This window comes from Amia ocellicauda, chromosome 5 (assembly GCF_036373705.1).
Source record: "Amia ocellicauda isolate fAmiCal2 chromosome 5, fAmiCal2.hap1, whole genome shotgun sequence".
In the NCBI taxonomy this organism is placed as follows: Eukaryota; Metazoa; Chordata; class Actinopteri; order Amiiformes; family Amiidae; genus Amia; species Amia ocellicauda.
Genome location: NC_089854.1, coordinates 19145309 through 19217397, shown reverse-complemented (window position 1 = coordinate 19217397; position 72089 = coordinate 19145309). Strand labels below are relative to the sequence as shown.

Genomic DNA, 72089 nt, shown 5'->3' with positions numbered 1-72089 from the left:
GATTGTTAATTTAAGTCATTGTTGCCTCTACCCTAGAGGACAGATTGTCAGTATTTATTTATTTATTTATTTATTGGCAGAGAAATAGTAGTGACATATTTGCTACTTTCAGGAAGAGTACATTTCAATAGCCTCTGAAAGGACAGGCATACGTTTACATTTATACATTGCTTACAATTGCCCTCCAGAATGCCAGCTGAAATGTCTCAAATGGTTATGGAATCCTGACTTGCATAAAAATGACGAACTCGATACTTGTGATACAAGCATTTTGCACAAAATAATATAAATCGACTATATCGCAAAAACTCGGTATAATCGCCCAGCCCTACACCCAGCTAGGGATATTCTGAAAATATTACAGTGCTGGGTGTGGCATCTCTGTAAATGAAGATGGAAATATTATTATTACATATTTCTTGGCAGATGCCCTTATCCAGGGTGACTTACAACACATAAGTGCAATATATAATATAGAAGCTTAAACAGTACAGTTGAGTTAGCCCTAAGGGTTTGAATGCATCAGTCTTATTAACAGATTTTCAAGAACTGGGTACTTGTACAGTTATCTGACTGAATTAAGCAACAGGATTGTGAAAACTGCACACCGTGGAGCAATAATATCCGGTATAGATACAACTGGAAGCATTGAGAATACATTGACGTGGACACCAGCTCAGTGTGTTGTTTGTGTCCCTAATGGCTTGCATGTGTATGTGCAGAAGGGGGTGGTACATAACTGAATGAAGCTGATCAGTGTCCAAAATGGTGATATGATGTTGGGTAGCGTGTCCCCATGGTCCTGTTATTTTTGTGGACTTAATGGCATTACTCAACTTTAATTAATAAAAGTAGAGATGATAGGCCCAACTTCCATTGTTCAGATTTTTAAACCCTGGCTATAATGCACAAAGCAAGAGATTTGAGGGCTGCTGTGAGAGAATACCGACTCTGCTTGGATGCGGTGTGTCTCTGCGTCACGGGGGTCCTTGCCAACGTTGATGCCCAGTGCTGCCAGCTCTGCCTGCAGTGCCCTGATCTCCCTTTGCAGAGCTGCAGGGTCTGGCTTGCCCTGGTAGTGTAGAGGCAGAGGGTAGTGGATCCTGAGGGAAGAGGGGACAGGACAGTAGTCACCTTCCATGAAGGACACAGGCTGGCACTGCAATCGATGTATGCTTACGAAATGAAAATGGTTACGAAATGGTGTTCTATTCGATTTACACCACGGCTTGCATAGCCAATCAAATGTTTTCCGTAATGTTGACCTTTTTTTAAAAAATATAATCACCCATGAGTGTCTGTATTGGTGTTTTGTTCACAGTAACCGTAACACTATGCGGGGACTTATGTTGTTTTTCTTATTACATTTCCATAGCAGGATGTTCGTTCTTTCAATCTAAATCCTTCGCAGCATTTTGAGTGGGAAGTTTGACACATGGTGAGCTTCCATTTCCTTTAGCCTATGACCAGCAGTATGCATAAATGTAAATGCCTATACCACATTCTTAACACTTAGTGGTCACAATCGAATCACAGAAATGGTAAAAGCTTTGTCTTACAATCTAAATATGGCCTTGTTATACAGACTAACATTTAGATTGTATTATCCATTATGCCAATCCTCCCTCATTATTTTGTTTTTAAGATTTTACACTGAATTCATGGGCAACCGTTTTGGTCAGCAAAAACAGAAACATAACATTCTCATCCTTGCGAAATGGCCTTATCTCCAGAAATACAGAGCAGACTTTTGCTGGCATTTGCTTTTAGGCATTTATTTAATTCTCTATCAATTAAGAATGACTTGATGCAATAAGAAATTCATCCAACCCATCTAATCTTATCGAGACCCTCTATCTAATCCAGATCCAGAAAATACAGACAAACTCACAAGTAAAAAGTGAAAAAATAGGAAGTTAACAATGTACAATGCAATAGTGTGTGGGTAGCCTGTGGCAACCTAACCTGTCGAACTCCACAGAGTAAATGAGGATGAGGTAGCGTTTGGTGCTGAGGGTGGAAGACTGGGCAGGAGGGCGTAGACGGCCCAGCATCCCTGCCTTCCTGTTCCGTAGCAATTCAAGATCACTGTAGGTCAAAAGGTCAAGGGACACTGACTCACTGCTCTAGGAAAAATAATCCAACATAAGAAACAGGGTTAGAATCCACAGTCAATAATTTGAAAACAATATACACTTGCTTATCAAATCTCCAGCTCAGCCTCTACCACACCAGCCTAATTAATTACAATAACTAAAGATCATTAGTTTAAATTTGCTTATGCTGCATATGTAGAATGAGCTATTTTATTGACTCTGACCCACAGAGCACACAAACTCCAGGACTTCATTCACTAATTGCAAATTACAAACTTCTATACAGAGGAGAATATTTTTCTCTTTAAATATGGCCCAAAGGTTATTATGCTGAAATAATGCTGGTCATAACAGTGTCCCACTGGGTAACAATATTATCCACCACTCTAAGAGACTAATATCCCATTGTTCCCCCATGGAAATCCATCACAATATGACCACGCACTTGGGGGCATGGGCCAAAATCAGAAGGTGAATGAGCCAAAATAGGTTAGACAACATTGGTTTATTTATTAATGCACCTTAAATGTTATATCTTGTCAATCTCAACAAATGATGTACTCTTGTTTATTAATAAATTTCATAACTTAACATCTGCGTAAACTGTCAGGTTCCATGTGTATGTGTCACTGTGATTTCTGACCTTGCAGACTGCTGATTCCAGCATGCTACAGAAGATGGGAAACTGCTTGAAGTTACCAGTTTTGCGGGTGAGATCCTCAACATCTAAAACAGATGGAGAGACAGGTAGGAGTTTATTAGAAACAGAGAGAATGAGAAAGAAAGGCAGACTATACCAAAATAGAAACAGAATGCCAGGCATAAAGGGGATGGAGTGGTTCCATCTTACAACCATATTAACAGGAAGGTGAAATGGAGCATGTTTTTGTTTCCTGTCAATCTACAATAAAGCCAAGCATTTGTTATGCTGGTCTCCATTTTCAACATGCAAGTGACCAATTAGAGAGCATGTCAAGGTGTGCTGCACAGAGCCTAATCAATATCTTCAAAGCAATGAAGCAATAGCATGAAAGTTCATGTGCTACACTGCACTGCACTTATTTGACTGCAAACCATGTAGCAATGACCACCAGATAGTTTATTGATTGAGCTGGCAGTCAAACTAAAACAAGTTGTTTCAGATCAGTGCAGGCTGGCACTAAAATTAACACAAGATCCTGCACCTAGTTTAGATTAAGCCAATTTGGGACTACTGCATAGGATGGGGAAGCAGTGCTATGCTCTGTTGAATTAAGAATTGTAGTGAAATAAAACAAATTAGGCAGAAGGCTGGTGTCTCAGTCTGTGTACCTTCTCATTTCAGTTTAGAGACAAATGGAAACTAGCTATTCTAGATTGGATTTACAAAAGGAGTAAAATAATTTAAAATAATAGTTTATTTCTATATAAAAATATAATTGAATTCAATTGAATTGAGTCGAGTTGACTCACAAGCAGGGTCGAACTCTCCTCTCCATTGGTCAGCGGTCAGCAAATCGGACACCTCCACAATCATAAGTTCCTCCCCTGTATCCACTCGCACTGAAAACTCTGCGCCCCGGAACTCCAGCTCCGCCTGCACACTGGATCCGGCCTCCATGGCTTTGGAAACCTGAAATCGGGAGCATTTTATCAGAAAATCTAATATTTTTGTTAAGATGTATGCTTTACTTGAGCACAAACTAAACTGTAACCAGAGAAAACAGATTTTGACAAGTCCTCAAACTCATTACCAACTAGACATGGGCCTACCGTTTATGTCAACTGTGTTAGTTAATTTGTTTTTTGGGCAGGTTTTCTATATGCCATGCTGACATGTTATGCCTGACAAAATAGTACCTATATACACTTGGCCAAGAATTCTTAAGTAATGACTCACAGTGATGCACTGGAAAAAATATACAGCTTTAAGCTTTTTGCCATTAGCTGCTTCACATTGGTAAGCCTTTGATTCACAGTTTTTGTATTGTAAACATATAAAATTGGTTATTATAAGATGAATCTGCTGTACATAATGATATTAGTCTCAGTGTGAAACCATTTATAATATATCTTGGCTGAGAATTCTGTAATGGCATCTTTCGAACTAATAATGCCTCTTGCCATTGATCATAATAACAGTGCTTTTGATTCTGCATAAATTCTGAAGGATACGAACTCAACAGGACTTGGATTCAGAATCTGAAACATTACAATGAATACATTTCTGTATTGCTGTCAAGAACTGAGGGCTGGCTCACAAGACTACGGGGTTGACATTATTTAATTTGTATTCATATTCAATCTGGAGAACACAATTTTAGCCCACACTTGTCATACGTCTAAATATCCTTATAGTAAGATGGTTTAAATATCATGTTGTCAAATGGCAAGGCGTGGAGGTAAAGGGTTGAATAACACCAGCGAATTTCGTTGTACTTTTCATAATCAGGGACTAATTAAATAAGCAGAACTGATGGCAAACTGATTGAAGAGCAAACAGGTTTAGGTTCAGGTGCTGGATGAGAGAGACCAGTCTTATTTCCGTTTTGGGAAACGTCACTTTCCTTTTCTATTGCAAAAAAATAAATAAACGACAATACAACTGATATGTACTTAAGTTCAATCAAGTCATTCGTCCAAAAGATAAAACCATACATACACATACAATTAAAGAATCACCCACATCAATAGCTAGCATTCAGCATAGGCTTAACGAAGGCAAGTCTCAAATCACTGCGGGCTGCTACTACAAAGTAACAGGTCTTGCCCCTACTTTACCATTTTTTAAATCCAATTTGGGAGAACTGCACAGGGTATCCTACAATATTTTCAATGAAGCCAGAAAAAAGTAAGAAAAACTAAGGACTTGCTAGATTGACAGTGGAATGGTTGAGCAGCTGCTTCCAATCATTGCTTTACAATAATGCTTTTACAAACACGAATGACTGTATATTGAACAACTACACAACACGGCTTACAACATGGACAAACCACGCATCAATATGAAAATCAAGGTAACATCTAATCTGCAAACATAATACAAGACATTCGCACACATACCGTACTGCCAAATCTGCCCCAATCTTGATAGGACTCAAATGTAAAATTCACGTCTAGCGAAAAATATCAACTGTCCTGTATGAATTAATAAAACAAACACACGCAACAATACGTGTCTTAAACTTCAGTAGTACTACAGAGACAAAGGATCTATACGTGGTTTTCCCGCCATAAAATAAAGACAAGTATAAACATTTAAAAAATGTATAGACTTAAAAATACAATATTAATTTAAAGGCTCGGAGGCACTCTAATCGCTCTAATAAATGTCCTGCTCTGTCAGTTACAGCTGTTGAGCGGAGCGGCGGAACAACCGGGAGACGGCGCTGAAGCCCGCCCTCACCCACTGATCTCCAAGCCTATTGGTCTGTCTTAATGATCACCTTCATTTCCGTCCAAAGCGTCGTACGCTATCGATGGAGCTGAATCTCGGTTTTATGATTGGCTGTCAGGGACGTCAGTATTGCCAATTTCCGAAAATGATTGGATACACTAAACGGAAACTTACCCTCTTTCAGAAACGCCCACCAGCTCCCTGGCGTGACGTTGGCTGTGTTCTAATCCAAATCCCGTTGCCTGCGAGAGGATCAAGTGCGCTGTGTGTAGTTTGTTAACTTGGTGTTATCTATTATTATTATTATTATTATTATTATTATTATTATTATTAAAAACAAGTATCTGCACGTATTTATGTGTGGTTGTATTTGTTCTTTCACAGTTCTGCTACTGTATGGAACAGTATAGTGTTCTGATGTTTACCATTTAAATATATCACTCACTGTATTTTATGTCTGTAATATTATGTATAGCAATGTTTTTTTATGTAAGAGTAACACTATTTCACTGGTCCCTGGCGTGGTCCAGCCCATTGTGAACTGCCCTCTGTAGTGGTACCTGCAGGTGGTCCTATCGAAAAGGTGTGTCTCAGCACTCATCAGTGGAGTGGTCCTAAGAGTGGTTTTTAGCTGGTAATTCAATCGGTGAAATACTATGTTAAACATACACCCCCATTTTTCCAGTTTGTATTGACATTTAAGCAGTTCAAGTCTAGTGAATAACCTGAAATGGTAATAAGGTAAGCAGAGGTAAAAAGTTTAGGTTTCCAAAAACTGAGAAATAAACATTTGTATATGTGGTCCCCCAATTTTAGGGGCTCAAAAGTAATTGGACAAACTAACATAATCATGAATTAAATTGTGAGTTTCAATAATTGGTTGCAAATCCTTTGCAGTCAATGACTGCCTGAAGTCTGGAACCCATAGACATCACCAGATGCTGGGTTTCGTCCGTTTTGCCTTCAGTTTTGCCTTCAGCAAGTGAAATGCTGCTAAATTGGATTCAGGTCAGGTGAATGACTTGGCCATTGCAGAACATTCCACTTCTTCGTCTTAAAGAAGTCTTGGGTTGCTTTCACAGTATGCTTCGGGTCATTGTCCATCTGCAATGTGAAGCGCCATCCAATGAGTTTTGAAGCTTTGGGGCTTTATTATCTGCTCAGATTCAGCCAAAACACTTGAGAATTCATCCTGCTGTTTTTGTCAGCAATAAATACAAGGGAACCAGTTCCCTTGGAAGCCATACATCCCCATGCCATAACACCAGATTAGAGTTTGCCAAAAAACATCTAAAGAACCCTGTACAGTTCTGGAACAATGTCCCATGGACAGATGAGACAAATATCAACTTGTACCAGAATGATGGGAAGAGAAGAGTATGCAGAAGGGAAGGAACTGCTCATGATCCAAAAAATACCACCTCATCTGTGAAGCATGTTATGTCATGGGCATGTATGGCTGCCAAGGGAACTGGTTCCCTTGTATTTATTGATGATACAGTGCAATGTGCACCACTATATGCTGTGAGGTCATAGTTACAGTGCTGTGTACTGTGAAGTCAGAGTTACAATGCAGTGTGCTGTGCAGTCATGGTTACAGTGTTGTATGTTGTGGGGTCATCGTTACAGTGCTGTGTGCTGTGGGGTCTCAGTTACAGTGTTGTGTGCTGTGGGGTCACAGTTACAGTGCTTTGTGCAGTGAGATCTCAGTTATAGTGCTGTCTGCTGTGGGGTTTCAGTTAAAGTGCAGTGTGTTACAGTGTGGTGAGGTCAAAGTTACAGTGCTGTGTGCTGTGAGGTCACAGTTACACTGCTGTGTGCTGTGAGGTCACGGTTGCAGTGCTATGTGCTGTGAGGTCACGGTTACAGTGCTATGTGCTGTGAGGTCACGGTTACAGTGCTATGTGCTGTGAGGTCACGGTGCTATGTGCTGTGAGATCACAGTTACAGTGTTGTTTGCTGTGAGGTCACAGTTACATGTTGTGTGCTGTGAGGTCACAATTAGAGTACCGTGTGATGTGAGACAGCTTCAGCACAGGCCTGGCAGAGCATCACCAGGGAAGAAACCCAGCATCTGGTGATGTCTATGGGTTCCAGACTTCAGGCAGTCATTGATTGCAAATGATTTGCAATGTTGTTGTTTTTTAATTGCAAAATGCGTTTACTATATACAGTACTGTTCAAAAGTTTGGGGTCACATAGAAATTTCATTGTTGTCCATGAAAACATACTTGAAATGAGTTTGAATAGGACATATAGCAAAATGAATAGAAAATATAGTCACTGACAAGGTTATAAATAATGATTTTTAATTGAAATAATAATTGTGTCCTTCAAACTTTGCCTTCGTCAAAGAATCCTCCATTTGCAGCAATTACAGCCTTGCAGACCTTTGGCATTCTAGTTGTCAATTTGTTGAGGTAATCTGATTTCATCCCATGCTTCCTGAAGCACCTCCCACAAGTTGGATTGGCTTGATGGGCACTTCTTACATACGATACAGTCAAGCTGCTCCCACAACAGCTCAATATGGTTGAGATCCGGTGACTGTGCTGGCCACTCCATTATAGACAGAAATTGGCTCCAATCAAGCGCCGTCCAAAAGGTATGGCATGTGATAGCCTTCCTTCTTCAAGATCCCTTTTACCCTGTACGAATCTCCCACTTTACCACCACAGACCATCACTTTGCCTCCACCATGCTTGACAGATGGTGTCAAGCACTCCTCCAGCATCTTTTTATTTGGTCTGCGTCTCACGAATGTTCTTCTTTGTGATCCAGACACCTCAAACTTAGATTCGTCTGTCCATAACACTTTTTTCTAATCTTCCTCTGTCCAGTGTCTGTGTTCTTTTGCCCATCTTAATCTTTTCTTTTTATTGGCCAGTCCTAGATTTTTTTTTTGTAACTCTGCCTAGAAGGCCAATATCCCCTATGAGAACTTCAGTTTCTTGGCAGTTTTTCGCATGGAATAGCCTTAATTTCTCAGAACAAGAATAGACTGACCAGTTTCAGAAAAAAGTTCTTGGAGCCTGTAATCAAACCTACAATTGCTGATACTCCAGATACTCAACTAGTCTACAGAAGGCCAGTTTTATTGCTGCTTTAATCAGCACGACAGTTTTCAGCTGTGCTAACATAATTGCAAAAGGGTTTTCTAATGATCAATTAGCCTTTTAAAATGATAAACTTGGATTAGCAAACACGACGTGCCATTGGAACACAGGACTGATGGTTGCTGATAATGGGCCTCTGTACGCCTATGTAGATATTCCATTACAAATCAGGCGTTTCCAGCTACAATAGTCATTTACAACATTAACAATGTCTCTACTGTATTGCTGATCAATCTGATGTTATCTTAATGGACAAAAAAATGGCTTTTCTTTCGAAAACAAGGACATTTCTAAGTGACCCCAAACCTTTGAATGGTAGTGTACAATAAACATTTTTCTCTGTAAGTACATGCCCTGCACGCTGTGTTCTCCATTTTTTGATGAAGTGTCTAATGAATGCTCTGTAGTGTTTATATTGTAATGAGCACTGCTTTCTCGGCTCTCGGCTTTTCTCAGTCCTATAGATTACTTTGCACCCCATGACTGGCTCCCCCAATCATGGCACCCTCTGTGTTCCCACGTGGGGCCAACCCCTGACCCCCAGAAGTAACATAAGCATAACAGGAATGTAATGCTTGAACACATAAACACATACCCCACATGACCCACCAGTCCCAGATCACTACAATATATTGAATAGTTGTGTGTATGATCTGAAAGCATTGTTTAATTTTGAGCACAGATTAAATTGTTTTGAGGCGATTGTTTGATTTTGCCAGAAGAGTCAGGGGTTTTGTGAATGTAGTTTGAAGATTCAGTTTTGTGTTTAAAGTTTTGAGAAAATGGGTGAAGGTTTCAAGAAATGTGTCTTAGCAATTGTGAAACACTGTAATTAGCTGTTATTATCTGCATACCTAAAGTCAACAATATAGATACCTAAAATATTGAGGGCTAAATAAAATCCAAATATGGATTGGGTGCAAATGCATTTTCAATGTCAGCCCACGGAGCATATGACTTTATAAAGGCTACTACACAACTATGGAGAATAATTTGTGACAACATTTTAAAATAAATAAAGAAAATAATACGAAATACGTACATAAATAAATAAAATACGAACTAAATGAATACATATCCAAAATATCCAAAATTATTTTCCTTTTTATTTATCTATTTATGTGTGCTTATTTATTTATTTCATATTTTTTTATTTATTTGGAACAAATTATCCTCTATATACAGTGGGGGAAAAAAGTATTTGATCCCCTGCTGATTTTGTACATTTGCCCACTGACAAAGAAATGATCAATCTATAATTTTAATGGTAGGTGTATTTTAACAGTGAGAGACAGAATAACAAAAAAATCCATAAAAATACATTTCAAAAATAATTGCATAAATTGATTTGCATGTTAATGAGGGAAATAAGTATTTGACCCCTTTGACTTAGTACTTGGTGGCAAAACCCTTGTTGGCAATCACAGAGGTCAGACGTTTCTTGTAGTTGGCCACCAGGTTTGCACACATCTCAGGAGGGATTTTGTCCCACTCCTCTTTGCAGATCCTCTCCAAGTCATTAAGGTTTCGAGGCTGACGTTTGGCAACTCGAACCTTCAGCTCCCTCCACAGATTTTCTATGGGATTAAGGTCTGGAGACTGGCTAGGCCACTCCAGGACCTTAATGTGCTTCTTCTTGAGCCACTCCTTTGTTGCCTTGGCTGTGTGTCTTGGGTCATTGTCATGCTGGAATACCCATCCACGACCCATTTTCAATGCCCTGGCTGAGGGAAGGAGGTTCTCACCCAAGATTTGATGGTACATGGCCCCGTCCATCGTCCCTTTGATGCGGTGCAGTAGTCCTGTCCCCTTAGCAGAAAAACACCCCCAAAGCATAATGTTTCCACCTCCATGTTTGACGGTGGGGATGGTGTTCTTGGGGTCATTCCTCCTCCTCCAAACACGTGAGTTGATTTGATGCCAAAGAGCTTGATTTTGGTCTCCTCTGAGACCACTTTCACCCAGTTCTCCTCTGAATCATTCAGATGTTCATTGGCAAACTTCAGACGGGCCTGTACATGTGCTTTCTTGAGCAGGGGGGCCTTGCGGGTGCTGCAGGAATTCAGTCCTTCACGGCGTAGTGTGTTACCAATTGTTTTCTTGGTGACTATGGTCCCAGCTGCCTTGAGATCATTAACAAGATCCTCCCGTGTAGTTCTGGGCTGATTCCTCACTATTCTCATGATCATTGAAACTCCAGGTGAGATCTTGCATGGAGCCCCAGATTGAGGGAGACTGACAGTTATTTTGTGTTTCTTCCATTTGCCAATAATCGCACCAGCTGTTGTCACCTTCTCACCAAGCTGCTTGGCGATGGTCTTGTTGCCCATTCCAGCCTTGTGTAGGTCTACAATCTTGTCCCTGACATCCTTGGACAGCTCTTTGGTCTTGGTCATGGTGGAGAGTTTGGAATCTGATTGATTGATTGCTTCTGTGGACAGGTGTCTTTTATACAGGTAACGAGCTGAGATTAGGAGCACACCCTTTAAGAGAGTGCTCCTAATCTCAGCTCGTTACCTGTATAAAAGACACCTGGGAGCCAGAAATCTTGCTGATTGATAGAGGATCAAATACTTATTTCCCTCATTAACATGCAAATCAATTTATAACTTTTTTGAAATGCGTTTTTCTGGATTTTTTTGCTGTTATTCTGTCTCTCACTGTTAAAATACACCTACCATTAAAATTATAGACTGATCATTTCTTTGTCAGTGGGCAAACGTACAAAATCAGCAGGGGATCAAATACTTTTTACCCTCACTGTACAACAGCATGATCAGAATCAATGATGAGGTTAAAAATGATTCAGGCTGGATAGACCTGCAATATTTGACCTGTGTGAGGAGCTGAAGGGAGATCTGGAAATCCAGATTACTAGATATCATGCCACCAGTGCACATTTCAGTCCAAATGGCGTTGGGGATTTAGGCTACTTGATCGTCTCAGAGACCGGGAGGGGATCACCCTGTTAACACACCCTGGATAAGCACATCTAAGAAATAAATACTAGGACACTAGGGTGGCCCCTAGCAAAAAATAACAATAAATACATCAATGATGTTCTATAATAGATTTTCACGAATGATCACTGTTATCAGATTTCAAATCATTTACAGATTTTGTTTGAGTGAGTTGTGCCCAAGGGCATCATGGAAGTAACCATCATAATGTATGTGCTAGAAACCTGCCAGTGACGTGCAGTTGCATAGCGTCTGCATCCTAACATTGTGACTGTGGCAGAAAAGAAGAACAAGTATATTTTTGGATTGACGCAACTGAATTATGATGTCGGAAAAAAGACCAAGAACATACCAATATGGGACCAAAAAGCATAAAAATAAATAACTGAAGAAGAAAAACAAGCACAAGAGAAAAATGTTATTTTTAAAGAATATTATTTGGTTATGCTTCATTTTTATTTCTGTACAGTAGTTTGCTTACATACTGACTAAAGTAACTGTTTTAATGACAAGGACATTAAATACAGCTCTGGAAGCAATTAAGAGACCACTCCAAGTTCAGAAATCAATATTAAGTGGTCTCTTAATTTTTTCCAGAGCTGTATATACACCGATCAGCCATAACATTATGACCACTGACAGGTGAAGTGAATAACACTGATAATCTCGTTATCATGGCACCTGTCAGTGGGTGGGATATATTTGGCAGCAAGTGAACATTTTTTCCTCAAAGTTGATGTGTTAGAAGCAGGAAAATGGGCAAGCGTAAAGGATCTGAGCGACTTTGACAAGGGCCAAATTGTAATGGCTAGACGACTGGGTCAGAGCATCTCCAAAACTGCAGTTCTTGTGGGGTGTTCACGGTCTGCAGTGGTCAGTACCTATCAAAAGTGGTCCAAGGAAGGAAAAGCGATGAACCAGCGACAGGGTCATGGGCGGCCATGGCTCATTGATGCACGTGGGGAGTGAAGGCTGGCCTGTGTGGTCCGATCCAACAGAGACGTCAAGCTCACTGGGCACTTTGTTTCACGCGCTCATCTCCACATAGTTAAGTTAAATGATCCTTGTTTTCTAATTAGGTTCACCCCCTGCTCCTCATTGCACTAGCTCATCAATGTGACATATATATTCTGCTTTGTTTGCTGAGTGCTTGTATTCTCATTGAGTTACATTACCAAGCCCTGTATTTCCAGTCCTGTAATTCCATGTTTTGACCCTTGTTTCCGTTTCTTGACTTCTGATTCTTGGATCTTCTTTGTTGCATTGTTAGTTTATTGACCCCTTGCTTGTGTACCTGACCATGGATTCCATCTATACACCTGTTAGCCGACTCTGACTCCCCACCTGGTTTTGACTTTGCCTTTGCTCTTTCTCACCTGGGTCCTACACTCCTGTCCCTGAGTCTCCATTACACCTGTTTAGCTGACACAATGTCTAGCTATAAGAAAACTGTTTTCAAGGAAAGAAATGTCAACTCTACTGACTGAAGCAGCTCAGATGGAGCCTTGGAAAGTGCATCCAGCACTATGTCTAGATGTGAGGAAGGAAGTGTATGAAACACAGCGGGTCAAAGATGCCACACACCTTTCAGAAATTGTGAAACCTCATCAATTCTAGTGTGGCAAGCAGATATTGCTGCCACATCAATCTTAAGCATGGATGTGAAATTTCCCAGTGGGAAGTTGGACATAATCAGGGTGTCCAGAAAATGTGGCTTGTCTTTCTCCGACTGCGTAATCTTCATCGAGGGAGCATGCCACTGGAAGAGAGAACGTTCTGCCTCTCAGGCACCTTCAGGAGAAGAGCTGCCCACCCCATTCTAGATATGAAGTCATTGCTAGGTGGCAGGGGCCTCACCTCCAAAGGCGCATCAATGGTTACTCATGATGGGCCAGGGATGGGATATCCTAGCTAAATACAGGTGCCCAGGGTTTGCCGTGTGGTGTAGTAGAGTCTGCTGTATCTGTGTGTAACCCACAAAGATAAATACAAGTGGTGTTTTAATGTTAAAGAATAGCAACACGTAGCTAAAACTGATTTAGTTGGCCATTTGAAGGATTAATATATAATTTAAGCAGTTTAGAGTTTTGGCCAATCACAGTAAATTATTTAGTCAAGTTCCACCTTGTACATTGACTTTGAGTTGAAAATTCTTGAAGGTTTTTTTTGCTTTGTTGAATGTGTGCGACACTGCTGGAAACCATTGAGTTATCCACCATTTTGATATATGATGGCGAGTCAACCCAATGAAAGAACATGCTGACGGTCAGATCAGAAGACACCTCATCTTTCTTTTGTTTCCATTCCACAAATTGTAGCAGGACAAACAAGACCAAGGGCCTGTTATTTTATTTTATTAATTTGTTTGATTTGTGGACTGAGACATTTACTTCTTTATTCTGAACAAAAGGTGCACCTGGGGTGGGATATTTTTTTCATTTTATTATTTTCTATGATGAGAAAATGTGGTTTTCTACAACCAAATGGTGAGAATCTATGAAGAGTTAGTTCTACTATTTAAACCGGTGAGATATTTCTTCTTTACCTTACTTTGGTCTCCTGTGTTTGTTGACATATATCCTACCTCTTCCTCGAATCTAGTGAATTAGCGCAGTGTAGTGATTTTAGAATTAATCATATGCTCTGTAAGTACATGCCACTCGTTACATGTACAACGGTTTGATGCTATACTTTTATTTATAACCAAGAGAGCTTAAAAGCCTGTATCAGCCAGGTTGCTCCCTGTCCCAGCTCAGATCAGGACTCCAGGACACCACAACAGGCACAGGAGAGTTTAACAGGTTTATTTCTGTACAATACAGGACACAGGGCACGAAGAGTGAACCCAGGCACAATACTCACAGGGGGTGTTCAGACCAAAAATAATAAAACCTAGTTAACATCGCCTTAAAACCTGGGGCAATAAAATACTTTCAATCCCTATCCTAACTATTAAGATAGGGATAAACAATAAATAAATACTAACTAAAACTATAAAATGTATATATCTTCTTCCCCCTTACACATCCCAACCTGGTTTTAAAAAACTCTAAAACACAATGTTCTACATACTATATAACATTACAAGAGAAACAACATCACAATACAACAATCATCCACATATTATACTTAATTACATGATTGTAGAAGAGAAGATTAGAATGGCCTACAGGTGCAATGTGAACAGATGTGTCTAAAGGAGACATCAGAAAGGTAATAAGACCGCTCATTCTAGAAAGTGCTCTCTTTCACATGATATCTTAAACTGAGGTCCTCACTTTTTGTGCTCATTGAGAACTTACACATCACTATTAAATTCACAGGAGAGTAAGCTAACTCTGGTGTGTTGGCTAAATTCCAGTCCAGACTCTTTGTCTAACTACCTAAATATTCCCCTCTAGTTAATGAGTTCAGTAGTTTATCTCTCCTGCATTTTATGTGCGGTTTTCAGTTGAGGTGTTGAGGTGCATGATGAGATTACATGTCATTGGGGGTGAGGAGTCTCCAACCTGTAAAATGGTTTGGGATACTTTAGGATGAACAGTGCTGTGTAAATGCAAGATATTAATATAAGTAATATTCATATTAAAATTTATTAACTTCTATTATAAGTAATTTTAATAGAAGTGGTAGCAGTATACAGTTTTAATTCCAAATAACACACCTACTGTGATTTGGGATAAAAATACAGTTATCTCAGTTTAAAAAGCACAAGACAAGTCAGAGTGAATACAGAACAGTTCATCCCATATCACTCAATTGGGTTTCATTAGTTAACTGAGTCCAGAATCTCATTCAGTTCTTTCTTGGATACCTAGAGAGTTAGCCTCAAATACATCGTTGAGTAGTTTGTTCCAGACTTCCACAACTCTTTATGAAAATATGTGCTACCTATTTCCAGTTTCACAGGTACCTGATCTTAGTTTATCCTTGTGATCCCTGGTTCTTCTGTAATTGCTGAGCTGGGAAGTAATGCTTGGAGTTGACTTTATCCAACTCCTTCAGGATTTTAAATTCCCGAATCCAATCCCCTCTGTCTCTATTTACCTCTGTTCTACTCTAAAGAAATGTAGCACCTTAAACCTTGTCTGTGTAAAACAACCTTTTGAGACCAGGGGCTGGTTGCATGAAACTACAGCTCTGGAAAAAAATTAAGAGACCACATTACATTGATTTCTGAACTTGAAGTGGTCTCTTAATTTTTTCCAGAGCTGTATATTAAACTAGTCTAAACCATTATATTCCAATAACTACCACAGATTTTTACTTATTTTGAACTTAGTTTGTCGCTGTTTAAGAGAAGCCTTCGCCATGTTTGTTTTTTTGCACAGGACTAGACACTGTGTGCTCAGCAGGTGAACAGGTGGAGAGAAAATCTGAGTGTTCCATGTTAGCAGTACATTGACCACATTACAAAGTTGTGCTGACACTTGCCACTCATTGGGCACCAAAAAAGCTGCTGTATTTAATATTTTGGGTGGATGGTTTTAATTGTTGTCTTGTATTGAAGCAGTCTTCAGTTACAAACAAAACAAAATCATTGGCAGATAGATTGCTGTATAAAAGGAACCAGGGTGAATCTTTATTGGACAGTGAATTAACATCTCATGTCAAGGTCACCAGGGCCAACGGCATTCTGTGGTCATTGTCTATTTTACCATAATAAACAATGTTGTAATGTACCAGACAGGCCAGGATTACTGGTTAGTTGTTGCTCTGTTACTGGGGAAGACAGTCCATGCTCTCTCTCCTTCCCCACTTTTACTCTTGTTTATTTGAACTATAATTCAGATACCTGTGAGCTCTGCAGTTTTATCAATGAGGGCTGCATCAATACAGCCTAGCTGTTTGGACAATGTACTCAGTGTGAGAAGAAGCGACAGCTAGACACGTATGTCTCAGTACACCTCTCCAATTAGTATAAGGGTGGTAGCAGCTGATAAACAATTGCCAAAGTGGGAAGGTATTAAAATCACATAGTATGGCATATCCCTTATAACATCTTACGGTGGTGAATAGTGGTATAGTGTAGATTATAGTAAAGGTCTAGGAAAGCAATGGAGAGCAATCTTTGTTAAGCATACACTGCCCCCTGGGCAGAAGAGCAGTATTACTAGGCAGGTTGGGCCAGAGGGAGTCTCCTATGAAACTGTGCACTGTAGGTCAGCTGCTGTGTGCCATGACTACAGGATGGCACAAAAGAGCTTCTTGTCACGGAAAGGGTTCTCTGAGGAGGGCACGGGTGTCACCAGGGGGTCTTCCTTGGCATGGGCTTCACAGAATGCCAGGAGTTCTGCGGCCGCCTTGGACACCTAGAGAGTGGAGGGGGGTGGGGGTGGGAGAGAGGGGAAAATAACAGGGGTTTAATGGAGGTAGGAAGTGGGAAAGAGAGGAAGGGGATGGGGAGAGGGAGGAGAGGAAGTGAGGTGGAGGACGGAGTGAATAATTAAAGAAAACACATGGAGTGTGTACAGGTTGGAGCTCTGGCTGAGATTTGAACCATCCCATCACAGGTGCACCTCCTACCACCCCACACCTCATAGCTTCACCTCCAGTAGAGTGACAAACCACCTTCACCATGAGACCGGTCTCCTGCCACAGGAGTTTTAAACATTGAATTCAGATGGATTACACCACCGTTATGTTTTCATGTATACAATGAGCCCTGTTAAACATATACAACCAAACAAATAAACTGATTAGGCTGCCCTATTCTAATTTAGCACTATGATCACTTTAGAAGATGTTTAAAGCTGCTTTAGGTCTAAAAAGTAATTCATTTTGGGGGTAAGTTTTAATCCTGTTCTGTCCCAAAGTGTTCCAGAATATGGGAACAGATGGCAACTTTAGGAAATGGGGTGAAGGAGAAAATTCAAGATTCCCATCTGTTAAGTGAGTGTACTGTGTTTACACTGGTGATGTCCCTGCACAGACTGACCTTCATCCTGTCGATGTTGACTTCCAGTTTGAGCTGTTCCACTGTCTTGCGAGCTTCCGCAATTTTGGCCATGTTGTTCGACATTCTGTCTCTTTCTGGCCAGATGCACTGTGGGGGCACACAGTACTGTTAAACAGAGTGCATTCCCACATCCTCTGAACAACCAACCCAGCACTGCAGCTCCTGTATCTATAATTGCCTACAATGCTGAATGGCTGTGCTCTCCAACCCTGCTCCTGGAGAGCCCTCAATGCAAGGAAGATTTATAGCACACCCCTAATCAAGCACACAACATTGTTTGCATTTTCATGTAAGTTTCAGGTGTGCCAAATGTCGTGTTTTAAATAACAACCCTTATGCCTGTTCACCCTGGTTAATTGCAATCATTTTTTTATATTTTAACATGGTTTCACTATGGTTGTACCACAGCTTTAGAGTGTTTTCTTAATGGTTTTAACATGGCTCTCTAGGCTCTCCTCATGCCTTCCCAACAACAGGAAGAAGATTGCTTAACTGTTTTATAGAGGCAGGGAGCCAGTCATTGTGGGAACAGCGAGTCAGCTGTACCACCAGTATCTTCCCTCCCCTGGGGTCTGGAGAGGTGCAGGACAACCAAGGGTGTGTCCTTAGCACGCCAGCTAGCGTGGTGTCATACATTGTATTCCCTGTGTGCAGTGTTGTAAAGCAAGTGAAGGCATATTGAACCCATACAAAAAATAAAGTGAAACTATATATAAGTGCCAAAATCCTATGGTAAAATTACCAAGGTAAACGTGCATAGCAGAAGTCTAACTAGTTAAAGCTGAATTACCACAGTGGTAGTAATCTGGTTATTGCTTTTGTACTCAATAAGCCAGATGTATTGTGGAGTTAAAGTTCTGTCTTCAAATTATAAGATCTGCAATAGCTACTTGCAATCAAAATGAGCAAACCTGGCTCTGAGGTTTCCTTGTCTTTGTAACCTTTCCATTGCTCTAATGAGCCCTGTGTGGTTCTTCCCCTGCTGGTGTTAATAATTGCCTGTAAGTTGGCTACTGTAGCAGAAGCAGCCTCCCTGTGTGTACTGTGGTGCAGAAGCAGCTGGGACATCACTGATTGGCTTGTTTGTTTGTTGGGTGCCCTCTCTCTAGACTGGCACAGTTGGTAGCAGTAGGCATCTGTTCCCAGGGCAGGGGAATCCAGCAGGTGCACACAGAGACACCAGCTCCTTGTGGAATACATCCAAATCTATTACACATGCATAAACACACACACACACACACACCTTACACTATTGCAACACTGCTTACTGTAGGTCACAAAGCAACTTTTATTAGAAAAATGCAAAGCTAGATGTAAGTTAAAGTTCCTCCTAAGACACAGTACAGTAATTGAACGGACTGAAAAGACTTATCTAACATCCCATGATTGTTAAATGACATAAATGAATGGTAGTTTTAGGACAGACACCATGCTAATCAGAAAAGATAAACAGGAGATTATTTAAATATTTCACAGTTATATGAAATACTGACCTTAAATACAACATGAATACACTCAGCTTGCTGCATGTATTTTCTATGTATTTCAATCATCTGCATGCAACACTTAAAAATATGGTAATACATAAATAAATAAATACATATTTGAGCATATTATTATTATTATTATTATTATTATTATTATTATTATTATTATTATTATTATTATTATTATTATTATTATTATCCATAGTCAGACAAACAACTCAGTTAATAGGTGTCAAAGTCAGCACCCACTAAATAATTAACTATGAAATAAATTAGCAAGCCTGGTTTAAATTCCACAGGGATGGTCCCCCATTGGAATTAATTTAAAATGTGCATATTGAGCATCTTTGTACAGCAGTGACATTGAAATACCATTTCTGTCAACACTCCCTCTCTCAGCCCAGCCAACCCAATAACGTGGCAATGTATCAAGTGAACTTGGAATAATATAATGTGCCAACACAGATTTGTAGACTCCAGGGGATGTTGTCAAAAAATAAAATAATAATAATAATAAATAGATAAAACTACATTCCAAAGACACAATATTCAAAATAAATAAAACTGAGAGAATTCAATGTTTATATTTGTTAATTTAAATAGTCAACATATACTGTATTAGTTCACAACAATAGAATTGAGCTTAATATGTATTATGGGTCCAGATATGGACCTATGAAATGTGCAATGAGCAACAGTCAGACAACTGATACTGTGTGCTCAGGGTAGTACTAATGTTTCTACAACATTTTCCTTAAATCATATATGTCACAACAGAAATACAATCAAACTACGATGTCACACAAAGTTGCCAGAACTAAATGTGTTGAACTGTTATAGAAACTGCCATCAACAAGCCATTCCAACCTCTCATTTTTAAAAACAGATATCTTAAATCTTACAAGACAGAAATCAAATCTCTCTACAGCATTTCAAAACGTCTCTCTCCATACTACTAACTTACCCAATCAAGTCAGCCAATCAGGCCCACAATGGGGTCCAGTTAGGCCATGACTTAAGACCAGAGCATGGGTCTCTGTGGCTCTCCACAACACAGCACTGCAATATAGTCATTATAGTGCCTGTACACACAATGAAGGCTAAAACACTGTAAATTGATCTTGCGGGATTCACTTACCCTAGGCAATCAGCCTTCTTTTGGTCCACTTACACTGCCAGTAGAAGGGGCACCTGTCTCTAAAGAGAGTAGGCTACACTGTGATATAGGGCACGCAGAGAGAGAGGGTGAGATGGAGGGAGGGATCAGATCGGGATGAGTCTCTACCGCTCCACCTGATGCTGCCTTCATAATCTGGAGGGGGCGGGGGCCGGGGGCCGGGGAGGGGTACTATAACTACAGAGTAACTGTCTTGTCTATTTTTAGGTGGGTTATATTAATGACAGGGCAATTAGGAGACCCTGCAAATCCATATTTCTGCATGAGCAATGAGCATCCCTCACACTCCCATTTGCTGGTGTGGCCAGCCAGGGTAGGTAATACTTCCATAGACACTGCCACTAATAATACGGGATTTATTCAGGAGTTGCTCCTATCCAAACTATAACAATAGGGGATCAAATGAAGACAACTGACAACTTTTCTATTGCAGAGCTTCTAACAACCATAGTTTTGTGACTCTGAAAATCCAGAGCACATAGAGAATCAGTGAGTACAACAAATCACAGCATGGTACAGTACAGCACAGCACATTACAACACACACTATACTAGAGTACAAACAACATGGTACGGTACAGTACATAATGCCCATCACAGCAAAGTACAGCACAGCAACTCCTTCAGTGAGTTACTAGCCAAATCAGGGTTTGGGCAACCTCCCCATAACAAGGCATGTATCTATTGAACCTCCACCCATATTTCCAAGTGTTATTCGAGCACATACATTATGCAAAGAACAAAACAACAATGCTCTTAGTGACATTAAGATGTGTGTTGAGCAGAGCCTGTCTTAACAGCATAGATTATATATAGACTCTCCCCATCTTTGCCCCTGGAGAGCACTGGCAGTAAACTCAGCAGGTAAACAGGATAATTGGGAAGAATTTTTTTTCCAAGAACAGTGAAAACACTATTAAATTGAGCATCAATGATAAGTATATGATGATGATGATGATTATTATTATTATTAGTAGTAATAGTAGTAATAGACGCCTTTATCCAAAATTACTCATATGGTTTAACACACACTAACACATAATGTTCTACATACTACATAACATTACAAGGGCAACAATTATCACTATTAAAAAATAAAAATAAAAAACAACAACAGTGAATAACATGAAAGCAGAAGAGAAGATCAGAGGGGTTACAGGTGTAATGTAAATATATGTATCTTAAGGAAGGGCCAGAAAAGTAAGACACTGCACAGTTCTAATGATAATTCCACCACAGGGGAGAAAGAGTGAGCTGGGGAAGGCAGACACCAGTGGAAGTGTTTTTTTTTTTTTTAAATGATGCCTCCCTTCTTATCAATTACAGCACACCACTGGATAAAGTTCATTGTGCCTTTTGGGTAACTGTGTCATTTTGTTACTCATTTACCTGGAAGATAGTTCACATGTGGCAGTGAAGCAGCACCATGTGGATCCCACCCGAAGAGGGATAAATGTCAGGTGCCTAATTAGTGTGATTACTTCTCTGTATGGTGTCTCTGTGTCTCTGTGGGGAAGAGGAATATATTCCAATCCAAGTAGAACTGCTAACTGTAGAAAAGGCATGGGGTTTAAAGAGGTTTAATTCTTAGTTGTACTATGCCACTGAAGGCACCACTTTTAGATTAGGTTCCTTATTTGGCAATGGGATAGTAAACAAAGAAGGAACAACTGGTACATTAATCCTTGTTTATTTCAAATTCAGGAGGATACAAGGTAATAATGGAAGTAAAATTGATAAAATTTTAAATAAAAAACACTAAAACACAATGGGAGTATATCTTGTGGAGTCCTAGAGGCCCTGAAGCACCCTGTAATAGACCTAACAACTGTAAGAGTTGTGTAACCTCTGTCTAATACCACTTAACCTTGTTTTACAGGCACCTCAGATACACTATGCTTTTAGCCTATTGAGATTATTTAATTGTATTTCCAATAATGAGTACAGATGTTGGTTTGTAGTGTAGTACCACCATTACAGGGAGGGGTGTTAGAGAGCACTAGAATTAGGCAACACTACGGATTACAGAGTGGCACGGTACTGATTCTTGAGTCCTGTTCCATTCTATCCAATCAACAAATGTCTCAGGTCAGGTGATTGACTTGGCCATTGTAGAACATTCCACTTCTTCGCCTTAAATAAGTATTGGGTTGCTTTTGCAGTATGCTTCGGGTCATTGTCCATCTGCACTTTGAAGTGCCGTCCAATGAGTTTTGAAGCATTTGGCTGAATCTGAGCAGATAATAATATAGCCCTAAACACTTGAGAATTCATCCTGCTGCTATTGTCAGCAGTCACATCATCAATAAATACAAGGGAACAGGTTCCCTTGGCAGCCATACTGTACATTCCCATGCCATAACATGCTTCACAGATGAGGTGGTATGCTTCGGATCATGAGCAGTTCCTTCCCTTCTCCATACTCTTCTCTTCCCATTGTTCTGGTATAAGTTGATCTCTGTCTCATCTGTCCATAGGATGTTGTTCCAGAACTGTACAGGGTTCTTTAGATGTTTTTTGGCAAACTCTAATCTGGTGTTCCGGTTTCCTGTATACATCTTGTGGTAAACACCATCTGACTTTTGGAGGTGAACTCAATTGTATTATGGAACTGGACCGCTCTAATCCTAATCTATAGTCTCTCTCCAAGATGTCTAATGCTCTGTCTATGTTTATGAATCAAAATTGTGATGTAGACCCCTAGAGATTCTTGTTTCCTAATGCCAGGGAGTTTTCCTTCTTTTCCACTGTTCATCACTCTTTCTCTCGAATATATTATTTATTTTTACATAAACAACTCATGCCTTTAACTAAATCAGTGGAATACTTGATCTTTCCTTCCCATTACACCTTGCTGATCGTCCATTATGGAGGCTTAACTCTCTCAAGGCCAAATTATCTCTTATTCTTCTCATGCCAATAAACAGCGTAGAATTAAACTGGAGCTAGCTGACTCTGCCTATATTGTACAGCTCCCACCCCAGAGTTATATAAAAAGTGATTGAACCTGCAGTCTCAGTTTGACTGTCTACAGGTAGAGCTGAGCATCTGCTGCACCAATCTCAGGGCAGCTTCTATGAATATGGGGAGAAGGTGGGTAGGCTCCTTGCACATCAGCGTCACCGCAGAACAGCCTCACGGCTAATACCCCAGGTCCGTGATCCCACTGGTAGTTTGTCTGTCAACCCAGATAAACACGATCTGTCTGTCAACCCAGATAAACACTATCTATCTGTCAACCCAGATAAACACTACTTTTGCTTCTTTCTACTCCAAACACTGTACTTCTGAATCCCCTAAAGACAGCGCTATTATGGATGAGTTTTGTTACAATCTAGAAATCCCTACACTTTACCCTGTGATTAGCCATGAATTAGACTGATGCATGGAGCTGGATGCAATACTCCTCACCTTAACATCTATGCAAAGTGGGAAAACTCCAGGTCCAGATGGCTACCCAATGGAATTTTACAAAACGTTTGCTGGCCAGCTTGCCCCCTTTCTATGTAAGGGTACTGGCAAATGTATTGGCATGTCGGTTAGAATCTGTCCTCCCAACCATAATCTCCCAGGATCAGACTGGCTTTGTTAAAAGCCGTCAGTCATTTTCCAATATCTGTAGACTCCTTACATTCTCCTTCAGGTTCAAGTTTTCCAGAAGGGGTTATTTCCTTAAATGCTTAAAAAACATTTGATGAAGTACTTTCCATTATTCTGTGGTACCTATTGTTTGCTTCAGCATAAGAACCTCTTGCTATTGCACTTAAGACCTCAACAGCTCTGTGGGGGGTGCACAGTGGGGGTGGTGGAGCATAATGTCTCTGTATATGTTGATGACCTTTTAGTATATTTATCAGATCCTGTGGTCTGCATCCCTAAAGTTGATACAATTTTGGATTATTCTCTGGTTACAAATTAAATGTTAACAAAAGTGAGTGCTTCCCAATCCCAAGGATTCTGCAATGAAAATCGTGCTGCATTTCTGTTTAGCTCAATCAGACTTCACTTATTTTTGAGTAAAAATCACTCGCTCTCTTTCCTCTCTCTTCACGTCACATTTGACACCCCTGCTAGCTCAAATGAAACTTGACTTTCAAAGATGGTCCAGTTTACCCTTCTCTTTAACTGGTAGAGTGCAGTCAGTTAAAATGTTTTTTTTTTCTATACTTGTTTCAGCTCTTTTTATACCAAAGTCCTTCTTTCTATCTCTGGATTAGTTAATTACATATTTCAATTGGAGGAACCTCCCAGGATCTCTAGGTGCTTCTTCAGAGGAGCAGGTCAAGAGGTGTCCTGGCTCTCCCTAATTGTATGTTTTATCACTGGGCTGTCAATATCAATACAATTACTTACTGGCTTCATGTACCAGGTACAGACCATGCATCTACTCTCACTACTTTGGTTTGCTCTGCTCTCCCCCTGACCCCATCCCGGTATACTTCTAATCCCATTGTACTCTGAACACCCACAATTTTGAATTCTTTCAAACTTAAAGCCTTCTTTGTGTTGGATCCAATTTGTGATAATTATTTATTTCCTATGGCTCTACTTGATGCAGCCTTCTCCTTGTGCGGAGGAGGGGCCTGGAATGTTTTAAAAATTTGTATGACAACAATTTCTTTATTAGTTTTGACTGTCTGTCAACCAGATTTAATTTGCCACAATCCAATTTATTTTGCTATCTACATGCTCGACATTTTATACAGGCTCGGTTCCCCTTATACACATGTATTCCACACACCCCTGCATTGGACACCTTTTAGAACTTTTTAAATACACTCACCTAAAGGATTATTAGGAACACCATACTAATACTGTGTTTGACCCCCTTTCGCCTTCAGAACTGCCTTAATTCTACGTGGCATTGATTCAACAAGGTGCTGAAAGCATTCTTTAGAAATGTTGGCCCATATTGATAGGATAGCATCTTGCAGTTGATGGAGATTTGTGGGATGCACATCCAGGGCACGAAGCTCCCGTTCCACCACATCCCAAAGATGCTCTATTGGGTTGAGATCTGGTGACTGTGGGGGCCAGTTTAGTACAGTGAACTCATTGTCATGTTCAAGAAACCAATTTGGCACTAAGGGGCCTAAAGTGTGCCAAGAAAACATCCCCCACACCATTACACCACCACCACCAGCCTGCACAGTGGTAACAAGGCATGATGGATCCATGTTCTCATTCTGACTCTACCATCTGAATGTCTCAACAGAAATCGAGACTCATCAGACCAGGCAACATTTTTCCAGTCTTCAACTGTCCAATTTTGGTGAGCTTGTGCAAATTGTAGCCTCTTTTTCCTATTTGTAGTGGAGATGAGTGGTACCCGGTGGGGTCTTCTGCTGTTGTAGCCCATCCGCCTCAAGGTTGTACGTGTTGTGGCTTCACAAATGCTTTGCTGCATACCTCGGTTGTAACGAGTGGTTATTTCAGTCAAAGTTGCTCTTCTATCAGCTTGAAATCAGTCGGCCCATTCTCCTCTGACCTCTAGCATCAACAAGGCATTTTTGCCCACAGGACTGTCGCATACTGGATGTTTTTCCCTTTTCACACCATTCTTTGTAAACCCTAGAAATGGTTGTGCGTGAAAATCCCAGTAACTGAGCAGATTGTGAAATACTCAGACCGGCCCGTCTGGCACCAACAACCATGCCACGCTCAAAATTGCTTAAATCACCTTTCTTTCCCATTCAGACATTCAGTTTGGAGTTCAGGAGATTGTCTTGACCAGGACCACACCCCTAAATGCATTGAAGCAACTGCCATGTGATTGGTTGGTTACATAATTGCATTAATGAGAAATTGAACAGGTGTTCCTAATAATCCTTTAGGTGAGTATATAATGCACTTTGAATGCCAATACTATCTACCAACATGTTCATGGTTGTAGCTCTCCTTTGATACTAATGTTAAAAGCAGGAGTTGAACTCATATCTTTTTTACTGACAAAACAGTAGTATGAATTCAGTCAATTTTAAGACCTGGAAATGCATATTTTGGATGAACAGTAGGGGGGCTCCCAGATCTTAGAAACTAAAAACACCTGAAATCTTATATTATATGGTTAATCATAGTTCATAACTATCATACATACAAAATATCGGGCAATCTGGCTGACCCCCATCTTCCTGATTTTCCAGATTTTGCCTGGTTTTGTCATGCAATGACACTTTATTGTTGAACCCTTTCTAATATAAGATCTGGGTGGGAGAAGGAGTTGGGGGTAGAATTTACAGACGATTGATGGAGAAGGGCTCTTTGTCGTGTATATATATGAGAGAGAGAGAGAGAGAGAGAGAGAGAGAGAGAGATTGTTAAGATTTTCTTAAAGAGGGGAAGATGTAGTGAAGTGGTATTTTATTATAGTACAGATTATATTATAATGCTAATGGTCCTGGCTATGGAGATGAAAGAGGAGATCCTTATTATAGACTGGGGTTACTACCTGATAGTACCAGTTCCAGTACTTTGATATGTTGTTCACAAAAGAAGTTGGGCATCTCAATGGGCATATTTTACCACTTCCTATCTGGCAAGTTTTGTTTATTTTATATACAAAACAGTGAGAGCTATACCACCTGTGTGTCACTGTGGTCAAGGTTATGGCCAAGGCATTGAGAAGACCATACACTGCAACATCTGCTAATTTCCCATACTCCAATCTACTGATATAAATCTAACTCTTACGGGCCTATGTGTTAAACTTAGATCATAGCTTTGTATTTGAATTGTGCAATTCTGCTTAACTAAGCTTATGTTTTGTGATATCTTGTTCTACAGGCTACAATGTTGATAAGCTGTGTGTTTCAATGTATATCATGTTTTGAATTCTTGATTCATATTTGATTTTGCTACACCTCAAGAAAACAAAACATCATTAATTGGGTGCTGTTTACTAATAAAATAATTAATTTTACATAGACTTGTATTGGTTTGCTGATGTATATATTGGTTTGCTGTCATATGTATTGGTTTAGTGACACATATTGATTGGTTTGTGGACATATGTATTGGTTTATTCAAACATCTTTTGGTTTCTGGCATATACATTGGTTCATTTACACATCCTGACATATGTTAAAAAAAATTACAAAACACTCATCTAATTAAATTCTGAATCTAGAAAAGGTATGTTTGAGAGAATCAAATCTATGGACAATTTTGTAACCTTTACTTTAATGGTGAAACAATACTTATCTGCAGGGCCGGCCCTAGCCTTTTGGGGGCCATAGGCAAGATATGATTGTGGGGCCCCCCACCTCGCTGCAAAACATTTTAGTGGTGCCCATCTTTATGGTGGAGAGAAAATGTTTATGTAAAACTAAGAGAGACACAAACATTTAAATTGTGCACATCACCGAACATGTATTGCACTTTAACATACACTGAAATAGATGTAGTAATACATACACATTTAAATAGTACACTGTGCACATTGAAATAACAGCAATAACAGCTTAGGTAGAAAAAAACACATGCACCATTAATACTCTATTTACTGAAAATCTATCTACTGAAAATACTATATTACACAGTGCACATTAAAGCACAAAATATATTAAAAAAAATACAATACTATCAAAATTCATTAGCTGACAACTGGCAAACTACTGTAATAGTTAACTACCAATCATTATCATCATTTGGATGGCAACTGCAGTAGGCTAGCTATCAAAGTGATGTGACCCTACACCACAAAACCACTCACATCACCAATATTTACAAAAATTTGATTATTACTTTATCTGATTGAGCTGGATTATTGATTTATATATAATAGTTCATTGCTCTCAAAGTTATGACATTTTAAAGTCCCACCACCTGGAATATACAAAATGGTTGTTAAAATTCCGGTGACATTCTCTTCATAAACTCATAAACTTCATAAACTCCTTAGCAATATGCACTTAGAATTTTAACATACATATCCCTGACACGTGTGTTTTGACCTCACTCTAGACAGTATGCTCGAGTCACAGATTAAATGCCCCTCTCTCTCTCGGGTTTACATGGTCTTAGTTTATTGCACTAGAGACGAGCTGCTGTTTACGCCTTGTTTTTGACTAAATGTGACCATTTCAGGATATATTTTTTTAGGCAGTAGTGTTTGCACATAAACTGCTCGCTGTGGAAATGGGCATGTTTCTGACTTTTTTGTGGTGGAGCATCACATATTTTCTTTTAACTTGTGTAACATTATAATGCATCAATTATCACTTTGCAGCAGCATTTCGCACTAGTCAGCAGGTCATTCATTTTGTCATTACTCCTTAACATTTAGTTGGCTAGGTATCTGTTTAAATGATATGCTGTGTTGATTTCAAAGCTAAATACTGATCCCGATTGAAAATTAGTTTGATAATAGCTAGCTTGTTGCATGCTTTGAGGTCACACACAAGCATCACTCGACACAAGTGAGGTGAAATTATGAATAACATCTGATACATGCTTCTACCTTGTGCCTACTTGTCCTTGTCCTTTTTTCTGCACTCTCTTTTAAAAGATACCATCTCTCTCTCCACCTCAGCTCTCGCATAAGGACCACTATAACCCATGCCTCACCTGCCCCTCCCGCACTAGTTCACGTTTTAGGCGCGCTCACGCTACATCTCTGTCATTCTGCTCGTAGCCTACATATTGTGCTCAGCGCAAAAAATGGTTGGATTTTTTTTTTTTTTAATATTATTTATGTCATAATTTAGGGGCCCTTTCATATTCTGGGGCCCTAGGCGATCACCTAGTTTGCCTGTTTGTTGGGCTGGCCCTGCTTATCTGCAACTATACATATCCATTCTTGGCCTGGATGAGGGTGACTGGCCCTCCAGACCAAAAATAATTTAAGAAATGGGGAATAGAGTAATGGGGAACTCTGGAAGCCCTGACCCAAGCACTCCTGAAAGACAACACCACATTTCACCACATTTTCACATATGTAATCTAAATTGGAATATGTTTTGTTATTGTTGCCTTTGTTGTTGGAATGCTGATGATATTTTCAACATGTGAAGATACGGGGTGCCAAATATAGAACTTTTTTGCATGTATTTTTTAGTTTTATGATTTGTTTCACAGATTTAATAAATAATTAAACCTCCCCCGACACGTATTTTATATATATCAAGTCAAATCATGAAAGGCATTGACCACATCAAACCTCACATCAAACACGGACCCGGGGACACAAATGGAAATTGGGCTTCAAGGCATTCAAGACAGAAAACAGGAGACACCAAATGTGAAATGGCCTCCTGTTGTATGTAAACTTTCTTATCTTTCTTATTAAATTTTAAATAGGCTACTTAAATAAATGCAAAATCTTTTTTTTATAACTAAATCTTAATCTGTTTTCTTTAAACTAAATATTTACCTTAAATCTCTGACTCAGAAAATAAAGCTTAGCTTAGATCTAAATCTTGAATGTAAATGCAAAATCTTAATGATAAATCTAAATCTGAAGAGGTGAAAGCAGCCTGCTACACCGAGAGCCCAGCAGAATCAAAGTGACAGACAGAACGTGTAAGCAACACACAAATACATTGTCTTTTCTGTTATGACTGAATTGTGATTTTAAGAACAAAGGTAAAATTATAAATGCATAAATACAAATCATAATTAAAATCATCATAAAGACAGCAGTGAGATGTGTTCTGAATTGAAAGCATTTTTAATTTGGTTTGTTCTTTTTAACAAGAAATAAACTCTCTTTTACAGTCCAGGGTGTGGTCTTTGGTTCACAAACCACTACCCTCGCATTCTCTTTCAAATTCTTCTCTCTGTCTTCATTTACTTCATTACTTCACTCTCTCTTCACCACCCATCCTCCTTAACACTCGCAGAAGTACCCGGAGATGTCGTTGTTCCAATTGCTGAATAGGCCCTGCCCAACGTCCTTCAGGCGGTGGACGACTCCGGCAGAGAACTTGCGCCTCTTGCCTTCCTTCTTGGTCCGGGACCAGACAGTAAGGCTGCAGAACTTGGACACGACAAGCGAGGAGACCCTGTTGTTCCACCACACAGGCATGATTGGACAGTCGTCGCCTTTGTAGACGTCCAGGGACTTCCCCCCACAGCTCTGCTCGTTGTAGTAATGGCTGTCCTCGAACAGACGGGCACAAAGCTTAGTGCCATTGTTGTCTTTTAGGAGTGCTGGGTCAGGGCACTGAGCCTGCAGACCAGCAAAGTAAAAAGCGCACAAAACCAGGACTGCAATGAACTTCATGTTTGCCGTGTGGAGAGTGACAGTGACCACACTCAATTTATATAGCCACTCAGTCGCTGGCACACACAGTCGTATTCTGGCCAAAACGATGCAAATAATACTAGGGTTACGTCGACTACTACTGTAACAATAGGCCCTGACCCTGTGTGAATGTCAACTGCTGTTCAGTCGATAACGTTGGTACTTTCCAAGTTATCACGTTACAGGCTATCCTTTTTGTGAAAACTAAACAAACAAACAATAAAGATAATATTGTATGTGTTACTTCTCACAGAAAAAAGTTACTTAATTACAAATATTTAAAGTTTTATTTATGCAGTATGTTAATATATAATAATAATTATTATAATGATAAAATACAGAGGCGTTGCTAGAATTACAATACATTCGGGGCTTAGCCTAGAGTCCAATCCCAAAGTAGGGGGGTCCAGGGGCATTGTCCCCCGTAATAAATTTTTTTACTTTGAACAGCTAAATGTATTAATCTGGTGCACTTTTTAATGAGTATTAATAAAAAAGATTAACTAAGATTTTGGACAAAAAAGGAAAGAAAAATTGATCTGAAAAAAATCTCCAGCCAGCAGTAACGCTAGCTAGCTAGACTTATACATTGTCAATCAGACATCAACTCTTTAGCTGTACTTCTGATATTATTTTTGGAATATTAGCTATAAGCACTCACATTGTGTGGAAAAAAATACCCTAATGTCTACCTTATATCTCTTTGCTGGTTTAATCTTGATGCTTAGAAACAAATTGGCTAGCTAGCTGGCTACCTCACCACATTCAATGTCGTTAGCTGGCATAGTATTACTATCACCGGCAGTACTAAGGTAAACAGACGCACGAGTTTTCTAGCAGCAAGCAACCTTAGAGCAGTGCCTCCATTTGAGAGGACCCAGAACGTACTAGAGTAAAACGAATATAAGATGTGAGACACTGTGTTCTACCAAAAGGTTCCGGTCAGGTGCGTAGGCTGGCTTTCACAACATGAAATCAAAATAAACAAAATTAGTGTTTCAATTGCCAAATCAGTTGCAGAGATGCATATGAGTCATACATATGCTTCAGGGGAAACAAATTATGGCTTGAAGACTTATCAATTGGATTCTACAAAGGCAATGTAAGCTCATCCCACTTTCTTTCTATGCTTAGCCCATGTTCCACAATATCACAATATAACTCATCCTCCACCTCCTCTAGCCTCGCCTGCACCTCCTTGCCTTCATGATCCTTTTTCTTTTAGAAAAAGCTTCTAATATCCATAGCCACCCTTAAACTCAAGTCTTGCCTTAGTGAATTAGCTACCACCAGATGCCAGCAATGACAACCCCTGTAACCGGTGCACTCTCCCTCTCTCAGCTCACACAAAATGCGCGGTACCAAGTAATGTGCACTATATCTGCTGCTTGAATGACACACAGAGGACTCAGAACATACCTGTGTTTTTGATCAACGATATCGTATTATTTTCGAGGGCTTTAATGCATGATGACAGATTAATTGATTTTAATTATTATTTTGTAAAACACACACACACATATATGTATATATATATTTTAGATCCGGGGCTATTCATAAAACATTCGGGGCTGTAGCCCCGGCCGCCTAGGCCTAATGATGCTGCTGATAAAATAGCTGACCTCAGTTACTTCTAATTCAACATTGTGCCATTGTAACTACAACCCCAATTCTGAAAAAGTTGGGACAGTATGGAAAATGCAAACAAACAAACAAAAAGAATCATTTGAAAATTCTATTCACCCTGTACTATATTGAAAACACATTATTTGATGTTTTACTTTGTGAAGAAATTCAAATCTGATGACCGCTACACACTCCAAAAAAGTTGGTACAGTCGACTGTCCCACAGTTAAGTTTACCACTGTGTAATATCACATTTTCTTTTAATAACACTTATTAAGCGTTTGGGCACTGAAGACTTTTACCCCATTCATCCATTACGCATTTAATCAGCTGCGCAACTGTATGGGGCCTTCGTTGCCTTATTTTGCACTTCATAATGCACCACACATTCTCAATTGGAGACAGGTCAGGACTGCAGGCAGGCCATGCTAGCACCCTCACTCTCACCTTACACAACCATGTGATTGTAATCTGGGCAGAATGTGGTTTGGCGTTGTCCTGCTGGAAAATGCAGGGACATCCCTGGAAATGATGTCTGGATGGCAGCATATGTTGCTCCAAAATGTGTACATATCTTTCTGCATTAATGGTGCCCTCACATATGTGCAAGTTAACCATGCCATGGGCACTGACACACCCTCATACCATGAGGGACGCTGGCTTTTGGACCTGACACTGATAACAGCTCTTTGGCCCGGAGAACACGACGGCTGTTTTGGCGGAAAACTATTTGAAACGTTGACCACGAAACCCGATTCCACTGTGCTACTGTCCATCTCAGATGAAAGCGAGCCCAGAGAAGTTGGCGGCGCTTCTGGACAGTGTTGGTGTATGGCTTCTGCTTTGCATAGTAAAGCCTTAACTTGCATCTGTGGATGCAGCGGCAAATGGTGTTGACTGACAAAGGTTTACCAAAGTATTCCTGAGCCCATGTCAGGATATCCATTACAGACTCATGACGGTTTTTAAGACAGTGACGTCTGAGGGATCAGAGATCACGCTCAGTCAGAAGTAGTTTTCGGCCTTTTTATTATTATTTTTATTTCTTGGCAGACGCCCTTATCCAGGGTGACTTACAACATAAGTGCAAACAAAGTGCAAAAATACAGAGAAGTACAAGGCATCAATCATTACAAATTCAACTTCGCTAAAACATAGCAATTCAAGATACATTTTACAAATTCCAATTTACACAAGTACAGCAAGAGACTTCCTACATCCTGGACGGTGAAAGCTAAGTGCTGTCAAGATGTAAGGTTACAGACGAGGGCTACGGGACAGGGAGCAAGGAGGAAAACAATCAAGAAGGCGAGGAGCATAATAAGCTGAAGTGCTATCTAGCAGGGATAGAGGACTAATATTACAAGTGCTGTCAGAAGAGATGCGTCTTGAGTAAGCGCCGGAATGAGGTCAAGGACTCTGCCGTTTTGAGTTCGGTGGGCAGGTCATTCCACCACTTAGGGGCCAGGGATGAGGAGGAAGGAGAGTGGAGAGGAGGCAGAGTTAGCCTTCTGGCACTGGAGGAGCGCAGTGGTCTGGAGGGGGATGTATGGAGAGACGAGTGACTGAAGGTAGCTTGGTGCAGTGTGGTCAAGACAGCGGTCGGTGAGGGTCAGGAGGGAGTTGCAGTAGTCCAGGCGGGAGAGGACCAGTGACTGGATGAGTAGCGGAGTCGAGTAGTCAGTGAGGAAGGGACGGATCCGGCATATGTTGCTCAGGAAGAATCTGCAGGTGCACGTCAGCGTGGTGATGTGCTGGGAGTAGGAGATCGCAGGATCGAGGGTGACGCCTAGATTTTTAGCGGAAGAAGGAGGAGCAGCGAGTGTGCTGGATTCCAAGGGGAATCAAGATGGGGAGGTCAGCAGAAGGTGAGGAAGAGGGGGGGGAAGGGGAAAAAAAAAAGAGGAGATCTGATTTGGAGAGGTTGAGCTTGAGGTGGTGCGAGTGCATCCAGGCGGAAATGGCAGACAAGCAGGAAGAGATGTGTGAGGGGATGAGAGGGTCAGAAGAGGGAAAAGACAGGAAGATCTGGGCATCATCAGCGTAGAAGTGGTAGGAGAAACCATGGGAAGCGATGAGGGGGCCCAGGGAGCGAGTGGAGAGAGAACCAGGCGAGAGCAGTCCCAGAGATCCCAAGGTCAGCGAGGCAGAAGAGGAGGAGGATGGAGTGATCAACGGTGTCACATGCTGCAGAGGTCAAGGAGGATGAAGACTGAGGAGAGGGAGGCCACCCGAGCATGGCTGAGGGAGTCAGTGACAGCCAGGAGAGCCGTCTCAGTGGAGTGAGCTGTGCGGAAGCCGGATTGCAGAGGATCAAGGAGTGAGTGTTGGGACAAAGTCAGAGAGCTGACGGTGGACCGCCCGCTCGAGAGTCTTGGAGAGGAAGGGTAGTAGGGAGACAGGGTGGTAGTTCTGAGGAGAGGTGGCATCAAGGGTTGGTTTCTTGAGCAGTGGGATGACAGCAGCTTGTTTAAATGGTAAACAGCCAGAGAGGAGTGAGGAGTTGAGGATGGAGGAGATGAAGGGGAGAAGATCAGGAGCGGTTGCTTGGAAGAGACAAGAGGGGAGAAGGTCCAGGTATGATGTTGTGGGTTTGTGACGTAGGAGGAGAGCAGAAACTTCAGCATCTGAGAGAGGCGAGAATGAAGAAAAGGAAGCTTGGTCGGTGGGAGGTTTCCGTGTGATGGGAGATGAGGGTGGAGTATTGAAGAGCCTGCAGATGTCTGCAATCTTGGAGGAGAAGGAGGCGACATCATCAGCAGTGAGAGATGGGGGAGGAGAAGGTGGAGAAGAGTTTGCGAGGGTTGTGGATAGTGGATTCGAAGAGAGATTGGAAGCAAGACTTCTTGGCTGAGGTGAGAGAGGACGAGAATGTGGACAGTTGGGAGCGGTAGAGTTCGAGGGCGGCTGGGAGTTTGGTCCTTTTCCACTTTTGTTCGGTGGCACGCAGACTAGTTCGGGTTGCACGGAGAACAGCAGAGAGCCATGGCTGAGGAGGGGAGGGACGGGCAGGACAAGACGTGAGAGGACAGAGTCAAGGGAGGAGGTGAGGGAGGAGAACAAATAGGAGGTAGCACAGTTGACAGATTTGAAAAACAATTAATGGAAGGCAAGAGAGTGGGGGCAGTGGAAGCAAGGGTGGAGGGGGAGACAGCAGAGATTACAGTGGAAGGGGACAGAGGGAGTGGGTGGAGAGGGGAGGGAGAAGGAAATTAAGTGGTGGTCCGAGATGTCCATGAGTGTCACGGAGAGTGTCAAAGGGGAGCAGCCTCTTGAGAAGAGGAGGTCTAGCTGGCGGCCAGCCCTGTGAGTGGGGGGAGAGAGAAGTTAAAAGGAGTGAAGGAGAGGAAGAAATCTGGCACAGTGGGAAGGGTTGGAGAGGTGGATGTTGAAGTCTCCCAGGAGGATGGTAGATGAGGACAGCGAGGGGAGAGAGGAGAGAAGAAAGTCAAGTTCATCCAGGAAGGAGGTGAGTGGACCAGGTGGACGGTAGAGAACTAGAAGGAAGAGGTGAGGGAGAGGCGATTTCCACTGCATGGAATTCAAAGCTGTGGGTTGAGAGAGGAGAGAGAGGGGGGGGGGGACAGAAAAGAGGAGATAAGGGGAGAGCAGGAGCCCTGTTCCTCCTCCCCGCCCAGTAAGACGAGGGGAGTGGGACAGGACAAAGAGAGGATAAGGCAGTAGGGGTGGTAGAGTTGTCTGGGGAGATCCATGTCTCGGTGAGAGCGAGGAAATCCAGAGACTGGTGGGAGTCGAAGGCAGAGATGAAGTCGGCCTTGTTGGAAGCTGAGTGGCAGTTCCACAGGCCTCCAGAGAGTGGAGTAGAGGAGAGGGAGGAGGAGGGGGGGGGAGAGGCAGAGAGATGAGGTTAGAGGGATTAGGGAAACAATGGCGCACAGCTGCACACCGAGAGGAAAGAGAGCAGGACAGGAATTGCAGAGATCGTCATGGTTGCCCGTTGTTGCGTCTCCTCGCTGGAGTCCCCGCAGCTAGAGTACCTGCCCTTTGTAATTGGGGCCCTTCGGAAGGGGGGCACTGAGGCTGCTGGCGCAGAGGGGTGGGGGGCTGTTAAATACGTCACCTGTAACCAATGAGGACAGTGCACACCTGTGTTGCGTTGAATGACAAGGCTGGTCAGGATGGCCCTCCCTCCCACGCAGGACTGCCAATAGCACAATTACTGGCTGCTTAATATCTGAATACAGACAAAGACAATGCCAGATACACGCAGTTACACCGAATAGCTTGTAGTAATGTTAAACAAGTGCTAAATCACAGCCTACACAGTGTAAAGCTTTGGATTGCAGACAAGGCGTCGAGTGTGCTAGGTTACTGGCTAAATTCACTAACAAACTGTCGCTGCTTTTCCAACAATACAGGTGCAAGAAATACAATTCATAGCTAAACAAACCACGTAAACTAAACAAGGAAACGCGAGAGAAAGTGATACTTAGCTGCGACGACTCAAGCGATTTCTCCGAGAGTCCAGGGGCAACGACACAAACACACCGGCTAAATTTAAGCTGTATTAGACAAACTCACAAGGCTGGTCAGGATGGCCCTCCCTCCCATGCAGGACTGCTAATAGCACAATTACTGGCCTTGCCCTTTATGCACCAAGATTTGACCGGAATCCTTGAATCTTTTCATTAAATTGTGTACTGTAGAAGGTGAAATGCCCAAAATCCTACCGATTTGTCTTGGGGAATGTTGTTCACAAAGTGTTGGATTATTTGCTGACGTATCTGTTAGCAGATTGGCAAGCCACAACCCATCCTTCTTCTTGAAGGAGTAGGCCTATCGTGGAGGCCTTATATACTATGATTACACAATTGCCTCAGCTGTTTCTCATCACCTTCTTATTTCAACTTGTCACCTCGCTATTAGTCTTAAATTGCCCAGTCCCAACTTTTTTGGAACGTGTTGCATGCATCAATTTAAAAATAAACGTTTACCTTCAAAAAACTCTGCAGTTGATTAGGTAAAACATCAAATACCTTGTCTTTATACGTTTTTTGTTTAAATACAAGTCAATGAACATTTACATATCACTCCTCTTTGTTTTTATTAGCATTTTCTATACTGTCCCAACTTTTTAGGAATTGGGGTTGGTCAGTAGTACAGTGTAAACGAAGGAATTTCCCCCATAGTTCAGTGTAATTTATTTATTACATTTATTCAAGGCATATATATATATATATATATATATATATATATATATATATATATATATGTATATATATATATATATATATATAAAAATGCAACTTATTTTATTATGGAAATATTAAACAATGACGCTGAACTACAAACTAGGTGATTTAGGACCCAGGGGTAATTAGACTGATTCGTCGCCCGCCGCTGAGGCCTACCGACAGAGAGAAGCCGGGGAGTGGAGTTACTTACACACTGCACACAGTTACTCTTTCGTGGTTGTGGCCACTGTATTCTTAACGGTATAGGTTCCATTTGGGATGATCACATTTTGCTTAACCGGCAAGTGGGTTCGCAGAAACACACCACGATTTCACAGAGTAAGTAAACAAATTGTATATACATGTTATGTTTAAATAAGTGTACATTTAGTATGTGTTGTCTGTACCTAATTTGGATTTGGCTATGTCAAACATCTTATAGTATCTGTTGCTCGTGAATTATTTTTCTAAATAATTGCCCTACAACATTAATGACTTGCAGACAACCTAACAAATGAAAGTGATCCTGATTATATATAATATAAAATCCGGTTGAACTAGAAGTTCACACAAAATGAGTGCTACAACGCGGGGCTGATACCCCAGTTCATTTTCGGTCATCTGTAATTTAAACAATTTACCGGGGTCATAAGATTTATAAACACTGCTTATTGCTATACAGTTCTGTGCAAGTGTTTGGATTGTCCTAACACAAACTGGCTGTAGTCCCAGTGTAATCTGATAAGATGTAGGTAAACGATTTAGTTACCCCGAGTTAAAATTAAAGGGAAAAGTTACAAAATGTTCAGCTGTGTAAAATAAACAGATAACATTATTTCGGCAGCACACATACAATGTGTCCCAAGAGAGTCACTTTTGTGTTTGTTGAAGCTGTTAAGCTCCAGGTTGTGCCTGTGATAAGTGAGGACCGACATCAGAGGTGTGTGGAGCCGGAACAGGACTAGCCCTGTGTGTCTGCAATGAGCCGGACTGCTGCTCCTCGTTCAAACACATTTTTATCGAATTGATAAATCCAATGTGTCTATGATTAAATAGCTCTTTAAAGTAACAACGTCGTTGCTTGAAGGCGACATCGATTGAGTCGTGGTTTATTTTAGTTTGGGACCAGGTTTGGTGGGGTACACGGTATTTTAATCATATCATTTAGTCATTGCATTACTACAAAGTGTACTGAATCTCACGAACATAGCGATGCACATGGTTACTAACACGTAAGCCTAATTAATCATGTGTCTGCTTTATTCTTTATTATTGACATGACGTTTCTGAAGAACTGACTAATTACTACAACACGGATCAATGAAAAAGAACCATGTTTTATTCAAACAGCTCATACATTTCTGATGGCAGTAAGGATAATCTATCACAACAAGTGTGTACTTTAGATCTAGAAGCCCTCATTATATTCTATTCCAGGATTTGATGCTGACTGTAAATCAGAAAAGGACAAATAGCCTAACTAAAAAGAAAGTGACAGTAGAATAATTATTTCCTAATTTAATGCAAAATACATTAATCAGTTCTTACCAGTTCTGTAGATTCTGAAAGACATATTTGTTCTAAAGGTGAAATTTGTACAGATCAACAGCACTCAAGAAAAGAAGGTTAGCCAATGCTTAAATTGAGCTAAATGTAGTGCATGGGCCAATTCTTTCATGATCCTGTGTCACTTAATGTGCACATGTTAAAGCAATGTCTGGGGGTCTTTTAAAAGGGATGTATTTGGAATGATATTTAGCAGAATACCAAGTTACCCATTGTGTCATGCATGGCTCCGGTGGTAACTTTATGGGTTAAGTACAGCCTTCTCTTTGGACTGCTTCTGTCAGGTGGTCTGCTTGGGCAATGCAACCAGCTTCTAAATCACACATGAAGTTAGGTGGCCTCCACCTGTGTTAAATTGTAGTGATTAACATGATTTCAGGATAAATTCAGCAGTTCCATAGGTTCCCTCTACTGGGTGGTGTATTTCAAAGCAAAGTCTCTGGGACAAAGTTGTTTAAAGGCACAGTTCCGGAGATGGGTACAAAAATGTACACCGATCAGCCATAACATTATGACCACCTGCCTAATATTTTGTAGGTCCCGCTTTTGCCGCCAAAACAGCCCTGACCCATCGAGGCATGGACTCCACTAGACCTCTGAAGGTGCGCTGTGGTATTAATAATAATAATAATAATAATAATAATAATAATAATAATAATAATAATATTTTTATTTCTTGGCAGACGCCCTTATCCAGGGTGACTTACAACATAAGTGCAAACAAAGTGCAAAAATACAGAAGTACAAGGCATCGATCATTACAAATTCAACTAGATAAAACATAGCAATTCAAGATAATACATTTTACAAATTCCAATTTACAATTTACACAAGTACAGTAAGAGACTCCCTACATCCTGAACGGTGAAAGCTAAGTGCTGTCAAGATGTAGGGTTACAGACGAGGGCTACGGGACAGGGAGCAAGGAGGAAAACAATCAAGAACGCGAGGAGCATAATAAAGCTGAAGTGCTATCTAGCAGGGATAGAGGACTAATATTACAAGTGCTGTCAGAAGAGATGCGTCTCGAGTAAGCGCTGGAATGAGGTCAAGGACTCTGCTGTTTTGACTTCGGTGGGCAGGTCGTTCCACCACTTAGGGGCCAGGGATGAGAAGGAGCGGCTCTGGAGGAAGGAGAGTGGAGAGGAGGCAGAGTTAGCCTTCTGGCACTGGAGGAACGCAGTGGTCTGGAGGGGATGTATGGAGAGACGAGTGACTGAAGGTAGCTTTATGCAGTGTGGTCAAGACAGCAGTAGGTGAGGGTCAAAGTCTTGAACTGAATGCGTGCTGCTATCGGGAGCCAGTGGAGGGAGCGGAGCAGTGGAGTAGCGTGTGCAAATCGTGGCAGAGAGAATATCAGACGAGCCGCAGAGTTCTGGATGAGCTGGAGTGGGCGGGTAGTGGATGCAGGCAGGCCGGCCAGGAGGGAGTTGCAGTAGTCCAGGTGGGAGAGGACCAGTGACTGGACGAGTAGCTGAGTTGAGTAGTCGGTGAGAAAGGGACGGATCCGGCCATAATATTGTGTAGGTCCCCCTTTTGCCGCCAAAACAGCCCTGACCTGTCGAGGCATGGACTCCACTAGACCTCTGAAGGTGTGCTGTGGTATCTGGCACCAAGACGTTTGCAGCAGATCCTTTAAGTCCTGTAAGTTGTGAGGTGGGGCCTCCATGGATCGGACTTGTTTGTCCAGCACATCCCACAGATGCTCGATTGGATTGAGATCTGGGGAATTTGGATGCCAAGTCAACACCTTGAACTCATGATTCATCAGACCAGGCCACCTTCTTCCATTGCTCCGTGGTCCAGTTCTGATGCTCACGTGCCCATTGTAGGCGCTTTTGGCAGTGGACAGGGGTTAGCATGGACACCCTGACTGGTCTGCGGCTACGCAGCCCCATACGCAACAAACTGCAGTGCACTGTGTGTTCTGACACCTTTCTATCAGAACCAGCATTAACTTTTTCAGCAATTTGAGCTACAGTAGCTCGTCTGTTGGATCGGACCACACGGGCCAGCCTTCGCTCCCCACGTGCATCAATGAGCCTTGGCCGCCCATGACCCTGTCGCAGGTTCACCGCTTTTCCTTCCTTGGACCACTTTTGATAGGTACTGACCACTGCAGACTGGGAACACCCCACAAGAGCTACAGTTTTGGAGATGCTCTGACCCAGTCGTCTAGCCATCACAATTTGGCCCTTGTCAAAGTCGCTCAGATCCTTACACTTTCCCATTTTTCCTGCTTCTAACACCAACTCTGAGGACAAAATGTTCACTTGCTGCCTAATATATCCCACCCACTGACAGGTGCCATGATAACGAGATTATCAGTGTTATTCACTTCACCTGTCAGTGGTCATAATGTTATGGCTGATCGGTGTACAGTTCTTCATTATAATCTCTAATGTATTTCTGACCGGTACAATACCCAGGCAGTTCCCACAAACGGATTATGAACTCTGATGTTTGTCCCTCTGATTAGCAATCTAGTCTGATCTATCTAGTCTGCTAGCTAGAAGAAAGGGCCTACTGTACAATCTGTCACTTCTAACCCCATGTTTTCTCTCTAGTCAGTGGGACAAGCCTGAGCAAGGAGATGGAGTCTGAGCGAGAGAAAAGGAACAGAAGAGACAGCAAGGAGAGCCGGATACGAGACTGGGATTGGGATAGCCCCGAATGCCGTGCCCTGCTAGATGAAGTATTTTTCCGTGCGCAAGATTACATCCAAGCTGGCAGTCTGGAACACAGGGAATTCTGGACCTTCTTCCAGCGCTTCCAGCGCTTCCAGGAGAAGAAGGAAGTTGCTGGATTAAGGTTGGGGGCTGATGCAGGGGGAGAGGGCAGCAGCACTGAAAGGAAGGTAGGGTACAAAGACAAGAAAAAAAAGAATGACAGTAGGGGTGTGGATCTAGGGCTGCCCAAGGAGTATGATGCTCGATACCGGATCAACGTGTCAGTGTGCACCAGAGATGTAGAAGAAAGACTGGCAGGGGGGCGGGTGGGGGGTGGTGGCAAAACGGGAGGTCCAGGGAACCAGCAGGTCACCGCCTGCCGCCTAGCCCTGCTTCACTTCCTGGACTTCAGCCAACGTCAGAGTTTCTGTAAATTGGCAAAGCTGCGCAAGGAGCAGAGGAGCTTGCCCATTTTCCACTACAAGGAGCGGGTGGTGGAGCTGGTCCGGGCCCATCCTGTAGTGGTGGTGGCGGGTGACACCGGCTGCGGCAAATCCACCCAGGTGCCTCAGTACCTTCTGTCAGCAGGGTTCAGCCACATCGCCTGCACACAGCCCCGCCGTATCGCCTGTATCTCCCTGGCCAAGAGAGTCAGCTATGAGAGCCTCAACCAGTATGGGTCCAAGGTGAGTGCCTGGAAGGTCTCAGTTGATCTACTATGCCATATAATTTGTGTAGGCAATCCAATAAGACCTTTAAACAGCAGTTTGATCAACTTAATTTATAATTTTGTTTTCCTCCTTGACTGTAGTCGATGCCAGCACTGGTTCCCTGCGATTTGAGCCGCACATTTAAAAAAACAATAAACATGTATTACTTCTCCTTGTATCATGATCCGATTAACACTGACAATTTAGCTTAACTTAAGTAATCCTAGATATTTTCCCTTATTATTTATCTGCAGGAGAATTAAACTGCATTATTTCATTATTAAATAAAGTGCACGTATGTTTTAATCTGTCCTGTAGCCACTTAACATATCATGAAATATACAGTATGAAATATACAGTCACAGCCTATATATGTAGATTCTTAAGAACAACTAATAAATCTATATATAAATATGGCTACACTACTCTGGGAGCCATAACTTACCCAGTTTTTCACAAATTTCTGTTTAACAGTACATATGCTTAATCAATATTGCTAAATAATTGAATCACACATCAATAACATTGTGCACAGCATCAGCTTTTATTTTATATGGGATTCCATTCCATGACACTGTAATTAATGGATCAGGTAGTGGTTTTATTATTCGCACATTTTTCAAGGTAGTGGTGTATTTCTGTAGTCGGTAAAGCATCTACTAGGATTACTATTATGCTAGTAGTAGTAGTATACATATACACTCACCTAAAGGATTATTAGGAACACCTGTTCAATTTCTCATTAATGCAATTATCTAACCAACCAATCACATGGCAGTTGCTTCAATGCATTTAGGGGTGTGGTCCTGGTCAAGACAATCTCCTGAACTCCAAACTGAATGTCTGAATGGGAAAGAAAGGTGATTTAAGCCATTTTGAGCGTGGCATGGTTGTTGGTGCCAGACGGGCCGGTCTGAGTCTTTCACAATCTGCTCAGTTACTGGGATTTTCACGCACAACCATTTCTAGGGTTTACAAAGAATGGTGTGAAAAGGGAAAAACATCCAGTATGCGGCAGTCCTGGGGGGGCGAAAATGCCTTGTTGATGCTAGAGGTCAGAGGAGAATGGGCCGACTGATTCAACTGATAGAAGAGCAACTTTGACTGAAATAACCACTCGTTACAACCGAGGTATGCAGCAAAGCATTTGTGAAGCCACAACACGTACAACCTTGAGGCGGATGGGCTACAACAGCAGAAGACCCCACCGGGTACCACTCATCTCCACTACAAATAGGAAAAAGAGGCTACAATTTGCACAAGCTCACCAAAATTGGACAGTTGAAGACTGGAAAAATGTTGCCTGGTCTGATGAGTCTCGATTTCTGTTGAGACATTCAGATGGTAGAGTCAGAATTTGGCGTAAACAGAATGAGAACATGGATCCATCATGCCTTGTTACCACTGTGCAGGCTGGTGGTGGTGGTGTAATGGTGTGGGGGATGTTTTCTTGGCACACTTTAGGCCCCTTAATGCCAATTGGGCATCGTTTAAATGCCTACCTGAGCATTGTTTCTGACCATGTCCATCCCTTTATGACCACCATGTACCCATCCTCTGATGGCTACTTCCAGCAGGATAATGCACCATGTCACAAAGGTCGAATCATTTCTAATTGGTTTCTTGAACATGACAATGAGTTCACTGTACTAAACTGGCCCCCACAGTCACCAGATCTCAACCCAATAGAGCATCTTTGGGATGTGGTGGAACGGGAGCTTCGTGCCCTGGATGTGCATCCCACAAATCTCCATCAACTGCAAGATGCTATCCTATCAATATGGGCCAACATTTCTAAAGAATGCTTTCAGCACCTTGTTGAATCAATGCCACGTAGAATTAAGGCAGTTCTGAAGGCAAAAGGGGGTCAAACACAGTATTAGTATGGTGTTCCTAATAATCCTTTAGGTGAGTGTAGTTACCAGTAATGAGGGTTTACACATATAATTTTATAATATTCACTTCTTCATCCTATCACATAAAAACATACCTCTATTATAATAGTTTTAAAAGAAAGTGTAAACAGGGGGAAGCTAAGATCCGGGACACTTCAACTTTTTTGAGAGAATTGTCAAGACATTGGGACATTTAATTGAAATCCAGGATGTATGGTGGCCATAATCTTTCATGTTTGCGTGTATTTATACCAAAAAAAGTGAATGTATTTTATCACAGTACACTATTGCAGTCAAATGCAATAATTTCTCCAGCAGGATTTTTGCAGTCTTTTCAAACACTTTTAAATGTCTTACTGCTCCAAGCAATTGATCCTGTGTGGCACTTTCCGACTGTAGATAAGTGCTCAAATTTAATCGATCGTACACACACATTTATTCTTGGGAAAAGTTTCTACCGTATCGCTCGCAACGAAAGCAGACACCATTATTGTAGTTAAAATTTCAAAATGCATTGGCATTGTCTGGCTACATAAGGGACATAACGGTACATGCTCCAGACCAGTTTGGTACTCAGCCGGAAAATATATCAAAACCAAAAGTATTTTATACTAACAATGTTTTTTTTTTTATTTCTCCTACACTCAAAAAAAGTGTGTTTGTGTCCAGGATCAATCAACTGCTAAAGGGTAAAACTGAAGTTTGAGTAAAACTAATCTCTTACCACTTGTCTGGCAACTTATGAAAAGTGAGTTAGGGACTCCGGCACATTTTTCAGTATGGTATACTGAAGGAAAGTCAGCGGTGCTGCTGGTGAAGAAAACACTAGCTTCTGTTGCTCCTCTTGTAGGTGGGATATCAGATCCGCTTTGAGACGACTCGGTCCCCAGCCACCAGGCTGCTGTTCCTGACCGAGGGACTCCTCCTGCGGCAGATCCAGGGTGATGGGGCCCTTGCACGGTATGAGGTGCTGATTGTGGACGAGGTGCACGAGAGACACTTGCACTGCGACTTCCTGCTGGGTGTCCTGCGCTCTCTGCTGACCAGCCGACCTGAGCTTAAACTGGTGCTCATGTCCGCCACCATCAACATCAAGCTCTTCTCTGGATACTTCAACAATGCACCCGTACTGCAAGTCCCAGGACGACTGTATCCCATTCAGGTGAACATAGTGGGGAGTGGCCTGGGGAGACCGCAAACCAGCCATTGCTAATTTATTCCAGGGGTCACAGACTTGGAGGATATTTGGAGGGTCACCATTTTTTTTGCCTTTTTGTTACAAAAAGAACATATTGTGCTATGTCTGCTTTGCTGCTTGTTAGCTTTGCCCCTGTGCCCATTGAAATCAATGGGAGCTGCTGTGCCTTAAGCCTGCAAGAACACCAATCTGATTTGTGTGTGCCTGCCTGTGCTCAGGTTGTGTACCAGCCCGTGCCCCCAGAGGAGCAGCCCTCGCGCTTGGAGAAACTGGACCCCCGGCCGTACCTGCGTGTACTTCAGGGCATCGACCAGCGCTACTCCCCTGAGGAGCGTGGAGACCTGCTGCTGTTCCTGAGTGGTGTGGCTGAGATCGGCACTGTGCTGGAGGCTGCACAGACCTACGCCACTCACAGCCGCCGCTGGATCATCTTGCCACTGCATAGCACCCTCTCACTGGCACAGCAGGAGAAGGTAGGACCCATCTAGGAGTGCAAGGAATCTCAGAGCAGGAGCAGGGCAGGAGGATCTTGTTACATAACTACCTCAGCTGGAGAGATAGTTTGCCAAGACATTGCTGGCTTCAATCTGGGCCTCACAGTCCTGATAGCACTGGCTCCAATCTGGGTCCTATAGACAAGAAAGCATTGGTTCCACTCTGAACTGCATATGTCATTACTCACTGGGTTATATTCAAAATGTTGCTTTCAGAAGTGCTACTGGCATTGGGTGGGATTGTATCCATAGCTTGCTCTGGTGAGCCCATGTTTTCTCTGGTTGTGTTTGTCAGGTGTTTGACATCGCACCCCTAGGGGTGAGGAAGTGCATCATTGCCACCAACATCGCTGAGACGTCAGTCACTATAGACGGGGTTCGCTTCGTCGTGGACTCAGGTGAGGAGGGAGGGGCTAATGGTGTAGTGCATCGTTTTTCAAACCATGGTACCCCCTTGGGGTACGCAAGCTCTTCTCAGGGGTACGCAAGAAAAAATCCGTAAAAAATTCCCCACCCCCCCGCTCTCACAGTATTGTTCCATCAGCACCCCCCCCATTGGTGGGTGGGGGTACCCAGCCAAAATCTGGGCGCCAAGGGGGTCCCTGGGTCAAAAAGTTTGGGAACCCCATGTCTTCTGAACATAGTCCCAATCCTTGGCAAGGAGTACTTTCTTGTTCTTACTAGCCCTTCCAGTTTCTAACTGATGAGGAGTCTGAATTCGCTGCTAGTGACTCACATATTATTGGCCAGGGTGAAAATTTCAGTTATGGTTCTGAAGCCCAGGTATTGTAACAAATTGTCCTAAATCAAATCATGATTCAGTAGAAATTCAAAGCAAATTTTGTTTCTTTACTATTTCTTATTTTAATGCTCCTCAGTAACAGGTGTGTAACACTCTAGAAACAAAGCCTGTATGTGATCAGCTGTGTTGCCAGTTTTGTCAGACAATCTACAATAACACCCTAATTTAATTTTTATTTTAAAAATTATTAAAAAAATAAATATATCTTGGTAAACTCCTGGCCAATTTCCTGTTATTCTCCTGATGAATACTGAGCTGTGCACCTGTGTACTCAGCTGAAAACACTGCATTTCCTTTCAGCTGCTTTGCTTCTGTGCAATCTTGGATGTAAACTTCCCTTTCTATATGATCTTACAAAGAGGTCCTTCCATCACTGTAAAATCAGTCTATATATCATAAATCATACTAGCAACTGCAGTATGACTGTACCTCACACCCCTGACTCTGGATGCTGCTTCCCCTGCAGGGAAGGTGAAGGAGATGAGCTTTGACCCCAAAGCCAAGATGCAGCGGCTGCAGGAGTTCTGGATCAGCAGGGCCAGTGCAGAGCAACGGAAGGGCAGAGCGGGCCGTACCGGGCCAGGGGTCTGCTACCGGCTGTATGCAGAGTCTGACTATGATGCCTTCGCCCCGTACCCTATCCCTGAGATCCACAGAGTGGCGCTGGACTCCCTCGTGCTCCAGGTGAGGGCCACCTTATCACTTTATCCAGCAAACAGAGCTGTTGACGTAATCCATAGGATCCCGGATACTGGATAATATAACCAGCTGGTAAACAGTCTCATTCTTCTTGTATTTATTTTTTCATTTTATAATTTATTTTGTTTTATGTTTTGGGCACTGTGGGGTAGCACAGTGCTGGTCATAACAGTTTATAGGTGGTAAGGCAGAGGTGGATGGCGTGTTCGGCAGTGAGAATAAGAGAGTGAGTGTTTAGGAGGTGTTGTTAGGTGCTTTGAAATAACTCTGAGTATTTCTGCTGACTGTGTGTGTCCATGTACCTGCACAGATGAAGAGTATGGGCCTGGGGGACCCCTGCTCCTTCTCCTTCATTGACCCACCACCTGCCTCCAGCATCCAGACTGCTCTGCACTACCTGAGGGAGCAGGGGGCGCTGGACAGCAAGGGGCAGCTCACATCAATTGGCAACCTGCTGGCACAGCTGCCTGTGGACGTAGTCATCGGTGAGTCCAGCAGCGCTTGATCATTTTAACTTACCTGTGTAACTATTCACAGGATCTTAGTTATAGGCTGTTTTACAGTGTGTGCATGTGCCTGCGTGTGAATCACAGTGTCCCTGTGTATGTGTGTGTGTTGTGTGTGTATTTGTTGTGTGTGTTTGTTACAGTGCCCAGTGTGAGTGTATGTATCACCATTTCCCCTCGTGTCCCTATGTGTGTGTGTGTGTGTGTGTATTATAGTGTTACTGTATGCGAGTGTATTACAGGATATTTGTGTCTGTGTGTTAATGTACACCGATCAGCCATATCATTATGACCACTGACAGGTGAAGTGAATAACACTGATAATCTCGTTATCATGGCACCTGTCAGTGGGTGGGATATATTAGGCAGCAAGTGAACATTTTGTCCTCAAAGTTGATGTATTAGAAGCAGGAAAAATGGGCAAGCATAATAATCTGAGCGACTTTGACAAGGGCCAAATTGTGATGGCTAGACGACTGGGTCAGAGCATCTCCAAAACTGCAGCTCTTGTGGGGTGTTCCCGGTCTGCAGTGGTCAGTACCTATCAAAAGTGGTGCAAGGAAGGAAAAGAGCTGAACTGGCAACAGGGTCATGGGCGGCCAAGGTTCACTGATGCACGTGGGGAGCGAAGGCTGGCCCGTGTGGTCCGATCCAACAGACGAGCTACTGTAGCTCAAATTGCTGAAAAAGTTAATGCTGGTCCTGACAGAAAGGTGTCAGAACACACAGTGCATCGCAGTTTGTTGCGTATGGGGCTGCGTAGCCGCAGACCAGTCAGGGTGCCCATGCAGACCCCTGTTCACTGCCAAAAGCGCCTGCAATGGTCACGTGAGCATCAGAACTGGACCACGGAGCAATGGAAGAAGTTGGCCTGGTCTGATGAATCACGAGTTCAAGGTGTTGACTTGGCTTCCAAATTCCCCAGATCTCAATCCAATCGAGCATCTGTGGAATGTGCTGGACAAACAAGTCCGATCCATGGAGGCCCCACCTCGCAACTTACAGGACTTAAAGGATCTGCTGCTAACGTCTTGGTGCCAGATACCACAGCACACCTTCAGAGGTCTAGTGGAGTCCATGCCTCGACGGGTCAGGGCTGTTTTGGCGGCAAAAGCGGGACCTACACAATATTATGGCCGGATCCGTCCCTTTCTCACCAAAGGGTGGTGGTCATAATGTTATGGCTGATCGGTATTATAGTGTGTTCATGTGTGTGTGTTTGTGTTACAGTGTCCCTGGGCTTTGATACACACACAGGGACACTAACACAAACCTGTTTGTTCCTGTGCCTGTTTGTGTTTCAGGGAAGATGCTGGTCCTGGGCTGTCTGTTCAGTGTGGTGGAGCCAGTGCTGACAGTGGCAGCGGCCCTCAGTGTGTCCTCGCCCTTCCTGCGCAGTGCACAACACAACCCAGACTGTGCCACTGCTCGCCAGCCTCTACACAGCAATCAGGGTGACCCCTTCACCTTGCTCAACACCTTTAACGCCTGGGTGCAGGTCAGGGCCAAACGTCGTGGTTATTTTTTCTGGGAACTGACATAGTCAAGGAGGAGTAACTGTGAGAACTGTTACTTTTAGCACAGCATTTTCTGTGTGGAGACACACTTATTAACTTGAATTACACTCTTGCAACAACTGCAAACGTTTTCAGCTCCAATTGCTACGTCTTGTTTAGTTGTCTTTTTCCTGTTTGTCTTTTTGACTGATCTCCTACTTCAGTGTTTCCTAAACTTTTTTATCATAAGGAAAAGGTACTATTAACTATTAACTAATTTGTAACTCACCAACACCCTATTGCAGGTTGTCCACCTGGTCTTGTCTTGCAGGAATCAATTAGTTCTGGCTTAATATATTCTCACATTAAGAATACACCATTACAGCATAGCTGTGTGTATATAGGGTGAGAGATGTATACATAACTATATTTGATAAAGTCCACTAGAGGGCTGCATTTACCCAAGAATTATGTTTAGCTTACACTACCCCTTGTTTCATTCAGTTTGCCACTTTGCCAAGATTACAGTTTACAAGGAATTGTGATTAACCATGTTCTACTGTTGTGTGCAGAGAGGAGACTCTGTGTGTGTTTGTGTGTAAGGGAGTGTGTCTTTTCCTTGCATTGTTATTCAATGGATCCTTGTGTTTCTCTGTCTAATCAGGTGAAGGCCGAGAAGGGCGGTGGGTCACGGAAATGGTGCCGGAGGCGAGGCCTGGAGGAGCAACGGTTATATGAGATGGTCAACTTGCGCCGGCAGTTCAAGGTTATTTATACTGATAAAATGATACACTGGCACACTGAGACACTGTACCTTGACCTGGTTCACGGCATTGTACACCAAAAGTCTGATGCACTGACCTGTATTATATATTGACACTGTAATACACTGAATTCTGTGTTGACACTCAGTGTTTCCCCTACCCTTATACTGGGGGCCAAACTCACGAGCCGACCTCCTTTAACGACCAAAAATAAATAAATAAATAAATAACGTAAATGCACATGCTCTGCTCCCCCCGTCTCGTTCACCACTCTTCTGCTTTTGTTCGCACACAAACACCCCCCAACAATTCACTTGCGCCACACTGAAATGTACAGTGACACCGATACAATTCATTGTACACTGACACTGATACACTAACCTGTACTGTACCCTGACACTAATAACCCATTTCCACCAGCCACGTTTAGGTGCACGTCATAGTGGCTGTTCGAGTCTAGGGCATTTCCACTATGGCCCGGGTGCACCTCCACCTGGAACAAGCCGAACAGGTGGTACTGATTCGTACATTTGTACCGGCTGAGTCGCAAACTGGTTTGAAGCATTTACTGTTACATCTCTTATGTAGCCAGACGCAACGCCACTCCATTTTGAAATTGTATCTATAGTAAATGGCGGCTGCTATCGATATGAGAGATATGGTAGAAACATTTCACAAGAAGGAATATGTGTGTTTACCTTGGGAAGACGATTAAATTGAGCAGTTATTATGTATGGTTGGAAAGTGCCACACAGGATCAATTGCTTGGAGCAGTAAGACATTTAAAAGTGTTTGAAAAGATTGCAAAAATCCTGCAGGAGAAATTATTGCATTTGACTGCAATAGTGTACTGTGATAAAATACATTCAATTTTTTTGGTATAAATACACGCAAACATGAACATTAAATATCCTGATGTCAGCAATTCCTGTATAAGTAAGTAATTTGCAATTTTGTGGAAAGTTGTGATTTGGTCTAGGCCTTAGTGAGAGAGTTTGTGTATGTGTAACCCTCCTCTCTGATGCCCTGTCCATGTCAGGAGCTGCTGCGGAGTCATGGGCTTTTGGAGACAGAATATAGCACATCCTCTCAAGACCGGCGGCAGCGGCAGGAGCGGACCAGTCACCGCCGGCAGCTTCACCAAATGAAGAGAGCCCATGAACGGCAGGAGAGTGGGCGGCGCAAGGTCCTGAAGCTCGAGGAGGCCGAGGGGGGGGGCTCAGGCTCCTCAGACCAGGGCGAGGAAGAGGGGGAGGCTGGGAGAAGGAAGGACAGGGATGCTACTGCCAGCGGCAAACATGTGGACATACAGGTGTGCCAGACCTTCCACTGCACTTGGTACAGTAATCAGTATAATGATGATGATGAAACTGAGCTTTACATAGGGATATCCAGATCACAATCTCAAAGCATTTTGCAGAATTTTAGTAACACAGGAAGGTGTATTACTGGCAAAACACAGTGTGCCGTCTTCATTTAAAGGTGACATTAAGAATCATAAAAATATAACTCTACCTTGCTGCTCTGATTGTATTTAATGATTATATAATATGAATATGACCTAAACATCTTTATGATGCCACAATACTGTCATACTGTGATGTTAGTGCATCGATTCAGTATGGTAATGACCATACAGATTGTTTGGCAGTTACTGATGCAGGCAGCGGACTAGTACAGACACACCAACAAAGCAGAGTTGTATGCAAATCTTATTCTCCATGTGGAAATCTGTGTAGTTTCTGTTTTACTCCAGGCCTTTTATATTTTATAAGTCTAAATTAGTTGATTAAAGTAAATTAACTTGAATTTTAATTGCTGTATTTGGTGTAATTTATCTAGCCGATACCTGATAAAACAAAGTAATATATTATAGCACAACAAAAACACAAGAGGTTAACATTTTAAAAACAAAGTCAATACATCACACACAAAAAAGGAAAGTAGAAAATGCTCAGTTATATAATACCGATGTTTCCACAATCATAACACAAGTGTTGTAATGAGGGTAGAGGTTTAATTTGCTCTTTACTGTTTATTTGTGTGCAACAGAACTAAATATGTGACTAGCATTTAAATAAATAAATATATATGTGATTATTATTAATAAAAACAGTGACTTAGCTGTAAAGTGGTAAGCAATACACAATACCCTTAAAACAATTGGCTAAAACAGATGGATAGTGATACACATTTGTAATTATTCCTTATTTTTATGGAGACAGTATTCAGTTTATCAAGGCTATGCCTGATTTAAATGTTAAGTTCTGACCGATGTCCTGTCTCAAAGTGTCCAGATGATTTGATATATTGGCATTCTTAATTATTTTTCACATTAGTAAAGCTACACACTTTTTTGTTGAGCACAGTAATGCTTAAATCTTATATAACTCTTTATGTACATAAAGGAATTTAATTCCTGATTATGTTAGTTTTTCTACTTACTTTTGAGACCCTAAAATTGGGGGGACCACATCAAAATGGTTGTAATTCCTACATGTAGTTGCTATTGTGCAATTTTCGCCCATTCTTCTTGGCAAAGTTGTTCAAGCTCTTATAGTGAATGGGAATTGTTGGTGGCCAAGTACAGGCTTTCACTGGGCAAATCAAGGGCAATCACTTTCTTGTTTTTAAACAACTCAAGTGTCGCTTTGGCTGTGTGCTCCAAGGATTCCTGGATTTGCCTGTATTTAGCTCCATCCATTTTGCCCTCTATGCTGACAAGCTTCTCAGTCCCTGCCGATGCCACCACCATGCATCACAATCGGGATGGTATTATCTAGGTAATGTTCTTTGTTGAGGTATGCACCAGACATAACACAAATTGTTTTAGTTTCTATTGCAACTGCAGGTCATTAAGCACAGCTTTCATTAAAAAGCTGTAGGAATGTGCTGGGGTACCTTGTTCCTTGCTGTCATGCTCAGGAATGGGTCACTGGCAAACACGGTGTGGGATAGATCAGCACTCCCTGCTTACTGTGTGGTGAGGTGGTATACCGTTTACTGGCACATCCCTATACCTTCCCATTCTTAATGATAAAATTGACTGTGCTCCAGTGGATATCCAATGCCTTTGAAATATGTGTATATTCTTCTTTTGGTCTGTGCCTTTCCACAAGTTTATCCTGGAGTTGTTTTTAAAGCTCCTTGGTGCTTATGCTTATAGACAGCAAAGGGAGCCTACAGGAACTTATCCTGAAATCATGGGAGTCAGTACTATGTAACTTGGGGAGGTCACTTGACTTGGTGTGTGATTTTGATGGCGATTACAAACACCTTAGCTATATAGGATTGCTATTACAAGGGATGTGCACACATATTCAACCAAACTATTTCAGTTTGTTTTTCATAATTAAAACAATCTAGACTATTTCCATCTCTTGCATGTTGTGCTGTAGGATGAGTAGGAAAAAAAAAACACTAGGCAACAAATGGTAAAATACAGAGCTGCAAATTTACAATAATTCGCAGCAATATATAGTAATAAGAACAAGAAAATGTTATATATATATATATATATATATATATACACACACACACACAATTATGATAGTTCAGCCAAACATGTCAGAGCAAAGCTGGTGTATTGGCAGACTGAATTGAACTGCTTGTGTAATTATTTTCTTCATACCAAAACCTTCAAATTCTGCTGGTTTGAGATTATCTTCAAACATAACCATCAGCCACAGGTTCTTCCAGCACTTATGAATGGTTTCTGGGGAAACATCACATAAAAATCCAACATCTATTCTTTAATAGTGTATGATTTGCGGTAGGCATTGATATCACCAGTCTTGCCTTCACCATCGATCAGACGTTCCATCAAGCTGCTCCATTAAAAGATTGTGCTTATAACTCCTTGATCCATTTGTTGTATCAAACTATTATACAATTTTCCAAAATCATTTAGTGCAATTAGATAAGTTGTTTTTTCTAGTTAAATAATTCTTATAAGACATTGGACCAATTTAGAATTGATCAGACACACACGTTTAAAATATAAATACAACTATTTATTATATTACCAAGATACACGGACTATGATACATTATTAAAATAAAAATTGGCAGTTAGATATATTGTGTAATACAAAGGATAAAAGTTACTTTAGATCACAGTGATGTGATCCTTAGCTACCTTAAATCCTTCAGCCTGCTTTTCATCTCCTGCTGCAAACGTAGTTTGAGAACTGTTTCATCATACCGTTTAGCACTTTCTTAATCAGCCAAGCACTTCTCCCCAGTTACCACAAGCTTCCAGATACTGTGTTTGTCAATGGAGCATTGATAAGGCCTAATGCCTTTTTGATTATCATAGGTGCAGGGAGTGGCTTATCTTCACTTTTTTGTTGTTTGAACCACACAAACACTGCATTGTCTAATTCTGGGTACATATGTATATGCATTATGTATTTTCTTCTAAAACCTGCTTTAGTCTTACAAAGTGGTGGATCTGATGCTGTATTCTCTGACAAGTTTTCTTGCTGCTTCACCTGCTTCAAAACAATGTACTATTTCCACTTTGTGAAACTCGTTTCTGTGTAGAAGGCAATGACAAGGATGTAAAACTTTGAGAGAGTTTTTTGCATGCCATGGGAATAAATATACTGATTATTGAACAGGGAAGTGTGTTTTCAGGTGATTTCATGTGGTTGAGGGGATTGTGCCACAGCATGCCTATCAGTGAGTTTAAAACTAAATCACTTTCACTCTGTATAACTGGCATTTCCAGTAAAATGGTAATATGTACATTTTAGGATTGTACTGTATAATACTTTACCAGATGCCTTAGGAAGAGGCAAAGCCAGCTACTACTAATGTAGCAGTGAGGTTGATATTGTCTTGTCATTTTATTACATTATTTATCTTTTATGTGAAACATTCTTGTTACACTTTAGATTAAGGTGCTGCTTATTAATGTGTTATTAATGATTTATAAATTATTATTAAATAATTGATAATTTATAAAGCATGACTAATACATTATAAACTAGTTATACTGCAGTTATAGTGCTCCATGCAATGGTCACAATGTTTAACAGTTAGGTAAAAAGTGTCCCTGCTTTGACACATTCCTAATGCATTTTTTTCAGTTTTTAATCATGATTTATTTTTTATAGAAGGCACACAGTGGCTATTCCATGTATTGCTATTAACGAGATTGTAATGAACTAGTTTGTAATGTATTATTAATTATTTATACATTATCTATTAATCACATTAAACATTTATAAATAATTAATAACACATTGATATGCAGCACCTTATTATAAAGTGTTACCAAAATTCTACTATATTATATAAAACATCTAATTTAATAATTGAATCAATCTGGTCGTGCAACTTCAAAAGTCTGCTGACTCCTCTCTCATTACCTGTTTTGGATCTTCATACCATGATTCCATTAGTTTCTCATTTTAAAGAAACTAATAAGAACAGCTATATGTGAAAGTGGAAAAGAAAAGCAGTGAATATCTCATTCTAGTGGATGTTAGCTGATTGAGCTAGAATACTGCAATATATTTTTTGCCTCATAATCGCCACAGGGAACTTTTGTCAGGGCAGTGTAATTGCAACAGAAAGCATGGTGCTTTGCCCTTCAAAATATGTCTAGTTAAAGCACTGCTGGTTGGTATGTTCTGCAGTGTCTGACCCACTGTCTGTGCTTCTCTGTGTTTTGTTGTGTTGCAGGATGTAAAGTTCCAGCTTCGCCATAGTGTGCATGAGCTGCAGGGGGCGGCCAGTGCCAGTCAGGACCTATCTCGCCGTCAGCAGGCCCTGCTGAAACTGGTGCTGTGCCGGGGGCTGTACCCACAGCTTGCGCTTCCTGACGAGCACAACGCCACACGCAAGGACTCCGAGCAGGTCAGCAAGCACCACTGCACCATCACATAAAGCCTTTTATATTTACAGAGCTGCTTAAATAACTACTCTCTCTTTACACACAGTCTGCCTGTCTGCTATCTATATTTGCTGAGCTGCTTAAACTCCTACTGTCTCATCATAGACTATGTGTGACATACCTTATTGAACTTTCAAAGGCCAGCGGTACTCCTATATTTACTGAACTGCTGAGAATCCCTCTGCCCTCCACAGGCTTTACTCTCATCTATATATAGGGAGCTTCTTAAAATCCTACTGTCTATCACTTGTAAAATGTTGGAAAATTAGACAGAAAATAGAGGAGCATCTTAATGAAAACCATATTCTTGGAGATAGTCAACGTGGGTTTAGACGATGCAGATCATGTCTTACTAATCTATTAGAATTTTTTGAACATGCAATTGCAGCTGTATATCATGTGAAAGCATATGATATGATGTACTTAGATTTTCTGAAAGCTTTTGATAAGGTTCCACACCAAAGACTGATCCTAAAATTGGAAGTTGTAGGCATTCAGGGTAATGTAAGTAGATGGATTATAACTGTAACTATAAGATTATAAGTAACTGGTTGATAATAGGAAATGGAGGGTGTCGATTAGAGGAGTTGCTTCTAACTGAAGTGAAGTTGTTAGTGGACTTCCACAGGGATCAGTACTAGGGCCTTTGCTTTTTCTAATCTATATTAATGATCTGGACTCTGGGATAGTTAGCAAACTTGTCAAATTTGCAGATGATACTAAAATAGGTGGCTCAGCAGCACAGGTTATTCAAAGGGACTAGATAATATTCAGTTGTGGGCCGACACCTGGCAAATGAAATTCAATGTGGACAAGTGCAAGGTAATACATGCAGGTAACAAAAATGTCCAATATAAGTACACTATGGGAGGAATAGAATAGAAGTATCGCGTGAGAAAGATCTAGTAGTCTATGTGGACTCCTCACTTTCTCCATCCAAACAATGTGGGGAAGCAATAAAAAAGGCAAACAGGATGTTAGGGTATATTGTCAAAAGTGTAGAATTTAAAACAAGGGCAGTAATGTTCAGACTGTACAATGCACTTGTTAGAGCTCATCTGGATACTGTGTACAGTTCTGGGCTCCATACTTCAAGAAAGATATCGCTGCTCTAGAGGCAGTTCAGAGGAGAGCAACCAGACTTATTCCAGGTCTGAAGGGAATGTCCTAATGAGAGACTGAGGGAACTGAACCTTTTCACCCTGGAACAGAGGAGACTACGTGGGGACTTGACCCAAGTCTTCAAAATCATGAAAGGCATCGACCACACCAAACCAGAGGAGCTTTTCCAGATCAGCAGAGAAACACGCACCCGGGGACACAAATGGAAATTGGGCTTCAAGGCATTCAAGACAGAAAACAGGAGACACTTCTTCACACAGAGAGTTGTCACGATCTGAAACAAACTCCCCAGCAATGTGGTAGAAGCTGAAAGTTTGGGAACATTTAATAATAGACTGGATAGGATCCTTGGATCACTCAGTTATTAATGGACACCAAACGAGCACGATGGGTCTAATGGCCTGCTCTTGTTTGTAAACTTTCTTATGTTCTTATGTCTCCTCACGGGCTCTACGACTTCTTTATTTAGAGACTTCCCTCTGCCCCCATCCTAGTCTTTATTTACTGAGCCGCTGTGACTGCTACTATCCTATCAAAGACATGCTGTACATTTACTGACATTCCTAAACTCTTATCACAGACTGACCATGCCTCCTAATACATTTACTGAACTGCTGGAACTCGTATTGCCCTATCAAAGGCTATTGTCCTTCTCTTTACCGCTCTGCTACAAAAAACACCACTTCAGTCTAAGCTGGATTAACTAGTACTTTTTATTACGTAAGTGACAAAGTTATACCCTCAATAACTGGTTTATTTTCACAGTGGCTTCATATGGTATCCAGGCCAGTGCAGAGGTGATAACATAGTGCAGAGCTGGATTATGTGTGTGTGTGTGTATATATGCACGGCTGATGTGCTGTATGTTACAGGTGTTCCACACGCGTAGTAAGCAGGGAGTGCTTATCCATCCCACCAGTGTGTTTGCCAGTGACCCAGAGGTCCTGCACATCCCTGAACATGACAGCAAGGAACAAGGTACCCCAGTACCATCCTACAGCTTTTAATTCTTGCATTGGTTAAATCCCTCTCCTGGCAATGTACAATACAATACAATACAAGCCCGGTCATCTGAACAGCTTGGGAGGTAGAGCATTCATTTGCATGAGGGTTGCTGCTTAAATATCAGCCTTCTTCTCAAAGCCACAGTTGCTCCATTTCCTTACTATTACATTCTCTTCTCAAATTCTCAATACACTGTTCTCTTTTTATCAAATAAAACATGTTTTTATGGAAACAAAATTATATTTTTGTCTCCTGTCTTACAGTTTTCACTGTATAACAGGTTTTACTATTCATGCCCCACTCTTTAGCAAGTTGAATAATATAATCACCTTCTCTTGAAGTGCTCACAAATGTTCAGTTTGTCAGCTAAAGAAAGCACTGGTACTATATTTTTCTTTTTTGGGTGTCAGCAGCTTTGAATGTGTCAGAATGTCTGGAAGGAGCCTTGGAATAAAGCGCTTCAATTTATTTCCCCCTCTCCACAGGCTCTGAGAAGGGGCAGACCAGTAAGCACCAGATGCTGGCCTTTGTCACCCTGCTGGAGACCAACAAGCCCTACATTACCAACTGTGTTCGCATGCCAGCCCTGCAGGTCAGAGCCTACACTGTTGCCCACTCACACAGCCCCTGTTTTTCTGCTTACCCTCCTCTGTTATTGAATGAATATAATTGTGAGATTTGAAACCGTTTTTGAGAGATTTTTAGGAAAATTTGTAGATTTAATTATTTTTCCCTTTCAAACTACAAGATGGCATCACCAATATGGTTTCTAATATGAAGCTTTTTATTATTTTCATCTAGTTTTTCTTTTTCCCTTTGAACGCATCCAGTGTCCGAAACTGGAGTTATATTGTTTTTTCTTCCCCATTATATACCAATGGGAAACCTGAAGCATGCACATAGATGACAGAGCCTACGTCACTGCTATTGCAATGCAAGTACATTTGGTAACAACAGAATTACCATACTTCTTCAAATTTAGGATACCCTCAGATTCAATGCTATAAAAGGCAAGTACTTTTAGTAGCAACGGAGTTACCAGTATGTTACCAAAAAACGCCAGTACACCACATTTTCAGGCAAAACGTTAGTCTACAGTTTTATTTCTTATGTGTTTTTAATTCATGTATAGTTATTGGACTGCACTGCATTTTTACAGGGAATTGGTATATATGTTACGGTAAATGTGTGAAAACTGTAAATGTACTGGTAAATGTCAACTAGGCGGTTAATGTATACATTTACTGGTATCAGTGGCAAGGAGAATGGTATTGAGGACCAGACCAGTTTGAAGAGATAGAATGTGGACCATAACACATTTCTCTTGCGTGAGATGGAATGTGAAACTGCTGTTTAACCCCCATGAACTAACAGGCCTGTTAGCTGGGTAAAATTTAGGAATAAACGTGACATACTAATGCAGTCTTCCCCTTATTTTTGTTTTGCGCTGACCTCAGTTGCCCACTGCAAAACAGCCTCGTATGTGTTTCCCACAAACACACACTTATTTAATATATCAGTGTGCGGTTTACCAAAACCATCTTTGAGCATTCTTAAAAAGATTGCATCACTACGCTTAGGATCTCGGTGCCCTGAATATTATTTTAATACTTTGAATTTCTTTTCAGCATACTCATGAGGTGTTTCACCTGAGCACTTTTTCACTTCCATTACAGCTCCCCAATTTCCATTGTCAGATACCAGGGCATCCTTTATTGTTGCCCTATACTCCTTGTATGCATCATTGACATCCCCTTCAGACACTCTCTCAGCCCATGAACCATTTCTAAGTGCTACATTTAATACCTTCCCATATGTTATTGGGGCATTTAGCTTTCACTGTCACATGTACATCTTTTAAGTGCATTTCATGAATTTCCTTCATTTCCTCTAACTGTTCCCTAAAGTCCACATTACTGTGGGCTGGTTTCAATTTTGGTAAATCTTTTAGGAGAGTGTTATTCTCCTGGTGTAAATGGACGATGTATGTTAGTCATCACCTTACGGTCTGATTCATCTGCGTCCCCTTTTTTATTTTAGTCCTTGTTTCTATTGGAGCCATTTTAACAGGTTGATAACTAAACTTACTAAGGCTGGGATAGGGAGGCTTGTATGAAGGAGGCAACACATTGCCCTATTCCCCACAATGCTCTCTTCCATACTCCCATGCCTTCTGACCAAATCATCCCAGTTGATATCATCAACTAACTTGAAATCCCCAGCAGCAAACTTTAAACTATAGGGTAGTATAAAACAAACTCATCCTTCTTAGTTTGTCCACTGACGGGCATTCCCAGAGCGTTTGTTGACAGGATCCTGGTGCAAACGAGCTTTCTAAGCAAATTGTAACTAATTAACGAGACATTTCAACTACTTACTGCATGGACTTTATAAATGAATAACAGCAAGTTTTGTTACACAACAAGATGCAGGGCAACAACAGAACGCAGAACGTTAGAGATAAGATCTATATTTGAAATGATAAAAATAATCTATACTGTTGAGAAGGCCAGCTTTAAAACTCTAGAAATATGAAATTTAGTTCTTAAGTAGTTATATATACATATACATAACAACTATCCTAATTAGCTGTATATGACTGAACTACTGGAGTTCAAATACATTAATTAATTAAGAAAATAATATCTTCTATGGCTATATAATACATTAATGCGTATATTATTATTAAGGTGATCAATAAGGTATTTACAAAGCTCTTTTATTAGCATGTGTGTAATTCTACTAATACTGCTACTAGTACTCATAATAATAATAATTTAGACTTACTGCTAATTCCTGGTTTTAAACCATTTTATAACCATAATTTTCATTAAGACTTTGTCTTTATCTCTTAATAGATGGCAACAACAAAAGTATAGCATTTTCCCTACAAAAAGCTTAACTCTTTGGAATGGGGTGTATTTTTCAAATTTAATTCAGTACACTTACATTACATTATTGATTTACTATTTATTTTTGTGTTATTAAGATCGCACTCAGTCACCATTATAGCTCTGTACAAACAAACACGAGAACAGCACTAAACGTCACAAGAGGATGATACGTTCATGTGTACCTTAGGTCATTCATTTCAAGTAGTAGAGTCAACAAAATAGTCCTACTTTTCCTATAAAAGACACATGGGTGCGTTCTCTTCTCACAATTTGAGCTGGGCTTCCTGCCTGTGGCTACATTCAGGTTTCACACAGTTTTCTACCTTCGATGACAGAGGGCACAATTGTCAGAAACACCAAATTTAGTCTTCTCAAACCAGTATTGCCTAGCAGACATGCCTGCTCCATGTGGGGACAAGTCCTAGTTATTAATAATAATAATAATAATAATAATATTACATAATGATTACTAATAATTAATTAATTAATTAATTAGTTAATAAAGTTTTTGTGGAGGAAAACCTCAGTCTCTTGCCTGACTTATGTTTACCGAAGTATCCAGCAACAAACACCCCTTTCCACCTTCTTTGCTCTGCATCCCTTCTCTAACACAAACTCCTCCCCATTCAGCAGCTCATTGGCTCATTTCAACTAGTGTGGGTGGGGTTCCAATGATCTTATCCTCATTGCCAGGTCATTGTTCCCTTAGCCTAACGAGTCAAGGCCATAATATTGTCATTGGAAGAATGTAGTGTTCCACCAGTTGAATAGTTTTCTTTGAGTAAGGTAGGCTCAGCTGCATTTTTTTCTTTATTCAAGTGGCATCTTATAGGCATCTGAAACAAGGTCTGTGGTGAATCCTGTTTGTGTGTCTTTCAGGGTCTGCTGCTGGTGGGGAACTCTGTGGACTGCAATGCGGACTGCACTCGCGTGGTGGTGGATGGTTGGCTGGAGCTGGTGATAAGCGATGGTGAAGCAGCTCTGGGTGCTCTCTCCATGGCCCTGACGCTAAGGCAGGACTGGGAGCGTCTCCTGCAGGCCCAGCTGGGTCGTGCTGCGGGGGGGGCGGGGGTCCTGGGGGTCCCTCGCAGAGATCTTGAGAAGCTGAGTGACAATCTAGTCCGGTTCCTGCTCTACAACGAGGTACAGTGACAGCATCCCTGATCCCTCCATCTCTCCGTTCCTCTTTCTTCCTCTTGCTCTTTCTCCTCCACATTGTGTCTTAAAGGGAGATTCACTCTGAGCACAAAATTAGTTGCCTGTTTGAATATATATTTTGTGACACCATGGGGTTTGGACACGATGCCAGGGCTTGATATATAGGCATGTTCCAGGAAGCAGCAACTCACAGGCAGGGATATGGTGAAAGGTGGTGATATGTTTTACAAACAAACCAAAATAAAACCCTAGCTCCCGTGGAGCCTACCTGACTTCTTCCAGTCCCTCACTATGACCACAAACACTAACAACACAAAACATGTGGAAAACAGTGCAAATCAAAATCCACAATCAAGTCCCACTACAAACAAAAGGTAATTTATGATTGTCTTTAGTCTTCTCCATTTCTATCCTTTGTTTCTCTCCTTTGTTCCTCACACACCTGCTCACCCTACATACCCAACAAACAAGGTGTTCTGGATTCCTGCTTTTATACAGGAGCAAGGCCAGTCAGGGGGGGTTTACAGGTCAGGTTCTACCAAGTGTTTATTCATCCCCCAGGGCTTCCCCCTGCACTGCACCACAACATACAGTTTATATATCCACATATATACTGGGCGTGAGAAGCCCTTAATGTGTGGCGATGGATTAGGGTGTCGGCATTGCTGTATTGGATACCCAACCGGTGAACGACTGTAAAATTGACTGCAGGCTAAGAAAGCAGCAAGTTACCGGCTCATTTTCCACAACTTCTAAAATGTAGGGAAATCTCTTCCCAGAACCATAGGAACCAGTAGGTGTTTTAATACACCAGTAGTGAGGCGGCAGGGTCCTCTTGCTGTGAGTACGGTTGGTGGGATATTCTCGGGTGTCTCCATGCTTGCATTCAATCGACAGGTGGTCTGTAGGGCTGATTAACTAGGTTTCGGGATGCTGTCTTGTTTTGGAGGCATATGACATTACTATGCCTCTACTTTTCCGAGGAGGAGTGGTCAATCTTTACACAGTAGTTACCAGCACATTAACCTGGTGTGAATGTGCCCCTGTATATTCTTACTACCTCTTCAGAGCTGCTGTGACCACTGTGCTGTGATATCTCTTCAGATCAGTTACAGTCTGCGGCGCCTGACTGCCCTGGAGTCCCAGAACCTGTATGTCGGACCCCAGGCCCAGGAAGGACTCCCTGAGGCTCTGGGGCTGAACCCCTTGTTCCCCAGCGCAGAGGCCCACCCTGATCCCATCAAAGGAGGCCTGAGAGTCACCAGCTTCTTCACCTACAATTGCCTCACTGTGAGTGAGCACCACAATCACAGCACGCATAATGCACTAAGCAGACCAAACTCTTCCCATCCCTTATTTTCTCTCCTCTGTCACTGATTTGCATTTTTTTTTTTTGATTAATTTCCAGAAACCAACAGTCCAATGATCTCTTTAGTGTCTGATACATTGGTAAACTTCTTTAGACTTTCTGCTTTGTCATTTCTGTTTATTTGCACTGTTTCACCTATAGATACTTGGTTAATTTGGCTTGCTCCATATCTCCCTTTACATGATCATACCTTTACAAAACACACCTTTAACACTAAATTGTTTTGCAGGAGCTGACTCTTGACACCTATTAATGTTATTAATTGGAGATGAGGAGTTTACTTATTAAATATGATACTTTATGTTTCACTCTATTTTTTCTCCAGCTTAAAGGTCCTAACTAACATCCACTCTGAATAAAATATGTGCCTTTTGAAATCTATCAGAATCTGAACTTGCTTATAAAGTAAACGGAGGAAAGGGTCCTTTTCAGAAAACCAATATTTTTATTCTGTTTTAGAACATATTTGTGTTTTAAAAGCATAATGTCATGTAAAGGTCAGGATTGATTTCTTCTGAACTTTTATTAAAAACAGACGAGGCAAACACTGAAATAATGATTATCTGTTTGTGTATGACTGTGTGACGAGCTGCTACTCTCACTCTGTGTGTCTCTGTGTGTGCATTTTCTGTTTCTATGTGTATGTCACTCAATTTCTGTGTTGGTTTGTGTGTCTGCAGGACTCAAAAGACCTGTACAGTGAGTGTCTGCGCACCTTCTGGAGCTGCCCTCACTGTGACCTTTACATGCCCCTCACCCCACTGGAGCGCATGCAGCACCAGGCCACTTGCAGACCAGCTGGGGAGGAACAGCCTGAGAAAGGTGAGAGTTGTTTTTCCCTATTACTCTGGGCAATAATATATTGTAAGTATGTGTAACTACACATAAGTGATAACTCAGTACTTACACAAAATAATTTCCCAATTAAAATCTAAATTCTGCCCTTCATTCTGAAAGAACAGAAAGGAAAAACATATTTAAAAGCTGGTCTCTAATGGCAACCTCATTCGGGCAAACTTAATTCATATTTTTTAGCTCTTAGCAATCATAATTTTCAAAATCTTGGATTGGCAAAAATGTTCCCAGCAGGGTATCTCCATGTCTCCACAGGTGAGTCAGAATCAGCCAGCAACACAGCGGGCTCCTCCTCCTCAGGACTAGCAAGGCTATATCACTGTGACGTTTGTGACAAAGACCTGACGCTTACCTCCACTGAGATCCTGAAGCACAAGAGGCAGCACCAGTGAAGGCTGCTTCCACTGTCACGTCAGCATGGGTGTGTGTCTCTGGAAGAATGTACAAAACAGACCTTATACAATTCTAGGAGGTCCACTTCCACTCCAGGTTGGTGTAGACCAAACTGAGTAGACACTGAGAGATTTGGGCACATCTCACGGTGGGGTCCACTCCCTAAGAGCTTTTGCAGAGCTATAGAGGTTCTGTCCAGTAGCTATGACTTCAGGCCTCCTATATTAACAGTGGCTATACACAGGACTCGGCACCATGGACAGCTACCCCTGCCTGACCAGGAGAACACGAGACCCAAGGAAATCCACACAGCTCCCTCGCATACTATAGTGAGCAGCCTGGACACTGACTTAATAGGTATGTGACACAACATGAAGCACAAATCGGAACAGGCATAAACACACCATGAAGCTGGATCTTGTTGGAACTCGGACATTCAGCAAGACTGAGCCTGGTTTCAGGATATGTTCGCTACTGGAAGAGGGTTTGATTTGACATGATGGGGTCCCTTCCCTCTGGACGAGTAATGTCAAATCAGTGCCCCAGGACAGTGACAGGGGCTTACTGTGCTGAAAGTACCTCTTTAAGTTCCAGTCAAGTCTGTTCTGGTATGCCTCAGTATTCTCCTGTAGGTGAATCAGCCCTGTAGTGCCTCACTTTTCTATCTGATCTGCAGTGTACTGTAGGTGAGCTGCATGTTTAAATGGCTGTGGTCCTAGAAGATGCTGAGCTACATAACAGCTGAACTGACCCACTTACGTACACATTTCTGTGGAATGCTTTGTATTGAAAAGCACAAATTTCAGAGGCGTTTTGGAAATCTGGACAATGTTGTGTTCTGGGAGATTGATCATACACAGATAGTGCTGCCTGTAGTCTGAGATGGTTAGTCATATAACTGTCTTGGAGAGACACTATCATATTACTTAAAAAAACAAAACAAAAACACTGCACTGGAACTGTCTTCTGTCGCTGCCTTTGTAATTCAGTCTGTTTACAAATAAATTGGTAATGATTAAACAGTTTGGTTTGTCTGTGTCCTTGTATAGATTTTTCCTAGTATTTATTTCAGTAATAAAGTGAATACTGCATTGAAAACAACTAAAACAATAAATTGATCATTAGACCTTTACACCTGTGTTTGTAGTGATGGTAAGAATTAGTGCAGAGATGACTTTCATTAAGTGTAGTTGTGTTTAAATGAAAATCAGTTCAGATTCTTGTTGTATTGGTCTTTATCCCTTAGTAGACAACGTACAGGTCAAGTTTCACCAGGTTAACAGCACTGCTGATCAAAATGAGACACCAAACAGTAAATTATACTATTGTTTTATTTTGTTAAAAATACATTTTAGGTACAGAACTCAGGCTTTCAATTCATGGGGAAAAAAAAGTAAAGAAAATCAAAAAATCTTATTTTTTTTAAGAGCGTTTTGAATGGAATACATCTTGCTGTTCAATAAGTCAAGCCACTTAACAATCTATGAATCCCCAGTGAGAGCTTCACATTGATAGAGCTTTTAGAAATGAATGTGTCAATCAATCAATCAATTTTCTTTTTGTATAGCGTCCTTTGCAGGGTAGCCACAGAGTGCTTTACAGAGTGGTAAAAATACAACCATACAGCAAAGAAAAAATAAAATAAAAATAGACCTTTAACAGTTCAACTAAAATAGAGTAAACCAACATTAAATAAACCATTATGTAGCAGTGCAGTAGGGAAAGGGTTAATTCATGACATTGGAGCCCCTGTATAAAAGGGCAAGGGAACCTCATTCATACAAGTCTGTGGTTTACTAGCGTGAAATTGACTTCTCATAAGTGTACTGTGCATGTAATCTCTGTATTTCCATAGAGTCACCACTGGGCAGAAGAGAACGAAACCAGGTAAGTATTAGTTAATGTAAAGGTGATAAAGAACAGAAGAACAGTCTGGCAGGGGAGCAGCGCTTTGACTTGGGGAAAGACAACAGTACTCAACAGTCTGTTGAATAAAGAACTTCTAAATAATCTCTGCCTCGGTTATATTAATATTAATACAGCTGCACTTATCTTAGTTATCCACACGTCTCGGCAGGGAACCCATCGTGGAAACTCATTCCTCTGGCTCTGCCAAATCCAAAGCCATAGCTAGGCTTACTGCAGGCTTGGCTCAAACAGCTCCGTGTTGCACCAAGGATGAGTTGCTGTATCTGTCTGTCTTCCTCTTACCCCAAGCTGCCAAGCTGCCAAGTTGCTAAAAATCAGACAATTAATTAAGTTATGGCTGACTGAAATTAAGCAGAGTAACACTGTGCTCCAGCCATAACATCATGAGTAATTCGAATTTCTGCTTGTTTTCATTCCAGCCTGGTTTGTTAGCTACTCACCCGACTGATTTCTACCTGTATAAGAGCTGAAATACGATAATCATAAGTTCAACTAAGAGTCCAATTAAGAGTTCAGTTTGAAAGAAACCAGCAGACACCAGGGTTCCTCAGAACAAGGGTTGGGAACCACTAACCTAGTAGGCCTAGCAAGTCACAGAGACTAGGCTCTTCTTTACTCAAAGAGTGGTGGGGCTCTGGAGCCGCGTAACCATTCAGTTAAAATCATGCACTCAAAACTGACACTTTAGGATAGGACTGGATGAGATTAACTACTGGAAAGGAAATTTGCAAGATGTACCAAATTGCTTCTTATGTTCTTAAATTCTGAAGAAAATAAAAGTACAGAGATAAAAAAAGACATTAAAAAATGAAAAAGCCTTTTGGTGTCACGTCTATGGTTGTCCTAATAGCAGTGGTAAGTGGAGTGTAGGCAGCTGTGAGAGCAGGGGCTGCAGTTCTAATGTGTCGGCTTACTGTTCATTCACACTTCAACTGGGCAAACTTCCAGAGGTCAAGGGGTCAGGCTCTGAAGTTCTACAGAGGTCAGCTAAAGGTCTCATTACAGTGACACCCCCTTTATGTTCTCACTGACCTGCCCTGCCAACAGTGGCCTCACAGTCTCTGGCACACTGGGGAGGAGAAGAGACACACACACATCACACACACACACATATCTATGTAGGTAATAACAATCATAATAATAATTAGGATACACTTTAAAATACAGGTACATTAACTGCAATGTACTTACACTGTAATTACATTATTAAATATATGGTGTATGCATGTAAGTACTGTTTAAATCATATAACTGGGCCAGTAATTACACTGTACTATTACTACATATAACAACATGACATTACACTTAATTACATTATGATTTATTTAAAAAACTATTGGTGTAGGTATACAATAAATACAGTGTACTTAATGTGGTGAATACATTTGATTATATGATTACTATCATATTTAATTAATGATATGAACAATATTGAATTCCACTTAGTTTCAAATGTTCCCAGATTACATGTAAAAGTATATCACCTCTCGATGAAAACTGAGTTAACCACATTTTTATTTAAACCTTAAACCTCTGTTTCTTAGCAAACACCCTCATCCACAACTTACACTATATCCCATTGTTTTATACTTACAGTTGCCCATTTATACATCTTGGATTTTACTTGAGCAATGTAGGTAAAGCCCCTTGATCGACGAAAGAGGTTTGTATTGTTTAAATGTTATTTATAATTGAAAATAGAATAACTACAAATAGTACGTGACAACATTTATTTACAAAACACATTAAAAAACATATTCCTTTATTACATTCATGCAATATTATTGGATTAAGTGTAGGCTAATCGAATAAACAACCATAGCAGATGAATGCAATTACACTGCACTGCGAGGCGACTAATCCATGGTGTGGTCTGTCTCAGGCTAGGGAAATTCAAAATATTGAAATTTAAAGACATGCATTCGCTTAAAATTTTCATATGCATCTCTGTTACTTATCTGATATTTAATTGCTTTAACAGTCTCTCTGTGACATCTAGTGTCACATAGCAGTTTCATAGTGAGTAAGCTGGCATGTTTTTTTTTATCGTGCAACTGATGATGAAAACAATGTGTAAATTCATTAAATAATTTAAAAAAAATGCTTTTAGACAACACTTGGCAACCACATAGTGTAAAAGAAATGCATGGGGGTTAAGATTGAGAATGTGAGCTTGAATGCCTTGGTTCTTTCCTTTTATATTAGCTCAGTTGTAATAACCTGACCTCTGCAGTCTCCTCTTTTGAGCCCAAAGGTATCCAGGGCAGTTCAGTAGGGAATTTTGCAGTCCTTTCCCAGTTTAGTCAGTAGTTGGAATAAAATCAGTGAAATGAAAAAAACATTTTGAATCTCAGGTCCAAGGTAATGGTCATGGATTTATTTATTTTTGATGAGCCAAACATGCTCTTGCATAATAGGATTGAATTTGGTGAACATCTAAATCAAGCATAAAAACATGTCATTGATGGATTCAAACAGTTTTTTAGCATGTGTTCCCCCTAATGATAAATTGTCTTCAGCCAAATTCTGCACGGCAGCTATAATGCCGGTCAATGCTGCCTGCCAGTGAGCCTTCTTCTGGTTCAATTGAACTTGCAGCAATGCATCTATAGCTGTCATTAAACCCAAGTGTTATTATTACTATTAAGCCACATTGTTAAGTGTTTAATGTGGTCAGCTGATGTTTTGTGTAAGTTCAGCTTTGCAGCTGTTTTTTTCCAAACATGACTGCCAGCCTTAGATAAATTGCTAGCTGTTTTTGTGCCATATAGCTTACAGCAAAAGCTATATGCAGCATCAGATTTTTTGGAGTACACTTGCCATTGTCTTTCACTTCTCTTGCCATTTGGCAATCTCCACTGATATTATCCCCCTGAAAAGTATATGTTAGTTTTGTCTTCAGGGAAAAAAGTTCAATGTTCTTTTAAAAGGTCTCTGGTCCTACCGTCCAGAATATCTGGCTTATTGGCAGGGTTATACATGTCCATAGCTATGCTTGTGGAAAAACAGGAAGGCAATCCTGATCCTACTTTGCTGTGTGTGTGTGGAAATGTTAGCACTTGCCTCTTGAGTTGTGCTATCATTCTCTCTGCTTGGGTTTTGTATCAGTAACTTATTCAAAGACCACTTAATTGACTCTTTCATTTCTTCCACCTTCTGTTTACTGGCTCCAGAGGCACATGTTCTAAATCTCTTTCTCTCTCAACTCGCAATTTTTACCATATCACTTGTCTAACTTACAGACTTATCCTGCTCAAGCTCAATTCAAACATTTAGGATTGCTATTAGCTAGCAAACATTAACAACGTACTAACATCATCTCATCAAGTGTTGCCATGACAAGGCTTGTGGAAGTTTATTCTACAGCTGTTTCTTTCAATGAAGGTGAAAAAGCCTAAAGGTTTCAAACTTTTAGGTGTCAGTTGTATGGAATATACAACAATCTGAAGCTCGGGGAATTCCACCCTAGTAAAATTCCACAGTTTAAAGTCCAGTCCAGTTCTTGGGTATTGTCCTGATTCACAGGGGTTAAACATACATGGCTGATGGCAGGGGTTCTCTAGTATCAATAACATATTAGACGGTTGATGAGATGGTCTGTCTATCTGTCTTGTATCAAGAGCATATCAAAAGCTATTGATAAAGATGGGTGAGGAGACTGTGTAACATGCCTTTGGCAAGGTGAGTTAATTACCTTCGAGACAATACAACTATTATTAGTATTTGTTCCCTCCAAGTTAGATTTTATTAGTGATGAGGTTATTTACTGAGAAAATATTAATGCTCAATTCATATATTCTGGTTTTAAATAATGTATAATGTATTAACTAATTTTAATAAGTGCAGGACTGATATATATATTTCAGATTTTAGGATTAATATACAATGTAAATGTGTATGCTATGGCAGTGGCAGGCAGTTGCTAAGACAAATAAACACTAAACAGGATGCAGTGGACTAGTGGTCAGGCCTCTTGACTCTATAGTGGAGGCTTGTGAGTTCAATCCCAGGTGGAGACACTACTGTTATAACCTTGAGCAAGGAACTTTACCTAGATTGCTCCAGCAAATGCCCTGCTGAATAAATGGGTAAAATGTAAAAATAATGTAACAATTGTATGTCACCCTGGATAAGGGTGTCTGCTAAGAAAATGAGTGGTAATATAATAATGAAAGTTGTGGATAACTAATTTTGCAGTATCCATGAGTTCTAATAAGGTGTCATAATCTCCAAGTATGGTTGGAACTATGCCAGCAGTCTAGAACGTTACAATGTGTAGCTGTGGAGATATGGGACTACTATCTGGCGAATTTAAGTGGTCTAAATGTAAAAAAATATATATATCTTCTGTGGAAGGGACATGACTAAAAAATGATCGAACAATCATTGCATTTGGTCCGAATGTAATGATAGGATATCCTTCCTGTCTGTCAATCTATATTTGCATACCGCCACGCAACTTGTTCGTGCAGGCAATCACACGTCATCAGTGCTGGTTCCTTGACACTGTGCAGAGCGAGCCACAGCTCCTTCTGTTCCTCCTTAACCACCAGTAAAAGGAAACAAGAAAAGAAAGACCATGTTAGAAACTAAAAAACATCTGGATCAAGACCGTGCTAAAAGCAGAATTAACATTGGCGTTGTTTTTCCACGCTGGAGGCAACTGCGGGACTCAAAGGGTCTGAAAAATGACGCCATGGTTGCTGTTTTTCTTTTGGACAGGTAATTACATGGTTTGATTTGTTTTTGATATATTTTGTTAATGTAATGAAGTATTTAGCTCATGTAGTTTGTGTACCTTTACAAATGATCTCAACGCTAACAGCAGCTACGATGTAAAATTAAACTATTTTTATGTTTTCAAAGTTACGAAAACACTGCAACATCCACACCTTTGGTGCATGGATTCATAAGGCCACCACCACCAACTGTTTCGACTATTTCATCAGACATGAGACATGAGGTAATCTGAAACTGTTGCGATCGATTCCACCAACATGTCTCTCCTCCTGGCGCTTAGACTCTGCTCTGTGTGTGTGTGCTCTATGCTTTCAAAGCTAGCTTGCTAACTGCTAGCCTCTCTGGATTACGCACCCTAGCTTTAAGGACTGAGGTTAATAACGGATGCTGACATCCTGTAGGAAATGTGTTTTTGGTTTGGGATATGCATTGGAGCAAATTGTCTTGTCCAATGAGATTCAAGGTAACATATGGCATTTCACCTTTGTCTCAGAGCTCAGAACTCAGGGGCTGGTGTGATGAACGATACAGGGGAAAAAATCCTGCTTCAATAAGAAAGGTGGAAAGGCAAGTCATAAAGCTTTGTTGGAGGTAGTCAGTCAGGACTGTGATGTTTTTAATGCAACAGATCTGAAAGCATTGCAGTCAAGTGTACCAACTGAAAAGAATGCTTGGAGTCACAGGTTCTGA

The 72089-nt window shown here is 41.2% G+C and overlaps 4 protein-coding genes across 5 annotated transcripts in view; 1 reads left to right on the top strand and 3 right to left on the bottom strand.

Annotated features, from left to right (window-relative positions):
- Nucleotides 1-5492, bottom strand: part of ccdc61 (coiled-coil domain containing 61) — a 16642-nt gene extending 11150 nt beyond the window's left edge. For both annotated transcript variants that reach the window (XM_066704125.1, XM_066704126.1), the window contains exons 1-5: nucleotides 5139-5492; nucleotides 3549-3708; nucleotides 2740-2822; nucleotides 1966-2126; nucleotides 951-1103 (exon numbers count right to left, since the gene is read on the bottom strand). In XM_066704125.1, coding sequence (XP_066560222.1) covers nucleotides 951-1103; nucleotides 1966-2126; nucleotides 2740-2822; nucleotides 3549-3696 — 545 coding nt within the window. In that variant the 5' untranslated portion in view covers nucleotides 3697-3708; nucleotides 5139-5492. The remainder of the gene's footprint in view (nucleotides 1-950; nucleotides 1104-1965; nucleotides 2127-2739; nucleotides 2823-3548; nucleotides 3709-5138) is intronic.
- A 10290-nt stretch (nucleotides 5493-15782) lies between these two features.
- Nucleotides 15783-20188, bottom strand: gng8 (guanine nucleotide binding protein (G protein), gamma 8). Its single transcript, XM_066705709.1, has 3 exons — nucleotides 20133-20188; nucleotides 17487-17594; nucleotides 15783-16860 (listed from the first exon to the last, which is right to left on the bottom strand). The coding sequence occupies exons 2-3, from the start codon at nucleotides 17568-17570 to the stop codon at nucleotides 16732-16734; spliced, it is 213 nt and encodes a 70-aa protein (XP_066561806.1). The 5' UTR covers nucleotides 17571-17594; nucleotides 20133-20188; the 3' UTR covers nucleotides 15783-16731.
- Nucleotides 20189-29816: 9628 nt separating this feature from the next.
- Nucleotides 29817-30426, bottom strand: LOC136750566 (syncollin-like). The gene has a single exon (XM_066705708.1). The coding sequence runs from the start codon at nucleotides 30390-30392 to the stop codon at nucleotides 29997-29999; it is 396 nt and encodes a 131-aa protein (XP_066561805.1). The 5' UTR covers nucleotides 30393-30426; the 3' UTR covers nucleotides 29817-29996.
- A 6991-nt stretch (nucleotides 30427-37417) lies between these two features.
- dhx34 (DEAH (Asp-Glu-Ala-His) box polypeptide 34) lies at nucleotides 37418-65752 on the top strand. The gene is made up of 17 exons (XM_066704124.1): nucleotides 37418-37573; nucleotides 41368-42155; nucleotides 44925-45236; nucleotides 45491-45745; nucleotides 46062-46164; nucleotides 47035-47252; nucleotides 47578-47752; nucleotides 49078-49271; nucleotides 49934-50035; nucleotides 51073-51345; nucleotides 55724-55897; nucleotides 57929-58034; nucleotides 58547-58653; nucleotides 61835-62098; nucleotides 63218-63403; nucleotides 64163-64304; nucleotides 64593-65752. Exons 2-17 carry the CDS (start codon nucleotides 41394-41396, stop codon nucleotides 64727-64729), a joined length of 3510 nt encoding a protein of 1169 aa, XP_066560221.1. The 5' UTR covers nucleotides 37418-37573; nucleotides 41368-41393; the 3' UTR covers nucleotides 64730-65752.
- Nucleotides 65753-72089: the final 6337 nt, after the last annotated feature.

Coding starts and splice junctions, on each gene's coding strand:
- dhx34 (XM_066704124.1), top strand. CDS start 41,394: ATGGAGTCTGAGCGAGAGAAAAGGAACAGAAGAGACAGCAAGGAGAGC. Junction 45,237..45,490: donor GACGACTGTATCCCATTCAG/GTGAACATAGTG, acceptor GCCTGTGCTCAG/GTTGTGTACCAGCCCGTGCC. Junction 46,165..47,034: donor TCGCTTCGTCGTGGACTCAG/GTGAGGAGGGAG, acceptor CTTCCCCTGCAG/GGAAGGTGAAGGAGATGAGC.
- LOC136750566 (XM_066705708.1), bottom strand. CDS start 30,392: ATGAAGTTCATTGCAGTCCTGGTTTTGTGCGCTTTTTACTTTGCTGGT.
- gng8 (XM_066705709.1), bottom strand. CDS start 17,570: ATGTCGAACAACATGGCCAAAATTGCGGAAGCTCGCAAGACAGTGGAA. Junction 16,861..17,486: donor TCAACATCGACAGGATGAAG/GTCAGTCTGTGC, acceptor TCCACTCTCTAG/GTGTCCAAGGCGGCCGCAGA.